A 60948-nucleotide genomic window follows, 5' to 3' on the forward strand; every position below is an offset into this window, starting at 1 on the left:
AGCTGCTCATCCAAGACTGAACCGGCTTGGTCTCTTTCTTGATGCATTGGACTCAATGAGGAGCCCTCCTAATGCGGAGCAAAGCCGCAAGCAATGGCAAATCACTCCCCTATCGTTACCAGGAAACTACAGGAATATTTCCGGGAAAGTCACCAGGACTGAAGCTTGACCCAGAAGAATTTTTTAAATTATATTTAACCCATTTTATTGTGAGAAGCAGAAGCATTGCTACGGACCACTGAAAAATAAGTTTGAAAAAAACCACTTTTAAAAAAAAGCAGTTTCTTTTCCTTTCATCACTTGGGAAGCAGCTAATAATTATACCACAGAGAGATCTCACAGAATATGAAAAGGACCAACATTTTAAACAAAAGGCATTTGGCCATGTATGTAATGGTATAGGACTATAGCTAAATTGGGGAAGGGGGAGGGAAGAGGGAGGGAAGGGAAGGGGAGGAAATGGGAGGGAAAGGGAATGGAGGGGAGGGGAGGAAGAGAAATCTGTCAAGGGCGGCATCCAGGGGGAACCAAGATGCCTATTATTGATATGGAACTGTCACTTGGAGTGGATGAAATTCCTCCATTTTACAGTATTAGACAAGAATTTTAAAATTGATAATACAATTTTTACAATGATCAAAAGTCTGCTGTGAGAGGTCTGCTTGATGATGGCCTTGATATCATGGGTACGCTGTTCCCAGAGTCTTCCTCACATTCTGAAAAGCGTGGGCAATGCGTTTTTCTTCCAGTGGACTATCAGCCACTAATCCAATGATGGCTGAGTAGCCATTCAAGGTTGTTTTGATTGCGGTGAGGGGGGCAGTTATGATTTCAAACATTTTAATTTTAATTTTATTTTGGAAACCAACCACCACCTACATAAATGAGCAATGTAATCTTTTTTTAAATAAATAGTAAAACGTATTCAACAATTGAAAAAACCTGGGATAGCATTATGCTTGGATCAGACAAAAGGTTGGATAACTGCTCAGCGTGAGATTCAAGATAACACTGGATTTGACAGTCCTCTGATCTGTTAACTTTCTATCACTTGCTACTGAACCTTGGGAGGTTACAAAAATATTTCCAGGTCCTAGAACAACTGGAATAAGATAGAATTTAGGGACTTAAAACCTTGAATGGTGATATATGGAGGTAGTTACCACTCTCTCTTTCAATCCAGTGAGGTCCTGCCAATGGGGATCCTTGCACAAGCTGCAAAGAAAACCAAGTCCCTGGTTCTGATTATCAGAGTCATGGTGTTCCTCCAAACAATATCTATTATTTTCCATTATTTGACACCTTACTGTTTTGGGAGAAATCCTTTGTTCTGGCATGACACCAGCAGTAAGTCTCCCGCCCCACTTCCTGATGCCATATTTTGCATGACAGAAGAACCAGTGTTTGAAATGAATTGGTGAATTGGTGAATTCACGTGAGTGTGTGTGTGTGTGTGTGTGTGTGTCGCTTTGCAAGAAAGCTGATTCATGTTATTGTTAATTCCTTCTGTCTTCAATTTATTCTTGGAGAGTGAGTTGTACTTAATTAGCTTAGAGCTGATTCCATGCTTTCCTTTTCCACTTTTTAAAAAGTTTTTATTTTGATGTGTTGCATTTACCTCAGCCACATCTGGAAGCTTTTTGAAAAAAGTTTGCTAGTACTTCAAATGCTTGTGCAGCTTTATAACATTATCTGCATATTAGCACTGAAAGAATTCATCTGGTTTTATTTTGGGCTAAGTTGAATGATGTGGCAGTTAAACTGAGTTAATGGTTCAGGGACATAACATTCTAATAGTAGGTTTAGCAACTTTCTTACTCTACTTTTTCATTCATTAACAGCATATGTTCCATCACCAAAAAAAATTGCTTTCAAAAAAGATAATGTGGCATTGCATCATTGCAGTATTCTTTCACTGAAAGTCTTTGAAAGAAGTGGAAATTTATTGGAAGGTAATTTTTTTTAAAAAAGCTTTCCTTAAGTCAATTCCTGGTGACAACATTTTTATTTTTATTCATCAGCTTATATACTGCCTCAATCACAAACTATTTACATCCATGAAGCTTCCTTGGCAACAATGCAGAAATTGTTTGCCAATGCCATTTTCCAGACCTTTTTTTAAAAAAAATGTTCACATCTAGTCTTCAATCTTGGGATATTCTGGTGGTCTTCTCTCCAACTGTTAACTGTCTGAATTGCTTTAGCACTTTTAAGATTACTCTCAAGGTTAGCTAACTCATGGTGATGTTCTCCCCATTTTGAGTCAAGATTCCAGTTCTAAGTGTACTTGGGTGAAATTTATCATTTTAGCGATAGCCTGGGAAATCAGCATATTGATTGAATGGCTGGATTAAGCAGCCCTAAACATGACCAGTCATGCCTTGGTCACTTCCCAGTTTAACTACTGCAATCTGTTCTATATGGGGCTGTCCTTGAAGGGTATCTAGAAACTTCAACTGGAGCAAATGCAGGGGCACAAGCAGTTATGTGTTTCTGGTAAAGCACATGTTACACCTCTGTTGCGCAAGCAGCATTGGCTACCAATTTGTTTCCAGGTTCAATTCAAGATGCCAACGGCTTCCACAAAAGCAAAATCACTGGCTTGATCCACAAAAACACACTGAGACATAACAGAGACCCAGAAGATGAACAGACCTATGGAACAGCTGTCCTACCCTACATAAGAGGCACTACAGACAAAATTAGTAAGATACTGCACAGACATCACATCAAGACTGCCTTCAAAACAGACAGAAAAATAGCAGCCATCCTTAGAAATCCCAAAGATAAAATTGACCTGGAAAACCAAGGCATATACGAAGTCCCCTGTGCATCATGCCCGGCCACATACATTGGACAGACCAATAGAAGAATAAGTACCCGCCTGGATGAACACAAAAATGCAGTCAAAAAGCTGGAACACACTTCCTCACTAGTCCAACACATGGAAGCCACAGGTCATAGCATCAACTTCAATGTCACCAAAACCCAAGCCACCATAAAAAACCCCAGCCACAGAATCATCAGAGAAGCCATAGAGATTGAAAAAAGATCTGAAAGCATGAATAGAAGAGATGATTCTACCAGACTGTCAATCATTTGGAAGCCTGCACTCACAAACAAAAAAATCTCCACACCACTAGCCAGGCAAACACCTGGGCACAGACAGATCCCCCCTGATACCTCCAGCTCAAACACACGCCAACCAGGCACCCAGATGAAACCTAGCTTCCTAACTAATGATAGCCGTTCATTTACCAGGAGTCAAGCTGCACTAAAGGCCTCCAATAAAGTAACACAATGTTGCCAGCCAATCAAGATACAAAAAGAGCCAAAAAACAGACAGAAGATATTAGAAACACCAATCAAGCAGAACACAGCAAACTCCAAGACCAATAAACACAGACCAAGACTCCCAACCAATCAGGGTGAAAAAAAAACCATTCTGGCACAGCAATAGGCTGCCCCAAATTTAAATCTGAAACCACTATAAAAGCCTGACTCACAGATAAACACTATACAGAAGCCTGATGATGGCAGATGAGATTCTGCCGAAATGTTGCTACAACTTTAATAGCACAACTACAATGACGTGGGAAAATACCCGAACAAAGCTGAATGCCATACATGTAAGTACCCGCGAAAACTTAAGAAATATATATATATATATATGGGGCATTCGGCTTTGTTTGGGTATTTATATATATATATATATATGCGAAATACCACTCACACATCATTACAAAATATCCAAAACAGTAAAGCCTACAAACTTGAAATTTGGCATATGTTCCTCTTGGCTTCTAGGTGCTCACTAAGAAAGGATTTTTCAAAATGACCATCAGAGCATTAGTATTTTGAATATTATTAACATGCTCTGATGCTAAGGAGTTCTACTCCCCGTCCCCAATGAAAAGAAATCTGTTCCAAATACAAAACACAAGCAGCGGGGAGGAGTTGCAATTTTAGTTTCACAGCACCAAGCAGCTTTAGTATAGAACAGTTGAATAAGCCATGCCCAGGCTCCTTGCTGTCTCCTTCTTGCTTACACAGAAAATACTGTTTCACTTTCCAAACAGCCCTCAACTCTCACACACTGACAAGATGCTAGCCAGATGAACACTGGTGGATGCTGGTAGGCAGAGGCAGAATCCCCCCCCCCCCTTATTTTCCTCCTCAAAAACTAAGCCTGACCACACAGTTTTGTAGTGGAGCTCAGATATCCAACTAGTATTACATAGAATAAATATGAATATACAGACTTCAGAGAGTAATTAGGACTGCAGAAAAAACAATTACTATCAACCTGCCTTCAATCGAGGACCTGTATACTGCACAAGTCAAAAAGAGGGCTGTGAAAATATTTACAGACCCCTCACATCCCAGGCATAAACTGTTTCAACTCCTTCCCTCAAAACGACGCTATAGCACTGCACACTAGAACAGCTAGTCATAAGGACAGTTTTTCCCGAAAGCCATCACTCTGCTAAACAAATAATTCCCTCAACACTGTCCAACTATTTACAAAGTCTGCACTCCTGTTACTATTAATCTTCTCATTGCTCCTTATCACCCATCCCCTCCCACTTGTGACTGTATGACTGTAACTTTGTCATTGGTATCCTTCCGTATATTGACTGTTTCCTAGTATGATTTGATTGTTTATTGTATCCTATGACTATTATTAAGTGTTATAACTTATGTTTCTTGACTCTTGACAAATGTATCTTTTCTTTTATGTACACTGAAAGCATTTGCACCAAGACAAATTCCTTGTGTGTCCAATCACACTTGGCCAATAAATAATTCTATGCTGTTCTGTTGTGCCTCCGAGGTTTGAACCAGGTCAGTCAGCAGATGTAGGCTAGAGTGAGGAGGAAGATCTGGCGTTGAGATTCGAACCTGCATTACTGAGCGACGTTGAGAGGAGTCTGGGGGAGGAGGAGCTGAAGCTGAGAGATGAGCCTAATTTATTAGAAGTTTCAGAGACGTCTTCCTCTTCTGGAACTCCCTCCCTGATTACACCTCAGGTGTTAACCGTTAATCAGGAAGGTGTGCCAGAGGCTTCAAGCAATGATGAAACTGTCGGATGCTGGCTGGATGCTAGAACTAGGAGAAGATTGAGACGTCAATCTCAATTAGAAAAGAGACCTCCGGCCAAGGATTAATTAATGAGACTGACACGCCCCTTCAGGGGATATATAAGGAGCATGCTAACGCCTCTCCCCCGCTCGAAGCAAAGTGGATTTTTAGTGCTTTTTGGATATGGAAGAATACGTTTGAAGTGGCCGTCGTGATTTATGAACAATTCAGCTTTGCCAGACAGATTCCAGGAAGACTGCTAAGGACTATGTAAACAGAGCAGTTAACTCTTTTGGGTCTGGTTTTGTTTTGCTTGAATATTTGAACCTGGATACAGGTGAGACATAACACTATTCTATATGATTGAATATGATAGACTAGAGGATGCATTTTAGTTAACTGTATTGTAAGGATGCATGAAAACGTTTGATCTCATATTTTTTTTAATCCAAGGTGTTATCTAAAGGGAAGGGGAAGAGGATTCTCTCCCCTTCTCCAAGTTTTCAATATGTTTGAGTGCTCCTAATACAGATGTTGAAAGTATGGATGTTTCTTGTAGATTTCCTGGCTATTTTCTGCCTCAGCCCGACCCCAGCATAGGCTCTTCAAGCATTTGTTCTACACTGGCTTTCTGTTGAACATCTGTGATCACTTGCCCTAATCAGATCTTTTCTGGAAATAATTGTATTTCTATACCATGGGCTATAAATAAATCTGAAATGAAATTCAGTTAAGGATGTTGTGACTTTCAATTGTTTTACTTCAAATATCTGCACTGGTCTCTTCTGTGTTCCAGAGCAGATTAACCAGAGAGAGAAAGTAGGCTAAAAATGCCTCAAAAGAAAAATCAAGTGTTCCTACAAATTTGAAATACCCACCCAGATCCATTGCATCTCTAAATGATGACTTCTTAAACAGGGCAGGAGGGTCAACGGAGATGGAATTCAGACATTGTGTTAAAGCCACCAGTTACAAGTAATGATTTGTTGACTAAAACACAATGTCCAGGTTCCCTGCAAATGCTAAACAGTCAGGCGGCTGTTTTTATTTTCTGTTTGGCGTATTGAATGAGTTTAACTGCTATGTCTACTGTGTGAAGTAAAGGTTGGTTCTGCTTGGCTGAAATTGAATAACTGGGTTTCTTTGATGAGGAAGAAAGTACCTTGACCAAAACCAAAGTAATAAATATCTTTACCTCAGGGATTAATTGAACAAATCCTGGCCAAGATATTGTGTTGCCTGAGATCAAGCAACCATCTGTGCCAGTAGTGGGGTTCAAATTTTTTTACTACTGGTTCTGTGGGCGTGGCTTGATGGGCATGGCAGGGGAAGGATACTGTAAAATCTGCATTCCCACCCCACTCCAGGGGAAAGTTACTGCAAAATCCCATTCCCTCTCCACCCCACTAACCTGCTTTCCAGCTCTGTTCTCCTGTGCAGGGCAACAAAAGAAGACCCAGCCGATCAGCTGGGACTCGATGGGAGGCAGAGAATAGATGGGGGCAGGGCCAGTCAGAGGTGGTATTCCGAACTATTCAGAATTTCCACTACCGGTTCTCCAGAACTGGCCAGAACCTGCTGAATACCACCTCTGATCTGTGCCCTTCCCTGCCTCTTCTGTCATCATCCCCTTCACTGTCCTCTCTTGAAGGTCTATCCCATGGATAGCATTTGGTAATAATTCTGCCTTCAAGTTACTCTGGCATGTATTACCTCTGGCCTTTATGGAAAAGATGCTGTTCCTTGTGTGAGAGCTTGAAAAAAGTATTTTGACAATTGGTTGGAATTCTGAATAAAATTTTCTGTGACTGTTAGGTCAGAAAATTGGGTATACAAGTGGAAAAAGTTCTGGATAGATGCACATGGGTGAAGTAATTAGATGGTTGTTTCTGTTGCTGCTATATTATTGTTGTGCAAATGTCACAATCTAATCAACTGTATAATGATGCCGTGGATTCAGGTCCTGTCCAAGAACTAAATATTGGAAATCTCTCCACAAAATGTACACTCTTCCAGCTAAAGGGATCTTGTGCAAAATTAGTGGTGTCAAGTCCAATGAAGTTTAAAAGGTCTGGAATCTGGTGAATCTTTTTGGTAATATAGCATGAGCTTCAGTGACAATCAATATGAAAAGTTATTTTTTCCTCTACCTTACCCTTTTGACTTCAATTTGTAAATCATAATATTTTGTTACTTTCTCCAGTTGTTTTCCAGCAATTCAACTGCCTTCCAGTATTGGCACATCACACATTCTTCCTTTCTATAATAGTGTCTAGTTATTACAGTCTGACTCGGCCTGTCAATATAAATTTTGACATCCTACAAAATTTAATTGCTTTTTGTAAAAACTCAAACACATTTTCAGACACATGCTCCCAATAGTTTTAGTTTTTGCAAACAATAAAGACAAGTTTTCTACAGAAAATTCCAATGGACAATTCTTGCAATGCTATCACAGCATTGTTTATTGCCTGTTTGCACGATACAGCTACCAATGAGCTAATCTACAAAAGTTTTGCTGCTGTTGATGCTTTCTTGGGTTTTCTCCAAAAATAATTTCAAGATAGTTATATGACAGTCTCCATTTTATCTCTCCAACAATCCATGAAGTAGGCTGAGATGAGAGTGAGGGGCAGGCCCAGGGCCACCCAGGGTGTTTCCATGACTACAGATGGACTAGAATTTGAAACTTTGAATCTTATTTCAGTTCTTTAACCATTATATTACATCGGATCTCTATATTACGTGTCTAGTATATTATAGATCCAGTATGAAAGATAAATGCTGGACAGTCGATTTTAAAGGGGTTGAGCTAAGTTTCATCCAAGTGGAAAGAATTCAATATCAAGGGGAATAAATTCAGATCAGAAGCAGATTCAGCTATGAATATGTAAATAAATCAAGGTTTCTTCTTTCCTGGAATAGTGAGGCCTCATATTAAGTCTGTTAAGTTCCTCTGACAGAATTGATATATTAGACCTAAAGTATAATTTTAATTGACAGTAGGTTTCCAAAGTTATTTTCTGGGGGAAATTATACCTACTCATGTTTATCCCTGAAAGAATTTGATAGACGGTAAAGTGAGAAGCTGCTCAGTCCTAAGGCTGTCCATTTAGTTTAAATTGTTTCATTAAAAAGAAATGACTGTAAGTCTTCCAAAGCTTAACACAGATCCAGATGTAAATTTGCAAACTTGGACACACACACACACACACACACACACACACACACAAATGTGAAATGAGAGAAAGATTAAATGCAAACTTATGAAAATTTAGTTTCTGCTGCCTGTTTCTGCACAATTTGTGGCCATAAGTCCATGTAGGATGTTCCAGAAGCTTTGGTTCCTCCAGAGACTCTAAAGTTATTGACCAATTATTAATTTTAACACTGGAAAATCAACTCAGCCAAGATTACAAAGCTCCAAAAATTCCTTAGTGGTCTTACTGACCATATTTTTTTCTGAAACATTGAAAAAGAACCAAAAAAACCTGACTTTCCTAGATCTTTTCCTATTAACAGAAAAAAAACATTAGTTGAAAAAGTAAAAACTACGGGAATCTAAAAAGCAAACCATAGTATTCTCTGTGACAATTTACAGAACAGTTAGACTTTAAACAAGCAGGATAGTAGGAATATTGACGTCTTTCAATCTTGGTGCTGAAAATACTGAGAATACCATGGTCCTGGTTAACCTAGAAAACAAACCAATAGATCCAATGCAGAGTTCGCACTGGAGGCACAAATGACCAGCTTCAAATTATTCCATTTCAGTTACGTTATGCAAAATTCCAACTCTATGGAAAGGCTCTAATTCTAGAAAAAGTGGAAGGAAGAGAATAACCAGCACCAAGCTGATGAGCAATCTCTTGGAAGTCCTGAATAACAAGATAAGGATAAGATCATCATGAAGAAATTCCATCTATGTGACACTGATGAATGTGGATTTAATTATATCCCTGGGCCTGAATCTAGAGACTGAGAACAGTCCAGGTAATGTGTTTCTTCTGTTATTGCAGGCCCATCACCTTCTCAATGACTTTTCCTTTTAAAAAAAATGAAAATTGGAAACCAATTGATGGTTATCTAAAATTTACAATTGAGCAATAGCTTCTCCTGAATGCACAACTATCTCATTCAAGGTAGAAAGTACTACCCCCCTCATTCACCCTCCCACTCAAGGACATCTTTGTCGTTGCTCTGACTCAACCTTCCATTATGTTCCTGGAGGCATTCATGAATCAGGAAGGGAAGGACTCTAGACTGCAGGGTAGTGGGAATGAGGTCTTGGAGAATTCTATCCCCTTCCTCAGGACCAGCAGGCTTCAACTCATCCTTCATAATGTTGCAAAATGAAGACTCTGTCATCTCTACTGGATCTGCACAGCAAGATCCAGGATATATCAAATATTAAGCGGGAGTCTCCTCCGCTTACTCTAGGATCAAGATAAATGCAGTCTTATTCCCAGGTAAGCGGATATGCATTATGGCGATCCAAGTAATAAATATTAGTGGTAATTAAGCCAACTTGGGGCTCTATAAAGCTCAAGTTTACTATAGTTTCCTCTCATACATTGATTTGGGACCACGATTTTACTGAAGCATGAAAAAATCAGATTAGTGAACAAAGCAAACCCTTAAGAAAGTGGGAGAAGAGAAGTATTCATATACTAAAGAAATGAAAATTGAGAAGCATTTGACCCCTGGCCTGCTCTCAAACCTGCTGGTACTAGCAGAAACATTCCCACTGACTTGGATTTTTTTTAATGAAATCCAAGGAAATATTTCAAGATAAACATCAGAACGCAAATACTTGCACCCAGATATACGTTTAAGCAGGTACCATTAAATGAAAACAATTTATATAACCTTCAAGCTGTTCCAAATTGATATTTGCATGGCAAGTGGTGAAAAGAGTTAACAATTTACCTCGCCATCTCCAAATTATGCTTTACAAAGGATTTATGTGACTAAAAAAAAAATAGCAATTTTTTTTTTAAAGCTTTAAAACTATGTCTGAGATATAGAAGTCACTAAAACTTCCCAAATTTATGTCTTTAGTAACATAAAAGGGAAGACTCTTATTTTGGGTTGATGCTAGTCCCAGGATAAAGTCTCTCTCTCTCTCCCTCCCTCTCCCTCTCCACCCTCTCATCTGTCTGTCTGTCTATCTATCTATCTATCTATCTATCTATCTATCTATCTATCTATCTATCTATCTATCTATCTATCTATCTATCTATCTATTATCTATCTATTATCTATCATATCCATCCATTTTTCTAACTATATCCAGTTTGTATTAATTTAGCAAGTGTTTTTACCATCCCATCATAATCAGCTTTACAACTAAATTTATTGAACAAAACAAGTTTTACTTTCCTTTTCTGTCTATCAGTATTTTAAATGTGGTGGTAACACATACAAAGCATTTATGTACAATAAGGGTTTTTGGGGGATGTTATTAAGAATTTTTAGGCTGTGTCCTTATTGGGTCTCGCAACACCCTACGTCAGGGCTGTCAAACTTGCAGCCTGCGGGCAGGAGCAGCCCTGCCTTAAGTTATAAAAAAGGAAATAAAAAAGAAGTCCTTCTTACTGAGAACAGAAATCACAGCGTTAATTGCATGCATGGAATCACTTTTTCTTTTGCATTTGCATAATTTAGGCAGCAGCTGCCCTCTGCTGCCCTCCAGATATTTTGGACCAATTGTCCTATCAGGCCCAATCAGCATGGGGGAACAAGATCGGGGGAAGTATAATTCAAAATGTCTTCAAAGGCACCAAGTTGCCTAGCCTTAACTATTTTTGATTTATTGCAACCCACACTTACAACACTATTAAAAATATGCCTATTTTGGCCTCTATTTAAGGTTTAGCTTTCTTTAGATGAGAGTACTTGGGACTTGTGGTAGCTAGTAATATTTATGTCATTTACATCTATATAAACTAAGCACACTGGAAGTGAACAGGCACTTCATCAGCAAGCAGCAGAACTGACAGCCCTGACTAGAATTCATAATATATTTCGGAATGGCTGAATGGTCCCCTGCCCATTCTTCATATCTGCTACATTATTATAAATACGGTCTGGCTTTGTGGATAGCCAATAAGCATGCAGATAATCGTTCAGTGGGGTTGAACCAAATCCAATATTTGAAGTTAAATATGTTTATAGATTTGCCTTTTGGGGGAGAATACAAGGTGGCTCACATATAGGCCTTCTCACACAAATAACCCTGTGAGGTACCCCACGGGTGCTTTCTCTGGAGGCAACTGAACTTTCTTGTTTTTTCTTTGAAGACATTTCACTTCTCATTCAAGAAGTTTCTTCAGTTCTGATAGGATAGTGGGGAATGGAAGGATCAATCTTGCAAGGAATATAAATCTATCTGTCAGAGCTGAAGAAGCTTCTTGGATGAGAAGCAAAATGTCTTCAAAGAAAACAAACAAACAAAGAAGGTCCAGTTGCCTCCTGAAAAAGCACCTCTAGGATAACCATGACCTGGATGACTGAGAATCTCTAGACTTTTAACCCTGTGAAGTAGATTCTGCTGAGAAAAACTGATAGCTCCACAGTCATCACATAAGCTCCATGGCTGAATAGCGACTTAAGACATTCAACTTCATAATCCTACAAGACAAGCACACTCCATCTGGAAGGAAATCTCATTGACCTCAGTAGAATGCATTTCGAATGAATGGATATTAAATGATCTATAAGGAAGGCTGAGCACTGAAGAATTGATGCTTTCAAACTATGATGTCAGAGAAGACTCTTGAGAGTCCCTTGGACTGCAAAGAGATCCAGACAGTCGATCCTAAAGGAAATCAACCCTGACTGTTGTTTGGAAGGACAGAGACTGATGCTGAAGCATAAATACTTTGGCCACCAAGTAAGAAGAGAGCACTCCTTGGAAAAGACCCTGATGTTGGAAAGATGGGGGGGAAAAAGCGAAGGCAAAAGGAGAAAGGGACAGCAGAAGATGAGATGGTTAGATAGTGTCATCGACGCAATGAACACAAATTTGAGCAAGCTTTGAGAGACAGTGGAGGACTGGCATGCTGTGGTCCATGGAGTCACAAAAAATTGGACATGACTGAACAAAAACACACCAAATGATGTATTATAGAAACTGTTTTTTTTTCAAGTGGAAATCTGACCTGGAGACTTAAGCTGCCTAGAGTTTCTTTGCTCTGCAGAAGATATAGATCTGGGTGAGAAAGGATTCCAAAGAGCAGCATAAAGAGATCTAGCCTTATCTTTGGAACAGTAAATATGGTAGAAATGTTATGTATTACAGTATATAACATATGAGAGATGAGGGCTTGTGCTCTGTTTTAAATCCAAATCGGTTCCTGCTGATTTAGTTGAATTGCCTGGGAAGTGTTTGGAAATTTTTGCAGGCGCTCCATTGACCATCTGGTGGAACTTTGACGAGCCAACATAGAGATGTCAGAGCAAGGCAGCTGCTGTAACTCAGAGATCCAGTTCTGTGATCCAATAAGCTAAGTGTTTTTACAACTTGTTTTGTTACAGTGATGAACCTTATTCTTAAAAATGCCACTAACTTAGAAGAAATGAAGAGAGGGGTTTAACGATCTTTAACAGCAACAACAACAAAAACAGATCGATTCAGGAGCAACCATATTTCTGCATCCGATTCAGTTTTCAGCTGATGCCATTTCTATCTTCCAGAAATTTTAAATTATATCTTAATGTTAATAATTAATTCAATTGATCAGTGTAATTGGTCCACTGTTTCTATGCAAATAGAGTTTCTTGTGTGCTCCTCTCCCAACCTGCATCTCTCAGTGTGTCTCCTGCCCAATTCCTAGCAGAGTTTGAGAAGTCATAGAAAGACTGGGGAGGAAGGAGAATTCTACCCAGTTCTCTAGCTCTGAAAGAATGTATTGTAATCTCAAAAAGTACAACTGTTAGAGGCATTATCCACAGATATGTCATAAGCATTAACTACAGAGAGTCTGGACAAATAGATTCTGTCCTTAGTAACATAGAAGGAAAGAATCTTATTTTGGGTTGATGCAGTGAGCTGGTGCCCGGATAGACAGAGCCTCCTCTCTCTCTTCTCTCTCTCTCTTTTCTCTCTCTCCCCCTTCCTCTCCCCCTCCCCCTCTCTCCCAAAAGTGTATACAATTTTACAGCAATTCTCCAGCTCTGATGGAACGTAATCTCAAAAACCACAACTTCAAAGCCATCAGTGCTATTATAATAAACTGTTTTATGTTTATTTCTTTCAGTTGATACTAGTTTAGATTTCTTGCTATAGTGGCTTTATCCTAAAAAGGAAATTATGTGCTTGATTTAGATCTACACGGGGCGGAAGAGTAAGGTATTATCTTAATCCAGTTGTTGGGTCCTACAATTAGTCTTTGATTCATGATATCAAGCTTTTGTTTGTTATTGTACATAAGAATCAATGCATACAATGTATATGCAAATCTCTGGCTGAAAATCCATTTCTATATCCTTTTATCTGGAAGTAAACTAGCTCTAGGTCATGCCTAAGTACTGTCCTATTCTAAATGTAGAATACCTGATATTATGCCATTTCCCATACAAAGCTGTCTGACTGATGAGATTTCAATAGAGAACTCCCTTACTGTGGCACTTTTATGAAAGTAATCCTATTCTGTACAACCACTAATTCTGAAAACATCTTGCTTTAGAAATAAAGCTTGTTCCATTTTTATTTATTTTTATTCAGGCACATACTCAAAACGATTTTGCTCATCCTGCTTGTTTTGATTCAGTTTGCTTTGCTTTATTTTTTTTTTCCAGTCAGATTTATGTGTCCCTAAAATATTTGGGTTCATTCTGGCCTTCTATGCTGAAGACTTGGAACAACTAGTTAGCTGATCACAGTGATAATATTAAAAACCATAGCAATAACAAAGAATAAGCAAACAAACATGATTAAGTCTTCCAGCAAGAATAAAAGGCATCTACAATTTGGAGATAGTTCAATATTCCATCTATTCATCCCATGTTCTCCAGAACAGCCAGCTGTTTCAAAAACTTAACAAGAAAGAGACAGTCTTGATACCTGAGAGAAAGTTGCCCTGAAGGAGCCAGGGTGGGGGGGGTTATATTATTGAAAAGACACGAGACTACTTAAGGTAGTCTTCCATCTGCAGAGAGACTCTTAACATACCTTCTCTTGCTCAACGTACCAGATTCAACTCATAGCAGGCAAGCTCTGAGGTAATAATTCCCTTGGCAACTTCAAGGCTTGTGGTGACTTCAGCTCCCAGAATTCATCAGCCAACTATGCTGGCTGGGGAATTGTGGGAGATAGTCCACAAGTCTTAAACTTGCCAAGTTTGGAGACCCCCTGCCCTAAACCATAGAAGACTTTAAAGATGGTGCTCACCATCCTGAATCGCATCAGAATTATCAGTAAAAGTCTGCTTCTGGTCGCTTATAGAGTTCTGGATGACTGTGTACCTCCTGTGATGAAGTCAGAAGACTAGAAATAGGAATTGGTCTCTGATTTCCAATTTACCTTTTCTGAAGGAAGCCTAGTCTTTGCATCCTGCCATATATATCTCTCGGTCATCAGAACCTCAATTTTTCATCCTCCTCTCTACTTCTCTCTACTTTCTCCTCCCTTCCTCCCTCAGGACAATTAACAATGAGATGCACCACACTCTTCTGCATCTACCAGGCTTCCATTCAAATCCCAAAATATGACACTCTTTCAGTGGCTGTTCTTGATTGTGTCACTCTATAGGTATCTCAATAGCCATTCACATCACTTCTCACTAACACCCCTTACTTATATAACTCCCCAAAACATCCTATCCAACTAGCCTCTGTCTCACCCATTCTGTACTTACTTAGGCCTCAAAGAAGCCTATCCTCAATTACTGTTTCTCATTTGAAGGATAGTTTCAATCACTATAGTTTTTTCCTGTTTCTGCAACCTTTCTCCCTCTTCCTCATCAATTCCTTTGGCCTTAGACAAGTTTCCTGCTGTTCTCTACAACTGCTTACAACTTTATGGTGGCTTGCTTGCAGGCTGTTATTGCAATGTTGGCTTCCTTTTTGGAACTCACCCTGGCTGAAAACACCTGGCATTGCAGCCACAACTGTTGGAACACCTAAGATGTTTCCCTGTTAGTGCTGCATCGACTGTAAATGGTGTTCCTCCACCACCACTAACAACTTGGTGCCCCTCACTACCTCCCAAAGATCTTACCAGGCTTTGTCTTTATATGGCTTTACATTGCCTCAGTTTCTCTCTGCCAACCATCTCTTAGCAAGATCTGCAGCCAACCGCTTCAGGATTTCAGCCAATATCGCAATTCCTGGCTCTCTCAAACTATCTCTGTGTTCTCATATTGTTTGTCTTTCTTCCATCCAATGTTCCATCTCTCTCCTCACATGCCTAACTACTCAAATCCAATAAAAATGGTTCATTAGTAGGGAATCCCTACCCCCGCTCCCTTGCTTTTTCCCTAACGAGTTTCATTTCACCCAGCTAAACATATATCCCCCTTTACTCAGTGCCACGTTAAAACATAAAAAAATATCCTTTCACTGTTCAGAGCCACTACATTGTACACCTATATGTTAATGTTAAATATTTGATATATTGTATACCCATGAAAAACATCTCCTACTCAGTGCCACAGGACTAAAAAGAAGTATAAAGGATTGTTTAACTATTTGGTGATCCAAGATTGTATTGTAACCCTATACATTACCTAGTCAGATATAAGTCCTACTAGTAAATGATGAACTGCTCCAACTAGCTGCTTATATAGTAGTTTATAAAAACTTAAAACATATTCAGATGAAATTTCATTATAGTCCTTCAGAAGCCAAAGCCTCCAAAGCTTCCAAATTTGAGAAATACAGTGCTGACTGAAAAAAATACACTTGGTTTTGATACCTGGCTTTCAAGTAAAAGGATTTGAAGAACTCTGCATGTAAACTTTGGATCTTTTTGGACTTTACTAACATAACACAAGCAAAACATATGCAAAATGCAAATATATAAATGAAAAGCATTATATAAGACTGTTGTTTTGAATTTTAAAATATCTACTTAAATGAAATTTAAATATCATTTTTCATTTGACATAGTCTGAGTTATTTCTGCAGGAAACATAATGAAAGATCTCAAATTATCTTCTTTTTCATTTTTTTAAAATAGCATCAACAAACCCTGGAGCTGGATGCTACCTTGTTTTGCTTCTTGAAAGTGCTATTTTCCAATAGCAATTAAACACAATTGCCCCAAAACCAAAGATTAAATCACAGGTGATCGATGAAAAGATAGTTGAACAAATGGGGAGAGCAAAGGAGGCTGATGGAAGTGCCATTATGATCACCAATGAAGAAAAGCAAATCTCTAATGACTTTTGTGAACTCCATATAAGAGATGGAAGTCATGATGTCCTTCATACAGAAAGGAAATCCTGTTGCGCTGAGTTTGAGTTTGTTACAATGAGGTGCTAAATAAACAGGGAATTTTTCCTTGAGTTCCGCAACCTTGAGTTTGTTACAATGAGGTGCTAAATAAACCGGGAATTTTTCCTGATAGCTACTTCCTCCTAGTGAAGAACAGACCTGCTTTGTACAATCCTGATTTGCCTTAGTGACTAAACCCCAACCAAATGGCTTCACAAAACACACCAAACCATAAATAACATGGTTTATTTGGTTTAACTTACTGTGATGCATTAACCTATAATGGGCAGAAACAACTAAGCCATGTTCCTGATGCAACTTCCTCATCAAGTATAAGAGAAATAAATATATTATGGGAATAATCAACATGGTGTCCTTTGGCTATTTTAGAACAGAATTCACACACGTGTTTTGCTCTTGCCAGCTTCCTCGGATTGACAGGTTGAGAGCAGTTGGCTTCATGCCCAAAGTGGGACTAGGATTCACACTCCCTCAGTTTCTATCGTAAATCTTAACCACTGCACCAAAGTGGCTCTCAATTTTATTGTTCTTTTTTCCCCCCGGTTTAATCAGATCCAATGCTTGGAAACTGCCTGGACAAGTCCCTGCAATTTTCTAGGCAACGTTTTTCAGAAATGGCATTGCCTCTTTCCTAGGACTGAGAGAAAGTGACTGGCCCAAAATCACTCAGCTGGCTTTGTGCCTCTACTCATCTACAAAGGGATGCATTCAATTCAGGGGACTGAATATGTCAAGTACAGTGATTCAATGCCCCTAGTTCTTTCAAAGTTTTGTGCTAGAAGAACCTCAATAATCCACGTCTCCTTGGTTTGGGGAGAACTAGATAATTTTCTTTTTGTGAAATGGATTGAAGACAATGGTGGTGGTGATGATAATACTCGTGTGTAGGGGAGGGGCAGATTATGATAATGATGATAGAAGAAGAAGAAAAGCATGTGCTTAATGGAGAGCAACCCAAAGACTATGTTCCTGTACATCTGGTGAGAATATTCCTCAGCATTTTCCAGTGACTCTGGAAAGATGCCCATTTGCAAATTAAAGACAGAAATTAAAGTTCTGGAGGCTTAGCTGATCTTATATGATTGCCTGTTCTATATATCTGGTTTGCTGCCGAGATTGAATTGATTATCCATCTGCTAGAGACATAGCCTCTCATCCAAAGTTTACCTAAATGCGAAACATTTCAGATACGAATAAAATTACTGCTTATTTTTATTTTACCCACCTCAGAAAGATGGAAGGCTGAGTCAACCTTGAGCCTGGTGAGATTCGATCTGCCAAATTGCAGGCAGCCACCAGGCAGCAGAAGTAACCTGCAGTACTGCATACTAACTACTGTATTAATAGTGTGTTTATTTGATTGATTGATTTGATTTGTGTGCTGCTGCCCATGGTATAAAACACAATTGTGGACAGCTTGCAAGAAACATAAAAGCAAAAAATCCGAAGTGCCTGACTCTCTATATGCAGCCCATCTATCCATACAATCCTCAGGCTCCAAGCTTCCCCATACATGTGGGGAAGAAAACAACTTTTTATGGCTTTTTGAAAGGGTAAAGAGGTGAGGGGCTTGCTGGATCTCAGGAAGAAAGTTCTTCAGTAGGGCAGGAGGTACTATAGCCTTCCCAGGTCCCATTAGATAGCAACATTTAAGGACAATAATAATGGGATGTGGCTTGATATAGTGGGTAGTAGGAATAACCTTGAGGAGCCTTAAGATGAAGTGCAACCAAGGTAATAGTCAGATAAAAGATATTGAGTTCAAGGAAGAAATGTAATTTGAGAAAGGATCTCAGACTTGACCTTCCCTAATTCTCACAAAGGCAAAGACAGGGAGGGGATAACCATACTCAGACTTTCATTAGTCCTTGTTTAGCAACCACTTTAAGCAATAGCAATAGCACTTTGACTTATCTACCACTTTACAGCCCTCCCTAAACAGTTTACAGAGTCAGCATATTGATCCCAACAATCTGGGTTCTCATTTTACCCACCTCGGAAAGATGGAAGGCTGAGTCAACCTTGAGCCTGGTGAGATTCGATCTGCCAAATTGCAGGCAGCCAGCAGGCAGCAGAAGTAACCTGCAGTACTGCATACTAACTACTGTGCCATCACGGCTCTTAACTGAAATTTGGGTACTAATTACAGTTTCTGTAAACCCAAAGTGTTGAGTGCTCTGTTTGGAAGACAATAAACTCAAGTTAAATAACTGCGTATGAATGATCCAGAAAGTTGTGTTGTGTATTGGTGATGGTGGTGCCCTAGTTTACCTGGATTTATTTTTTACTTTATGCAAACCGAGCTGTTGAATTTAATTTGGCTTACATTTTATATTCAAGAAAGCCGGTGAGCATGAAGATGCCGATGACCAGCATTCAGCCATGCCTAGGATCTCACTGAAACTGATGGGAAAGATTTGAACTATTCTCCTCTTTTACCTTTAGTCTCTGCAAATAGATGTGCATAGGTCCTGCTTGACAACCTATTCCTGTGCTCAGTTCTATGCACTGAGTTCTGCAGACCTGCAGATAAGCTTCAGGGCTTGTAATCTTAACTCAGGTTAGCTGTTTCTAGCTGCTGATACCCATGAGTTATATTGGACCTTCTTTTAATTCCTAAAAGACCTAAGTAGGAGTGATGCAACATTTCTTGGCAAAAGTTGCACAAAATCCTATAAAATACATCTCTTCCTTTCTGCTCTGCATCCTATTTTCTGAACTTCCAGTTTAGCCTCAATCAGAGACATTCTCCTACAGCAGCCTCCACCACTGGTGTCCTCATGTGGACTTAATTCCTCTAGCTCCTCAGACATATGGATATGATAGTAACTGCAACGCTACACATCTCTAATCTGATTTTTTTGAAAGGATGTTTTAGTGGAAATAATTTTTTTTTAAAAACCCGTATGTCCAACTTCTAGTTGTCATCTCTAGCACATTAAAAGATGTGTGTGTATGTCTACGTATCTTCTGGAGGAAAATAAAACAGAAAAATGCCATTGTAAAAATGGTAAATCTATTTAAGCAAGTATCATAGCTTAGTCACATGCAGGAAGTTCATCCTCTGCTTTTTTTTTCCAAATTAAAAATATGTCAAAAATATCTTTAAAATATCCCAGATGGTGCCTCTTCCTAAGGCCTTGCAGATCTACTGCAAGTTGTAATGAGTACTCCTGGATCAGTTAGATTAGGCCTATATGGACAGCTCTGTATAGGTTTATGTGTATAGGTTCCTACATTCAATAGTTCATCACTGATCTGGTTGTCCAATTCAGCAATCAAGAAGAAACATGAGAAACTCCAGCTTGTATAGAATTTTGGGCAGCAGGAATGCTGCCCAAATAGTTTTGTAAATGATGCCAATATAGCTGGATTCTAAAAGATCACCAGACAAGAACTATCTGTAGATAACAGAGTTGGAAAGGATCTTGGAAGTCTTCTAGTCCATGCAGGAGATCTTATTCCATTCCAGACCAGTAACTGTCCAGTCTCTTCTTTAAAGCCTCCAGTGATGGAAGCACCCACAACTACTGAAAGCAAGCCATTCCACTGGTTAATTGTTGTCACTGTTAGGAAATTTCTCCTTAGTTCTAGGTTGCTAGGTTAGTTTTGAAGAACAGCCTCGTGCGCGGTCTGCTCTTCCAAAGAAGCTGGAATAAGCAGCACAGGGAAACCTTCACTCATAGGACACTGAACGCACAGGATTGGCACACCTAATAATTAGGAAGTCCTTTCCTGGAAGTTCTCACCTTGGATTTCTCAGAACTATGAACAATCTGGTTTTAACGGAAATGGGGTGTGCCAGTAAAATATACAAATGCCATATAAATATACATATTTGCAGGTGTTATATACCTTAGGGTACGCACATCTGAGAAGTCTGTATACTTTTTTTTTTGGACTTGCATATGGCATCTCTGGGTTAGTGCCTTCAAGTTATAAACCAAGGAAGTAGCCTTTGTAGTATCGTGGGGCTGTTTTTCCAAAGTCTGGCAGGGGAAAATTGTAACAGACCATTATAGACATATAAACAGAACGTGTGTAATGAGGAATTATTTGCTTATGTGCTGGCTGAGCTGAGCTTCAAATAGTTAAGATGCTGTTGCCCAAATGTGCCTTTCACTTCTCAATAGTTTACTTAAGCTTAATTAGTTCTCTGCTTAAATCTGTGAAAGTGCATGGGAAAAAGAGGGTGGTGAAGAGGATTGCTGTAACTATCTCAGCATTCAAATATGCCGAACTTGAAACCATCAACCAATCGTCTCGGCTGGATTAAGTCTGGTTAAATATAATCAACAATTTTGAACTGCCGTTTCTAAAAAGTTCCCTTGCGTAACTTTAATGCCGACCCAGAACTGCCTACGGCAATGACTGTGTTGCCTTCAAGAACCTGAAGTACTGAAGTGAATTACCAGCCGCTTGCTGAAAAGAAGCACGGATTAGATTTTCAAGTCAGTTTATTCTAAATTCTCCAACCTCTCGGCCGTCTCCTTCAGCTAATCACCCACAGAGGAGAAAGAAGCTTAAAGAGAAGGAAAATAAACAGTGAAAGTTAGTTCGTTACTTACAGAGCTGAAGTAGCAATAGCAGAAGCTGAGGAAGCCTCCTCCAGTAACCCATTTTCTGGATCTTGCCAGCAACCAAATCCCAGTTTTGCGGTGCTGCTCGGTTCATCCCCCGCCAGCCAGCCTGTCCAGGGCTTGTGAGGCTCCTTGCTAACAGTGAAGGGGAGGCAGATCCAGCAGTTTCAAATCCAGCTGTGTGAGTGTGTGGGGTCCGCCCAGGAACTGAAGTTTCTGAGCCGACGAATGCTGGCTCTTTCTGAACGCACACAATTATAGGAGAAGGAGGAGGAAGAAGGGGGAAGGAAAAGTTGGCACCGAGAGCAAAGCTTGATACAAAGATGACAACGCCGAGCCGTTTCAGGAACAGGAAAGGAAAAAAAAAACTTGCCATCCAGATCTGTGCACAGAGCACCTCATGTCTGCCATTAATTTTAGCCTGCCTGTGAGATTAAATATACAAATCCTTTCTTTGGAAGAAAAAGGATGAAATCATAAATCAAGGCATGTACGGCAGCTCTTTCCCCATCAGACCTCTTTCCATTAGAAAGTAATGTGGAACAGATCTAGAAATTAGGAAAACCTCTGTGCATTTATCACTGTTTCTGCTTTTAGGTCATCATTCCACTTTGGTTCTGGTCTTCCTTACAGTCACTGCTAAAGGCAATTTTTTTTTTAGAACAAAGGAAAAAGAAACAGTAAACCTATCAGCAAAAGAAAATACACTCTCCCCAAACCGATGAAACATTTGTGTAACATAAAATTGCACAAATGCAATGATGCTACACAGTCCAACAAACAGCCTGTCTGTCCTTCTGTGGGGGGGAAGGACCGCTAGAGCCACTATTTTCCAGTTCCAACTTTTTACTTTCAGAATAATAAGAGTTGGAAGGGGCCCTGGAGGTCTTCTAATCCAAGCTGCTGGTCAAGCAGGAGACCCTTATACCATTTCATACAAAAGGCTGACCAATAGCTTATTTAAAACCTCCAGAATTGGAGCTTCCACAACTTCTGGAGTCTGGAGGCAAAGCTGTTCCACTGATTAATTGTTCTCACTGGCAGGAAATTTCTCCTTAGTTCTAGGTTGCTTCTCTCCTTGATTCAAAATAAGGATGGGGTCACCTGGTTTCGGCCCTTACTCCATGGCTGCTACTCTGCCAAATTACTAATGGATTGAATAAAGGAACAGTGCACATCTGACCTAGGAGTGCAGGCCACAGGGCAAAACAATATCCGCTCCCTGTTTCAGTGATCTTATTTGGATGAACCCTTTGTGGTAATTAGGAGTGTCTTCCAAACTTAATTCTGCACACAGGGTTTTCTAATCCAGCTAAAAGCTGATAGAACCATTCATTTTCCAGAAATCCTTCCTTTTCTCAGAGCCTTCATTTGAGTCAATTTCTCAGGCCTCGCTCTATCTTCAGGATCTCCAGAGAAAAGAGGAATGAAGCTGATGGAAAATGACTTCTTCTGCCTTTCAGAGGGTTGAAAAGACTTTTTGTTGGCTTTGGTAGAGGCCTCACTGGTGTGTTTGTTGGAAGCAGATAACGAGGATGCATGATTGAAGCAAAGTAGATCTGGCTTAGGTCAATGCCTAAGAGAGGTCATGCCTATCCTTATTTGTCCTCTTTATTTTGTGTGGCATTCCATGGATGAAGAAAGATACATATGTCATAAAAACATACATGAAAACTTTATAGTTTTTTTTGCAATGTGAAACAAAATAATGATTAGACGTATTTGTAAAGAACTCAGACTAGTTTTACAAAGATGGATATCATCTCTTAGAATACTAGACAACACAGTATCAACAGCAGAGACCTTCAAATTTCTAGGTTCCACTATATCACATGTCCTAAAATGGACACCTAATATCAAAAACGTCATCAGAAAAGCACAACAAAGAACGTTCTTTCTGTGCCAACTCAGAAAGCTCAAAGTGCCCAAGGAGCTGCTAATACAGTTCTACACAGGAATTATTGAGTCTGTCATCTGCACCTCTATAACTTTCTGGTTTGGTTCTGCAACCCAACAAGACAGACACAGACTTCAGAGAGTAATTAGGACTACAGATAAAACAATTTCTACCAACCTGCCTTCCATCGAGGACTTGTATACTGCACGAATCAAAAAGAGGGCTGTGAAAACATTTCCAGACCTCTCACATCCCAGACATAAACTGTTTCAACTCCTACCCTCAAAACGACGCTAGAGCACTGCACACCAGAACAACTAGACATAAGGACGGTTTTTCCTCAAATGCCATCTCTCTGCTAAACAAATAATTCCCTCAACACTGTCCAACTATTTACAAAGTCTGCACTACAATTACAATTAATCTTCTCATCACTCCTCATCACCCATCCCCTCCCACTTGTGACTGTATGACTGTAACTTTGTCACTTGTATCCTTACGATCTATATTGACTGTTTCCTAGCATGATTTGATTGCTTATTGTATCCTATGACTATTATTAAGTGTTATAACTTATGTTTCTTGACTCTTGACAAATGTATCTCTTCTTTTATGTACACTGAGAGCATTTGCACCAAGACAAATTCCTTGTGTGTCCAATCACACTTGGCCAATAAATAATTCTATTCTATTCTATCAAAGAGTTAGCTTGGTTTGCCTTTTTGTGGGGGCATTTCCATGACACACATGCTGTCAGCCATAGTTTAGCCATTAATCTACTCGATGACTCTTCCTCTCAATAACCCAGTTGCAGCCCAGGTTTTTATACTTTATTTGGGGTTATTGTTTCCATTCAAAACACACAAAAGAAACGTATGAGGAAAACAAACATCCAGCAAATGGTTCTTCTGACCAAAGGCAATCACTGTGTGACATTTGCGGCTAGATAGTAAAGCCACAGATGGGTCTTTGGTTTGCAGCTCTGCTGCTCATGGAGAGGAAGCATCAGGAAAGCAAATCGTGACTGGCAACACTGCAAATGTGTGAACATGTCCAGTGGGAGATAAACACATACTGACAGGGCTCCCTAGGAATCATTTCTCCGTGAAAAGTCTACACTGTAGGGAGTTTCTATCTTCTTCTAGGGGAAAGCTGACAATGGCCAAGAAAGCAAAGCCTTGATGACTTCAGCTTTTGTTTACACAATGGAGTTCATTGCACAGTTTCAGTGATAAATCATAATGAACTTTGGGGAGGCAGAAGACAAATTACACTGGCTTATCCATGTTGACTTATTCATACTTTGGATGTGAGAATATGCTCTTGCACAAGGGAGGGGGGAGAGAAACTCCTCAAGCCCCAGAAATGAGATTTCACAATTTTTCAAGGTATTTCATTCTGAAGTGCTAATTACTAGGAGAGGGAGAATTGAATTGGTCTATGTCCAATGTAAGGAAGGAGTCAAAGCTGCAGCATTATTCTGGAGGTGTTTCTTTATTTTAATTTATCATTACATTTTCATGCTCCCATCTCCCCTATACGGTGACTCTGAGTGGCTTACAATTCTTTCGGTTTCCTCTCCTCTGAATAATTTAGTATCATCCATACACGGGTCCAACCATACTCACTCCAGCCTTAAGAGTAAGGGGTTTATGCAAATCCTTGCAGACTTCATATGTTACACACCTACATTGTGTATGTCCATTGTTTATTTCAGTCCTGATTTTTAACCAGACATCATCCCATAAAAGGGTTTTCCCACTTATTTCATCCCTCCAATTTTATTCCACTAAAACCAAATCTTATTCAAGACTTTCACAAAGTAGTGGTTAAAGTCAAATACCATACTACTCTAGGGTTTAACAATTCTTTTTTTGTTAATTAGAGTTGGCTTATACAAGATACTAAACCAGGAATCATGCTTTTATAAGCTACTGTGTTCAATCTCCTGCAATGTGCTACGCCAAAAGCAAGCTGATCTCTCTTGTGACATGGGACAGGATGTGAACCTAATCTTGCCTATTAGGTCACCTCTTCCTGTGTTTTCCTCTTTTTGTAAATTAGGAGACATCTTGAATACTTTGAATCTGGAGTCCCCCCCAAAAACTGACATGCCACTGAATCCAACATCATGACCCATTTTTCCTCCTCTCCTCAAAGAGACAGGAGACATAATAAATTAAAAAATAACAGCACATGAACAATGATGAAGTTGAAAAGTCAGCCTGCCTCCAAATGGCACAGTGTACTGTAGACATTATTCCAAATATTCAAAATGTAGGATTCAAGGCTCAGAGTGAGCTTCCAAACAACTTGACCTGTTTTTTGTTTAGAATCACAACTTTCAGCTGAGGTCTGCTCACTACTGCATCATATGTAAGTGGAGCAACCACAATAATGATGATTTATCTCCTGAACTCTTCTGCCAAACCAAGTGAATCTTCCACTAAAGCTTTGGATTTGGGTTGCCTCCTCCTTTTGAGTCTTCTCGTTTATATAAATTTTTATTCATGCAATCCATGTGGATATCTGGCTTTTTTCAAAAGCCTGTCAGTTTTTCCACATTGGTATTTATGGGCCAACTTCCCCTCCCATTATTCCCCCCCCCCCAAAAAAATAAGAGTGAGAGTGAGAGAGAGCAGCACATTTTCTTCTGACTTTAGAACTGGCAGGATAGGGGTACTTTCTTTTCTCTGAAAACTTTCCAAGTTTTTTTTTATGTGTTTGTGTTTCTCTGTCTGGGTGCTTGGCTCAATGTTTGGTTCTCCTCCTGCTGTCTTTGTGGCCTCTGCAATTTCTCTGATCACATGGGGAAGCATCTTTGATGTTTTCTTTTTCAGTACTCTTGTTTCTACAAGCCCTTGGCTCCTCTTGAAAATGCTTTTGTGGCTGGAAGGGGCCACCAAAGTTTATTTACGTTTAATCACTGACCAGTAGGATTATTCATACCATATTGCTTTTGCATCAGAAGCCTTCAGTGTATTTGGCTTCATCACCATTATGACAATAAATTGACAATGTGTCCAAGATTCACAGCATACCAGAATGCAAAAATGATTGTTCAAAAAAGATATTACATTTGTGTGTCTGTGTGTGTTTGTGTGTGTGTGTGTGTGTATGTATGTATGGAAAGCAGAATGTATGTCCAATTGATAAACATACTAGTCAGCAAAATCAAATGTGTTGTATCTTTCTTTAATGGTAAATAGGTAGGTAGGTATTAATTGTATCAATAGTAACTGTAGATAGGAGGCTATGAGCCATTACTGGACAACTACCAGAGCTTCCCTGGGAGATTTAGAAGCCATTTAGGCAATACCTTTCAAAGGATCACAGCTATTATGAGATTCAGAAATTCAAATAGGACAACAGGAGAATAAGGTTGTTCATTGTAGATTTTTAAACTATTGCCCAGAGCTGTCGCATGGGTTGAGGTGGCCCTTATTGACCAGTTTAGAGAGGGGTTGAAGGATGACCTCTGAGATGAACTGAGGGCAAGCAACTCCAGTCATCTTGGATGAGTTGTATCAGTGTTGCATTGTAACTGATGCCCAACTAGATGAATTTAAGCAGAACTGGAGTGTCAGGTGCAGATGTGACACGTGGGTCCCGCTTTCCCTCTTGCTGTGGCATTCCTAAATCCAGAAATGGGGGAGTCAAGGAAGATTGCTGTCAAGGTATTTGGATGAGAGTCAGGGATGATGCTTTCTGTTTTTATTGTAGAGCCTTGGGACATATTTTCAGAGACTGCCTGGCAAGAAACCTAACGGCAGGGATTAGAGCACCAGAACAACCTGCCAGCAAACACCTGCCCTCGCCCACAGTGCAAACCAGGGAAATTTCATCCGTCCTTCATGAGAACTAACAAGAGGGCTCATCCAGCAGATAAGGAGAACTCATGAAGAGACACTTTCCTCTTTTGTGCTGAAAAAAGATACATGCTAATAATAATAATTCACCATGATTATAACAACCTTATCTCAGGGATCCTTCTCTTACGTACTTAATTGATGTCAAAAGCACAGGAGGGCCAGATTCTTTGGGTACCTTTACATGTAGAGGTGCGCTAAAAAAGAAAGAAAGAGCAAGCCAGGCGTCAATTGCAGCAGCCATCTTGACTTGCTTGCTTTGTCCAAAAGATGCCTGTGGGCCACAGTATTTTTAAACTTAATTGTCAATATTTTTCTCTAAATAGTTTTTCCTCCTGAACATTTTTGCTTTTAGGGCTTAGGGAAAAAATACATGTGTATTATTGCTTTTTCTCATGTATACTTTTTTCTCAACTCTACTTAAAATACATGCCAATCTAATTTGTGAGTGCTTCAAGTGTATCTGGTGCATCAGTATTCTGTTCTTTAGTGTTTGTACAAATTTATTCCAAATTTATTTTAATGGTTACTTTCTTGATGTTGGAACATCCCAAACTTATTACACTAATGAATATCTTTGTAGAATAGGCCCATTTTGCTTATGTGCATAGTTGAAAAAAACCTTTGAATATGACTGATTTGTTTTTACAAACCAAAAGTCATTTTAATGCATGATTGCTCACTATTGCTCCAAATCTTATTTCAATAACGAAAGGTCTCTGGGATGTTTGTTGTGTGTGTGTGTGTGTGTGTGTGTGTGTGTGTGTGTGTGTGTGTGTGTGTATTGCAACAGGTCTCCTGGGTCAATTGTATTTTTTATTTGTATTTTAAAAGATGAATATTTTGGAATTTTCTTAATTCACACCAGTGATACTATTGAAATAATTGCATGCATTCTAAATAAATCTCAGTATTATTACAGCTGGGTCCTAAACTTGTGTTCCAATTTCTCTTCTTACCGATTCTCTTTAACTTTCTTACCTATCAGTATGTCAACACATCTGTTGTTGAGATTGCTCCATTTTTTTTACAGCAATTATCTTTGGACTAAATAGTAAGTGCGAATATATTCCCTTGTTCTCTCTAAGCTATGCTTCAAATATTTGCATGGTTGATTGCTCGACTTAAAAAATATTGTCAGAGAGCACCTGGCGAGAAAACCAACTGCAGGGATTAGACCAGAACAACCTGCCAGCAAACACCAGCCTTTACCCTTCCAAATGGGTCTGTTGTAAAACCTGCATTTAATATTTAAAAGAGAACTGTGTGCTTAAAAATCCGGAAAGAAATACTACCGGTTAGGAAAAATAACTGGAAGTTTATATTATCTAAGTTTATAATTGAGCCGCGTGTTAGTACTGGAGAAATTCAAGAAATGTTCAGCTAAAAGTTTATGGGGAAAAAAAAAGCCTTTAGACTGAAGAAACCTTAGGGATTTTGGGTATATGGATTGCTGCTGGAGGAGGAACAATAAAAGAAAAAAAGAAAAACTGGATATACCTCGTTCCTCGCTTTTATTATCACTTCTCTAATCTAATTGTACTGTTGCTTTCGGAGTGGGGCAGGGTTTTTAAACAGTTTAATTATATGTTGACGTTTTAATGTATTTATTTGTTTTAAATGTTGTAAGACTTTGCGGAAAGCGAATTCAAGCGCCTGGCTTCCTATATTCTTTGAAAACGGATGGGGGGGGGGGAAACCCTCTCTTGGTAGGGAGTAGCCGGACTGGTTGCGCCGAGTAAGCAGAAATCGCCTTTCTCCACCCTCGCGGTCGAGAGCGACGCTTTCCCCGGGAAACGGGAAACGCCTCGGAGCGATTCTTGGCCCAGCTCGAAACGCCAAGTCTCTCTTGTTTTCCTTATCTGCCCGCTTTCTATCTGAAACGAAATCCCTTCAATCATGGGGAACGGGGTGAAAGCCCCAGGCGAATGGCGGCAACAGTCCCTGAGGCGACTTTGAGCGAGGAGAGGGCTTCCCCTCCCCGGTCGCAGAAGCGAAACTGAGAGGAAGGGAGGGGTTGGAGGCGAGGCTCCCCGTCCCGCGTCCCTTCCTCACACTCTTCCTCCCCCTCCGCTCCGCCTGAAAAGAGCCAGGCGCGTGCGCGGAAGCGGCCTCCGAGCCCTCCTCCTCCTTCTTCGTCTTCCCGGCTCGCTCGCAATGGAGCATCCCCGCGCCGAGAGCCCTGGCGGCGGGAGCAGCACCAGCACGACCAGCAGCAGTAGCAGCAGCAGCGGAGGTGGAGGAGGCGGCGGCGGCGGCGGCAGCAAGGAAGGCGACGAGCCCGAATCCCCTCCCGGTCCTCTGCCAAGTCGGACTCATCAGAAGGCGGTGACAGCAGGGGCGACCACAGCTGCAATAGCGGCGGCGGCCACCGGACCGCCGGCTTGTTCGGTAAGGGAAGCTCCGCCGCTGCACCCCGGGCACCAGGTTAGGCCGCGGCCCCGTGGTTCGGGCTTGTCCCCGCCTCCTCGGCGGAAGCGAACGCGGCGGGCTCGGCTTGCGGGCGCGCTGGTAAGCGGAGCGCGGTCGGAAGAAGGCGAAGCGGGGGTGGGGGGGGGGCATTGGGGTTGGGCCGAGTGATAAGCCTGGGGTTGGGGTGGAGGAGGAAAGGGGAAGGGATGGTAGGAGCCCCTCACCTCTGGTTTTGGGGGGCGGAGGTTGCTTAAGAGGAGGAGGAGGAGAAGGGGAAGGCTCCGGTGTCTCCACCGCTTGCTTTACCCAGTGGGAAGCAGGTGTTGGGCGTGTGAGGAAAAGCCGCTCCCGTTGAAAAAGTCTGCGACTCCCCGCCCCCCCCTCTCTCTTTCCCCTTTTTTCCAAAAACTCCTTTTTGGAGGGCTCCAGCTCGCTTTGCAGAGACCTGGGACAGACCAGGAAGGAAAGGGAAAACTTCAGAATTGGATATGGCAATAGCACTTAGACTTATATACCGCTTTACAGACCTCTCTAAGCGGTTTAACAGAGTCAGCATATAGACACCCCCACACACACCCCAATTTGACTCCTCATTTTATCCACCTCCTCAGAAGGATGGAAGGCTGAGTCCACCTTGAGCCTGGTGGGATTCGAACCAGGGAATTGCAGGCAGCTGGCAGTCAGCAGAAATAATACTGCATTCTAACCACTGCGCCACCTTGGCTTGTAAGCTCCAGATGTGCTAGAGTTCCCATAATGGTTTTGCTGCCTGGAAAGATGGCCAGGGCAACCCCTCCACTATGAGTCAGTCCTTGACTTATGACCCCAATTGAGCCCCAAATTCATGTTGCTAAGGGAGAAAGGGGTTGAGTGAGTTTTGCTCCATAATTTTACGATTTTTCTTACCACCGTTAAGTGAACACTGTGGTGGTTACATTAGTAACCCAAGTTGCTAAGCGAATCTGTCTTCCCCACTGACTTTGCTTGTCAGAAGGTTGCAAAAGGTGGATTACATGACCCCCGGGACACTGTACCCCGGTTATAAGTCTGAAACAGTCGCCAAGCATCTGAATTTTGATCACATGATCATGGGGATGGTGCAAAGGTTGTAACTGTGAAAACTGGTCCTAAGTCAATTTCTTCAGTGCCGTTGTAACTTAGAATGGTCACTAAATGAACTGTTGTAAATCAAGGACTACCTGTATTCTAGTCCAATGTATCTGGAGACTGCTATTTTTGGTGTTCAAAATATCTGGAGTCTGTTGTGTTCTTTATGAACCAGTGGTGGTATTTGACCAGTTTGGCCTGATTCTGGCGAGCCGGTAGGAGCGATGAGCAGCGGAGACCGAACCAGTTCTCTCCACCACTCTGCTGTTGGGCCCACCTACCCACCCGGGCTCCCATACTCACCTTTATCCTCTGAATTTGAAGCGCAGCTGCTTTGCGCAGCATAGAATAGTGCCGCACGGCAACTGCTGAAGCGACCGGGATCGTGCAGGCTTGCAGGAGGCGAGTTAGAACACCTCTACACCTGCGCAAACGTCTCTGTGCCTGCACAAAGTGCACATTTGGCGTGTATGTGCATGCAAAGTGTGTGCATGCATGCAAAGTGCACCCACTAAGCCACGCCCACCGAACCGGTGGCAACAATATTTGAATCCCACCTGCTTTCTTTCAATACTATTAGAGGCAAATCTACTTTCCAATGGTTGTGTTCTCTATTTTAAAAAAGAGATGGATAGTACAGGTAGTCCTCAACTTACACCCATTTATTTAGTGACTGTTCAAAGTTACAATGGCACTGAAAAAGGGATATGACTGTTTTTCACACTTAAATTTTTTGCAGCATCCCAATCATGGTGTGATTAAAAATTCAGACAGTTGGCAGCTGGCTTGTATTTATGACCATTGCAGTGTCTGGGATCACGTGATTGCCTTTTTTGTGACCTTCTAACAAGCAAAGTCAATGGGGGAAGCCGGATTCACTTAACAACCATGTTACTAACTTAACAACTGCTGTGATTCATTTAACGGTAGCAAGAAGAGTTGTAAAATGGGGCAAAACTCAATAACTGCCTTGCCTCCTTGTATCTTGATTAAGGCCCTTCAATAACAGCAATAACCAAACGAAAACCAGGATTTGTTTTGTAACTTACCACAGATCAATTTACCATTAGATTTGCTGACAGATTTTAGGAATGTATATTGTAATTAATAAGAATGCTAGAGACAATTTAGGTTGGTGGTGTCTGCTCTGGTTTCTTAAGGAATTAATTGGAACTGCTAAAATCTTTTAATTGTCTCCAATTTTGCTGGCTTCCTACTATCTGGAATTTTTGTAAATACTGTCTTAAATTGGCTGTTTGGTACAATACACAACATCATGCAGCTTGTTTTTTGTTTAGCATGTTGTGTTTACACGCCATATTCTGGCTTGAAAACTGTGATTTATGGTTTAGCATACTGTGTGGACCCCACCAGTTGCAATCTGCTTTTTAAAGTCAGCTTAGCATATTTTTGCAATTTAGCCATTATGCGGCTGAAAGGCACCATAATTATCAGCACACCTGTTGTTGGGAGAGGAATGTGATAAAACATTTAACGTCTTCCCCTCTTCCCAAGGTTTTATGAAATGATGTTCCATTTTTTTTAGTGCAAATGTTAAAACATTAGAGCAGAGAATAAAATCTTGCCATTGCCCTAGCTTATATCACTGAAGTTTCAAGGAATAGGTGTTTTTAATTGTTACTGTTCTGATTCTTAATAACATAAGCTAACTTTTACACTAGTTGATATAAATGTCGCTGTATTTAACTGTGGCCAGATGTTCCTTCCTCTTCAAGGATTTTCAGCATGCATATGGACTATATGGACTCTATCATGGGTAATGTAGGATTCTTGTAGGCTGCTAAAATTTCATCTGCCTTCGGATTCCCATTGTTAGAGTCCCAATTTTGAATGCTTCATTTTGTGTTGAATACTAGTCAGGATCCTGCTGATTTAATGCCAGCCAGCCAAGTTAATGTACAACTTGCCTAAAACTAGGGAAGAGGGCAGACATTTGATTTTAGTTGCTTAAACATACATGCTGAATGCTTCATTACAAAGGATAAAGCTCAAGGAAGGATTTACTACCATGCAGCTCCATATAATTTGATATAAATGGCTGATTAGAAATACGAAGTAAATCAGGGGAAAAGAAGCTTCATTGTCAGTGAAGTTAGTGTTTAGTATAAGATACTCATTTGGTATTTAAGATTATTTCCCCCCCAAAAGTTGTGTATGCCTCTGTCATATTCTCAGTGATCTAAGGTTGTCTCAAAGGAGCTTTTTCAAAAGGCAACTAGACTGTTTTTTGAGAAAGGAGAAGATGATGTTTCACTTCTTATCCAAGAACCTTCATCAGTGATGAAGCTTCCTCATGAAAAGCAAAACATCATCATCCTCCTCAAAAATCCAAACTAAACACCAGTCCGGTTGCCTTTTGAAAAAGCATCTTTGAGACAACAATGACCTGGATGACCGAGAAGCTCCATAGACAGTGATCTAAGACATTATAGCAGAGGTCTCCAAACTTGGCAACTTTAAGACTTGTGGACTTCAATCCCCAGAAGTCCACAAGTCTTAAAGTTGCCAAGTTTGGGGACCCCCGCATAGGAAGAGAGCCTTGTTAGTCTATGATGGCAAAAATCAGGAATCTGGTAGTACTTTTTCTGACCAACAAATGTTATGAAAAGCCGTGAGCTTTTATGAGCTGTACTTCATTAGATGCGTGGAGTGGATAGGCTGATGCAGTATTTAAATTTGAATGAGGTGCCGGTGAAAGGAAGAAGAAAATATATTGGTTATGTGAGAGAGATTATGAATATCCTTATGAATTAACAATTGCAATGTCTTAACCCATTGTATTTTTTGAAGCCTTTTGATGGATGTGAATTCAATCACTATGGAGTGTCCTGGTACATTGAATTGTTCTGTTATCTTGCCTTGCTTAGCACTAGCATTTAGACTTTTATATACTGCTTCACAGTGCTTTACACTGTGAAGCAGTATATAAGCAGCTTACAAAGTCAGCATATTGCCCCAAACAATCTGGGTCCTCGTTTTACTGACCTCAGAAGGAGGGAAGGCTGAGTGTGATATCAAACTTCATTTTTTTGTACAAAATTTGTCCTATGTAAAATCAAGAGGAGGCCTTGGTGGCAGATGATGGTACCTATCATATTGGAAGAAGCGTATACAAAGAAACTTCTAATCTAGTGTGTGCCCTTGTTGGGTCTTGTGATGGTGCTATTGGTGTAGATGTGGGAACGAAGTAGACTTCTGGGTTTGTTGCAGACTCTCATTCCCATGTTGTTGTTATTGTTCTGTTTTTGCTGCTTCAGCTTGGCTGATAGTTCTGTAAGCAAATACTGTACGGGAATGTTGGCTTGAGAAAGTGCAGGATCATTGTGCAGAACAGGATGTTTTTTTATTGATAACTCACTTGAGTGGGTTTGAGCTGTGATCTGTGGAGAGTGGCCAGTAGGGTTCTATTGTTCTGTTTGTGTGGTCTGTCTTTTACTAAGTCCTTCTAAGGAATTGATCAGGCCCAATTGATTTTGTCTGTTGATCCTGTTATGTGGATAGTTCAGTCTCCTGAATGCCTAGTTTAATTCCATCAGTTGAGCATCTCTGCCAATGCATCAGATGTTTAGAGCCTGGCTGTAGATGATTTGGTGGTGTGTTTTTTGGGGAAGGTGAAAGTGTGCAAGTATGCCAAGTATGCCTAGTAATCTGTGGCTTTATTTAATGCGATGTTTATATATCGGTTCTGCAGTATTACAGTGATATCAAGGACACGGACTCATTCTGTAGGCTGAGTTTGACGGAGGGGTGGAAGTTTTTGAAGCCATGATGGAATTTGATGAGAGATTTAATTTCCATGGGCCCAGTTGATAAGGATGTTATCAGTGAATCCCAAATAATGTAGAGGATTCAGGCAATAAACCTGTTTTAGGATTAGGTCTAGGTCAGATGTTAGCTTATTATGAGCCATGTGTGTGCCCACAGTTGAGTTGTGCCACTGATTGCCAAAGGTGAAATGGTCCTAGGTGGGTACAAAGTTTGGTGGCAATGTATGCTGTTTTGGCATCAGCGATGTTCTTGATGGCTTGAAGTCCGTTCTTGTGGGAAATGTTACTGTTTAGCATCCATGGTTGTTGAAATAATTTTGCTAGGGTGATTGCCTATGGAGTTCAGTTTTCCTAGGAAATCTGTGGTATCTCTTAAGTAGTTGGGAGTGCTGGTCTGACAAATGGAGTACATGAGACCTGATATTCCAGTTGCGATAGATTAAATAGTTGAGATAAAGGGAACCTCCTACTTTAAGTAGGATGATTAAGGTAATTCTCCCTTTTTAAACAAATTAATGGGAATAACTAGCCCTTCTTCCAGGCAAATGCAATAATTTGATACAACAGTTACCATGACATGCACTGCAAAACTTTGTTTTCCTGCATTCTTTGTCTAATGGTGACAAAGTGTGAAAAGGATTATAATAGAGGTAGTATTGAAAATATTAAATTATATCCATTGTAAATTGATATTAGTGTCATCACATACAGCTAATTATACTCGATTCTGCTTTATAAGAACCAGGGATTTGATATTTGGCAGCAGTGAATGTTTTAATAGATATAGAGCAACAGCTGTAATGTTTACAGACATAACCTTTTTTTCCCTTAAAAGATCATGGAAGATTGTTTATTGAAAAAAGTAGAAATCAGCGTTGCAGAAGCAGAAAAGAGGACTGGACGGAATACTATGAACATGCAAGAAACGTATACTGCATACCTAGTTGAAACAAGGTAGGTTAAAATCAAAATAAACTTAACTGTTACATTAGCTTTTTTTACTATTAGTTTGAAAATCATTTTCAATGCATTTTATGGTTTATGTGACTTTTCCATTCTATTAATAAGCTTAGGAACAAGTAGAATTGCTTGGATATTGTTTTGTTCTCAATTTTGGAGCCATGTTCTTAAAGCATCATACTTATTAAGATAACTAATGCATAAGAAAAGAATTGATTCAATTCTTACTGTTGTGAAACCTCTTAAACATAAAAACAGTTCATTAGCTGGGACAGTGTGGCTCATGAGTGCTTCAGATCAGGCAGATTGTCCATGGTTAATTGGTGGTTCACGGTCTTCCAACAGTACAAGATTACTGCTTCAGTTGTGGCTCAAACTAAGAGTGCATAATAAATAGAGTATTTTTTTATTTATTTGATGTATATTATATTTATGTTTCTAGACTGCCCATTGCTCTCAAAGAGGGGCTCTGGGAGGTGTATGATATAATCAACATATAAAAAAGCATTCGAATATTAAAATTAGGATTAAAATTAAAATGGTGAAAATTTAACATAACATTTCAAAGAAATGAAAAAACCCAAGATGGCCATTTAACAATGATTAATAAAGGTAGCAGGAGGGCTCTCATAGTGCCAGCCAACCTCACAATTGCATGGCCCTTTGTCCCACCCCCCCGTCCCCCCCATGTAAACTTGGCAGAGCCAAGTTTTGACCCCTTTACAGAAACCCAGAAGAATGGGGGGATGTCTCGAGTTGGGGTGGGTGGGTGGTGATAAGGGCAGCAGCAGAAAAGGCTGTCTTCTTAGGACCTGCCAATCAAAAATATTTGATTGATGGGGTCTGCAGCATAGGGTATCTCAGGGTGGGGGAGACTTTGGGAGGCTGGAGGCAACTCTGCTTGTGCCTGTACTGTGGTGTCCCCTGCACCTGCCATGCCTTTTATTCCATGTAATGACCCATGCATTCATTTAACAAATACATTGGGGAATGTAGAGTTGGGAACTCATTAAGTGAAGACGTTCACCAGTATGAATTAAATACTAGTATGTGGAGGTGATGGCTGGGGAGGTCTACTTCTGCTAGGTGTTTGTGATCATATGTGAGAAAAGATATTGGCTGGGAATGTCTGCTGTCTGCCTGATGTGCATGCACACCTTTAAAAAGAACATTAGACCATTTGAAACTGACTGGGAATAGCTACATGTTTTCAAGGAGCACTTGTACAGTAGATAACAATGCTAAGATTTGCCACCTAATCCCTTACAACCTACAAATTTCTTATTTATTGAAGATATTTTGGGGGAAAAATTAGCCATCTCTCAAGATGTTGTAGGGTGGGTTGGAAACATGTCACTGTGGTTGTATACGATTCGTATCCTGCCACACATCACCTTATGAATACCAAATGCAACAATGTTTTTGGATACTTCAACTTACAATTGTTTGCTGTTACAGTTTATAGTTGTTTTGCTGAAAGAAGAATACACAGTATCATTTTCCCCCTCAACGACTGATAGAAGCATCTTAAAGTATTTATTATCTTATATTTATTTTGCTAACTAATTAGCACATTTAAATTAAATTAGCAATTTACAACTAACTAATAAAGCACATATCAAACGTACAGTAGACAAAACTTAAAATGCATGGTTAGTGTCTGCTCTGTTAGTTTTTCTGACATGCAGATGAATTTCTCCATACACTTTTTGTATCTTGAAATTAAATGAGATATTCTACAGATCTTCACGTGATCTTGTCATAATTAGGTTCTGATGTTGTTTAGGTCTGTGGAGTCAATGGGTGAAGGACAGTGTTCCCCTCCAGACTCTCTTTGGAGACGATACAGTGAGTTTGAATTGTTGAGAAATTACTTGCTGGTGAACTATCCACACGTCATTGTACCCCCTTTACCAGAAAAAAGGGTAAGACTCAGTTTCAGCTCGTTCTGTTTGGTTATTTCTTTTACCACTTTATTCATACTTGGGCTTGTTAAAGTTCACGCCTCTATGATAACATACCAAGATACTACTTGGGGTTCAGGAGCAATTCTTGGTTTATATTTTTATTTCAGTGCAATCTTTACCTTAAGGCTGCAAATGCAACATTTGGTTTATGTAAGGAGCATTTAAAGTTTAAAAAATAGGAGATGCGAGCGAGAGTTGAGCTTGTGTAGCTTTTTTAAAAAAAAAAATCTAGTGCTTGATTGTAAATTTATGCAAATCGTATATAATGGCTAACATACTTTATATGTCATTTGGAGTGAGAAAATTTAGACTACCATATTTACCTGATAGGAAATGTTTTTATTCCATGAAATAATGGGAAAGGGCGTGGTCCATCTTCCAAAATTATTCTGCAGCTTAAAAAAGCTTTTTAAGTGATGAATTTGTAAAATACGAATAGGGTTTTTCATAAACTCTCTGTAACTTCACCCCTCCATCCAACTTTCTTCCTGCTTTCTCCTTCCTTCCAGTGAAGCTGCCTCTTATTGTTAACAAATTTCCGTCCTGTTCTTTTGATGATCTTTTTTCTGTTTCTGTTAGAAGGACAGAGCAAAAAGTACATCTATATGCTTTCATGCTTTTTGTGTCAAAGTGCATGTGGGAGAAAAACAGTTGATATATGCAGATAGGGAATGAAATAATTTTATAAACAAGGTACCTAATATTACAGACAATTAATTTTAACCAATAATATTAATTCTTACCTTCCTCCCCTTTTGGAGGCAGATATATATATAACCACACAAATATACTAATCTGTATGAACATTCTTTCTCTCTTATGGGTGATAGAAACCTCCAAAATTATTCCAAATAATGCTCACATCTATAACATAAATTGATCATATGGGGTGTTCCACATTGTTTTGTCTTCTCTTACTTTTAAAGGATCATGTTAAATTCAGGGTTGTTTTCCTGTCAGGTAAATATTGTACAGCTTTTTAAAATATGTGGATTATAAATATTTCATATTATTAAACTTCCTTCCTGTTTCGCAGGCAGAATTTGTTTGGCATAAGCTCTCGGCTGATAACATGGATCCAGATTTTGTAGAGCGACGGAGGATTGGCTTGGAAAACTTTCTTCTGCGTGTGGCTTCACATCCAGTTCTTTGCCAGGAAAAGATGTTTAATGCATTTTTGTCCCAAGTATGTTTGGATTTTGTAAAATATACTTATACACCTTAATTCTAATTCATTAATATGTATATACATTTGTGGTAGAAAGCTCTGAGGTTTCTTTCTCAAATTGGATTAAAAATTAACTGAAAACTAGGACAATTGATATTATTCAGATAGATGGAATAGCAGAACCAGTATGAGAGAGTTTTCTGTGTCTCCTCTTATTCTAATGCTCAGCAACTATAAAAATTAGAGTGTGCATGAAACATCATTTCTACAAATGCAAGCTTTCATGTCACAAATTGATTTGTTTTTATTTTTAATCCCTAGGTGATTTTTTTTGACACTGCCAACCTCAACCTTTTTAGGAAGTTAATGATTGGCTTAAGATAAACAGTTCGTTTAGCATTAAAAAAATTCCATGTCACTGATACTACATTCCAAAACTTGCATGGTATAAACATTATTGGTATGCATTGGCCCCTTTAAAAACATGATGAAAGATTTAAAAAAAACCAAATCTTAAAAATATATGATGCTGGGAGTGTTTACAAATACTTCGAGAGATCCAGTGTATTCAGTAGCCTGATTTCTTTTGTCTCATAAAAGACCATTAAACAAGTTTAAAAAGTTAATTTCTATGTTAAGAGGAAAAATACCTTAGAGCAAAAATAATGTGTTCTTCTAAAACTGTAAATCCTGTAATCAAATAAATCCTTGCACGACCATTTATTGTACATGCACAATATTACTTTTACAATCTTCCATTTCCTGGACAGCATCTATTATTCTTGAAGTGATTTAATTATATAGAACATTTTATATCGATATATAAATTTGAGCATTGTCTTCTCAGACAGTAATAGAATTTGGCAATTACCCATTTAATTTGTATTCAACTGTGAATACAAAATTCCTTACCCACTTCATAAATATGGCATTTACTGGCACAGGATGTAATAATGATATAGGTGTATCATTATTGTTAGGATTGTCAGATTAGTTTTGACCCTACTGAGAATGGTTTAACTCTTTGTTTATATAGTGTTGGGCCACTGCATTGTGCTTCGCGAAAGGAAGGACAGTGCTGTTATAACAATCAGTGCATCATTAATAAAGTTTTGAAATAATAATGAATATAATTTCTATTTCTAGGAAACTGGCTGGAAGGAGATGGTAAATGAAACGGGGTTTCAACTGAAGGTAATTACTTTATAATGCACTATAATTATATATCCAAAATGATGTAATCATGTAAACTGACTTACTAATGAAGTTTTGTGCCAGAGTTTAATATTGTGTGCTGAAGTTCAGGCAGTTCAAAATATTTTTTTCTATAATTAACTTTTATTTAGAAAATAAATATTCTATATTCTTCTAATTATCTTCTGAAATATGTGTATCTATATGGGTTAAAATGTTACTTAGAAGAGAGCATTTGCACTCAAAAAATGCTAAGTAACTCTGCAATACCTTACTATCTTCATAACTATAAATCATACTTAGAAAGGAGTCATCTGCTATGATTGTGCAAGACAACAGGGAAAGGCATATACAACTCTGTCCTGAATGCCAAGCAACACATTAATCTTGCATTTTTAAGAGGTACTTAATGCTACCACAAATATTTTGAAAGATGCCTAGAATTATGTTGAAATATTCCAACATTACTGTTCTAATCTGAATTGGGGTTTTATATTACAGCTGCTGTTTTCCTGCTTTTGTAGCTTAAAGTTTTTTTTTTTTATCAAACCAAAATAGATTTCTAATATAATTTGCATCTTGGAGACTCTAAAAAGCTGACTTTTAAATTACTTGCTCTATATTGAAAATGTTACATATAAATGTTTTATAATGAGAGAATTAATGTGCTACATCATAATATGGCATGATGGCAATTAGAATGTATGTGCTGCTTACAAGCAACATAATTATTGGTCTGCTTTAACCCCTCATAATGTTTCATTTAGTGCATGAATTATGTGCCAATTTTTCCTATGTGTGTAGCATAGTTTTTTTTATCATACTGTACATAATTTTAAGAATTGTGGTTAAATTAGTGAAATAGAATACATACTAAAGACAGCATAATAGAAAGGAGGAGTAAACATTGCAAGAAAAAAAGAAAGAAAGAAAAAATAAAGAAGTGACTATCAATATTTATCACAATAAGTATAAACAGATTTAGTGATTTCACCCTATCTAAGCTTATAAATAATTCATCTCATAATTTTTTTACTATTGGAATTACAAAAGATTCTTGTTAACATTTTGAAAAACTTGAGAAAAAGAAGAAATGAAGAGAAATATAATCCTATGACAATATTTGAACAAGCTAAAGCCATGATGGCAAACCTATGGCATGTGTGCCGCAGGTGGCACACAGAGCCATTTGTGCCAGCACGCGAGCCGCAGGCAAATTTACCTCACTGCGCATGCATATGCCTCACAGCTGATTTGAGGCCGATTTGAGGCCTTTTTCAGCCTCCCAGAGACTTGGAAAAAGCCTCTGCAGGCTTTGCAGGTGCAGAGCCTTTGCAGGCTTCTGAAAAAGCCTTTGCAGGCTTCCAAAGTGACGAAATGGGCCTATTATTCATCCTGCAAAGCCTGCAGAGGCTTTTTTCAAGCCTCTGGGAGGCCAAAAAAGGCCTCAAACCAGCCGAAAATCAGCTGTGAGGCATAGTGCAGGTAAGGGAGCAGCTGAGGGGGGATTGTGCATATATGCACAGGGGGTGTGGGAGGTGTGCGCATTGCTTTCTGGGTGCTAACATGCAAGCGTGCTCACAATTTTTGGCACAGGAGCCAAAAAAGGTTAGCCACCACTGAGCTAAAGATTAAGACCATTAGAAGTAAAAGGAACAAATATAAAGTTGGTTTATTTGATCTGGATTAAAATATGTCTTATATTTTAATTCTGGCTTCCATTTATGGACTTTGTTCTGCAAAGTTCTGTAAAATTGCATGCTTCTTACAAGAACGATCACGATCACTTTTGGTTATAATTTTGTTTTTGTTTCTAATTTAACATATGTTTCTCCAACAGGCAGATTCTAGATTAAAAGCTCTTAATGCAACATTCAGAGTGAAAAATCCAGATAAGTAAGTGTGATGGGGCCTGAAAGCAATTATGATTATATTAATGTAAAGATGGAATCCTGGTTAAGTTCAGTGGAATTTGTTCTGAATGAAATCATGGAATAGTATTACAGTTTAAAGGACTACAATGTATTTTAGGAGCTCCCTGCTTTAAGTGTAACTTAGTATTCAGTGGATATCATAGCCAATTAGATATTATAAGATTATTACAAAAAAAAAAAACCCTTGTCATCCTGCTATAAAGTTTGTTGCTCAAAGGAATAATCAAATTGTCCTGTTTTCTGTTAGTCAAAAGAATGGATATGCTGGGTACTAAAAGATTTTGAACATTATTTTAGAACAACAAAAACAGTATCATCCAGCTGCATATAAGCAAAATATTGGCCTGCACTCCTCCAGTGCAGTGCAGTGTCCATAGGAGCCACTCATTCATTTGTTTTCACCTGGGTCTTCAAGTGGTTCAAACCTGAATTTTTCCAAACTCCTTAAATTGGGAAAGTGTTGCTGGCAAGATTTGGCTTCCTTTCCCCTCACTATCTTGGTAGCCCTCTGCTGACCCTACTCCAATTGATAGACAGTCTCTGGTGTCCAGGACAGGATGCAATATTCCATATTGGGTCTGAACAAGGAAGAATAGAGGTGGACAATTAGTCCCTATTAAATGTGGATTTAGTGATCTTAGTAATGTATCTCAAAACAAGTATGAGCTTGACAGAACTAGATTAATAGATGTTCTAGTAGATGAACTTAATGAGCGGTGTGGTGAAGAAGCTCGCCTGTCCCTGGGAAGGTTGAGAATTCAATCCTAGGTAGTGGCAGATGTTTCTTTCCCAAGGTGCAAAGAAAAAAAACATCTGCTGCAAACTCCATGTGGTGTCAGGAAGGGCATCCGGCCAGTAAACACTCAGCTCCATTCAATCACCCCAACCCTGAATTAAGGAATTATAGGGTCATAAAAAAGTATTTGAACTTTCCCATTGTCTCTATTGTGTACCTCTGTGAAAGTTTAATCATCTGAGATAGCAGAAGACTTATCCACATGTTCCTCCTGCCTAAATGGTCTATAATAAACTCCCATGGTAATATCATTTTTTGATTTATCTGTGAAACAATCTCAGAAAGATTTCTATGTTGTGATTCATGACTTTTTTCATGACTCAAGCATATGGTTTCTGATTGAGTAGTGTAGTACCTCTTCTCTTTCTCTGGAGTCCATTCATTTGAAGAAGCTGTTACGGCCTTCCAGGGCTACATTGTACTTGTACTTACACTTGCTTTTACTTATTTTGCCGAAGTGCAGATGCACTTTGAAATTTGCTCTCTTAAAATTTGCTCAAACTAGCTTTCTGTTGTATTGGTTATAAAGGACACTGGGTCTGACCAAACTCCACTTACGTGATCTCACTTTGGAACATATTCAGTATCATTTGATGCTGAAATTGCCTGCGGTAGTTGTCTCATTAATAACAGAATTGGAAGGGACCTCAGAGGTAGTTGTCTCAGAATAACAGAATTGGAAGGGACCTTGGAGGTCTCCTAGTCCAACCCCCTGCTTAGGCAGGAAACCTTACACCACTTCAGATAAATGGTTATCTAATCACTTCTTTAAAACTTCCAGTGTTGGAGCATTTACAACTTCTGTAGACAAGTGTTCCACTGATTAATTGTTCTAACTGTCAGGAAATTTCTCCTTAGTTCTAAATTGCTTTTCTCCTTGATTAGTTTCTACCCATTGCATCTTGTTCTGCCCTCAGTTCCAGCAACTGTTCTTTATATATTTTAGCCTCCAGTCCCCTAATCATCTTTGTTGCTCTTCACTGCACTCTAATTTTTAGAGTCTCAACATTTTTTTTACATCATGGTGACCAAAATTGGATGCAGTATTCCAAGTGTGGCCTTACCAAGGCATTATAAAGTGGTATTAACATTTCACACGATCTTGATTCTATCTCTCTGTTTATGCAACCTAGAACCATGTTGGCTTTTTTGGCAGCTGCAGCACACTGCTGGCTCATATTTAAGTGATTGTCCACTAGGACTCCAAGACTCACAGTCACATATAACAAAGTCTGATTTGAAATACACCTGAAACATTCAATAAACATTATTCCTTTTTTCTAGAACATATCCTGGAGAGAGAATTATGATTCTCCCCCCACCCCGCTTCATAGCCACAGGCTTTCTATGAACTTTGATAACTGGGCCACCCAAACAAGTACATGTCCCTCTTAAGTATGCGTATATTGTCTTTATTTTGAATGGACCATTTCCTTGTGTTTCCTAAACTCTATTTTTTAACACATTTTTCTTTTTTTGTTCATGTGGTCTTTTGGGAATGGGATGTATGGCTCAAGATTTACATTATTTTTGTTGTACCTACCCATTTTCCTCTGTCTTCTAAGGGGTTGAATGGGATTTGTCTATATGTTCCAGGGGTTGAGTAGGATTTGTCTGTGAGATGTCAGACTTTTTTATTCAGGACTTTTGTCTTGCTTTGGGGAGAAGAAGTTTGTGTTCCCTATTGCTAATAATGTATTGCACCATGTTGTACTTTTAGGAGATTTACAGAACTTAAACACTATAGTGATGAGCTGCAGTCTGTCATATCGCATCTTCTGAGAGTCAGAGCTGTAAGTGTTTTCATCTTTGGATTCTGATGAAAATAATGTAAGTCAGCATGTCTTAATGTGCAACACACAGGACCGTTTGTTTCTTTGTTTGAAACTGATTGAATCAAATAAGCCTATGCTCTGCATACAAGAAATTATGTGGATAATTTGAAACCATAGGGACATATGTGGTGAAGTAGTCAATATGAGATGTATCTTTCTGGGGAGCTGTGAAAAGAGAAGTTGTGTTTGGACTCTTTGTGTTTAAGCTCTTCAATTAGCAGTGTATGTAGATGGTTTCATGTGTAGGAAGTGGAATTAATTGCTTCTGTGCCTTAAAGCTAGTTCTGGGTTTAATAGTTGCCCTTGGTATCATGAATCTAAACATTAAAATATACATTTCTAATCTGTTTTCTCTGTATGTTACCTATCACTGTCTTCTGGTTAATAATTATTTATTTGTTTTATTATTGACTAATAGAACACTCCATTTAACTTGAAAGCAAGCCAGACTTCATAACTGGCTTTTTTTGTCGCCCAAATTAACACTCATCAGAATATTACAAGGAAAAAAATCTCCTCAGAGCTGATATGTTTCTGCAAAATCAGTTTGCAGATAGAAATTGTATCTCAAATCTACTCTCTCCCAATCTGAGGCTATGGGGTATATGGTTACGGGCATATTTTTAAAAACGGAAGTTATTTTATAAATGTTCTGATGCTTAAGTTAGTGTCCATGGTATAATATCTGGTAGATGTTCTGGTGAACCATAGCACGGAGTGAAGACAATGGTGGATTCAATATGTTTGAGCAGTGCTTAAAAGGGAAAAGAGACTAGGAAGTCTGCTTCCATTTCTTGTCATTTTATTTATCCTTTGGTAAATTCAATTATTTGTCGTACAAATTCATATTCTCATGGTTTGGGACAACTTATTCTCTGTGCCCATATAAAATTATATAAGTGGCAATATAGAAAATTGAAACAGTATGTTTAAACTGTTTAGTGTTTTCTCCACAACCCTAATAAGAAGGGAGTCTGATTCCAACAAGAGTTTGTTCCACAATAAAGGCTTTGTTTTGGAAAAAGTAAACTTTAGCATCAGTGTAAACACAGCCATTTTTGTTTTCTGCAATACTAAGCTAACTCTAAACAGATAATAATTTCAAAAATCTTGAATGGTTTTTAAAATATTTTTCTGGCATATGAGAAATAATTTTAATTAAATATAGTTTCTATTTTTTTAGAGAGTGGCAGATCGTTTATATGGTGTATATAAAGTCCATGGGAATTACGGGAGAGTATTCAGGTAAGACACAAGAACATGTAAAAACATCCCTTTATATTTTGAAAATTTATCCCCAACCTTTTAATTTTATGTCAGCATTCAAAACAATTGAAGCGATAAAAAGCCAAAATTTGAAAGCAATAGATAAGCCATTAAGAGGATATGAAATGAGGGAGTAGTTAGGAACAGGTAACAAAATATTATTCCTTGCCACATCCCTAGTGTTTTCTAACTACAGTATGGACCATAACTGTGTATCAGAAATGAGGACGTCAAACTTGTACTTTCACAGACTGATGGAATGGGGCCAGTTTGGCTTCTGCCTCGCCTGAACGGTTTCCCAAGAGAAAAAGCTTCAGCCTCTTAATGGTTTTTCGGGGCAGGGCCATTGGCAGAGATCAGGTGGCCCAGTAAGCATAGGCCCAAGTCGGCTGCTTAGGTTAGAGAGCTTTGCATCCTGGGCTGTATACCAAAGATAACCATTTTGTGTAGGCTATTTTGGGTGGGAGGCTTAATTGGAACATGAATAGCCTTCCTCCTTCTCTCTCTATGCCTGCTATTTTCATTTAAAACAAAAATGTAACTTAAATTGGGATTTGTTTTCCTGCCAGTAGAAATTGCTGAAAAGCAGTATTTGAGACCGTTTGCTGTGTTGGCAGTTTGTTACTGAGAGTATGAAATGCTATTACTCACCAAAAGTGGGGGGGGGGAGGGGGGAGTTAAGAATTGCTGTTTGTCTGCTTATAAAGGGCTCCAGCCCAGCTGCATCTGTGGATTTGAGATTCCCTTTTCTTTATCATGTAACCGGAAAGGAAAGGGAAAACAAAAGAGAGGAAAAATATCAAAAGAAAAAATTATTTTTGAAACCATGACAAACATTGGTGACATCATTATTAATGTTTAAATTTCTTTTGAGATTTTTACTTACTTTTAGTTATTAACCCAGTAACATTTAATTAATAAGTGAAATAAATTTTATGATTCTTGTAAATCCTTTGTTTTGTTCTTTATCCACTATATCTTTTCCCACCTTTTTCCTGTTATACAGCTGATCTATATTTAAAAATGCTTTAATCAATAAATTATTAATTTTTTTAAAAAATGTTTCATTGCTCTTTTTGCCTCCAGCCACTCTGTAAAGAAGCAAGAAGCTATTAAGTCACCTATGTTTAATCTTGTTCAAAATCTGTCTGGGTCAGAAAAAAGCTGTATTAGTTCATTAAAAAACATTTATAAACTTGAATCTATGACAGTTGTATGTAAAGCTATTTTATTGCATCCTGCATTTTTGCATGTGAAGTGATCTTTTGTCTGCCAGAAAGGGGGATGTAGCAGAATATTATTTCTGGATATAAACTATTTAATACTTAAAAAACCACAAATGAGACCAATATAATTGTGCGGATACGTTGTTTTTAGTTGTGTCTTTAGGTATGTTTATAGTTTAAATGCCAACATAGTATGCAGTATGCATAATTCTTCAGTGTGATGGAAATTTGACACTCTTACTGGGTGGTCTCTTGCCATGGTAAATGCAATTTTCTAGGCCAATAATTGTGGCCTTTTAGATGTTGCTGATGTATTGCTCGCAGCATCCTTTACAATTTACTATCCTAGCTTGGAAGCAGCTTTGATAATTCACACATTTCCCTTGACTCACCCTTGTCTAATAGAGATTTACCTATTTCAGAATTTTAAGTTATTATGAAATTAGATTATATACTGAAATGAACCCAAAGCAATTTTTTTTTGTTTTAGTGATCTCAAAAGATATTGTAATTTTTTTTAATTTTACATAGCACGCAATAGGTTGCCAAAAACAGCAAATAGAAATGTGGGGTGCTGTTTCTTATTTAACTCTTTTTCTTTTAGCGAATGGAGTGCAATAGAGAAAGAGATGGGGGATGGGCTTCAGAGTGCTGGTCATCACATGGATGTGTAAGTATTGGCTACATTAGAGTTGATGGAAGCCAGATGAGCACATTAAGAGGTTTTTTTGGGGGGCAGGGGCGGGGAGAAGAGTAGCAGTGTGGGCTGTGCTATATTTCATAGACTCTTAGGTTGGGGCTGTTTTAAAATCTGTTGCATTAAGTAGCCCAAAGAGTCCCTAGTGACTTAAAGGGATTTCTTTTTTTATTATTATTTTGAAACTATAGAAGTGGCTGGTGCTGTTCCAAGGTTTCCTTTAAGTTTCCATGCCAGAAAGTTGTAGAATAAAACACAACGTAATGCAGACCTGATTTCCCCCAACTCACCCCCATTTATTTGATAGCAGTAGCTTTGCTCTATTTTACAGATGCTATGTAACTGTATAAATTTGTTCTTTAAATATTCATTGTATTTGATATTTTAATTTGGGGAGAATAAAGACGACTATGGAATTAAAAGGAACCAATTTTTCCAGAAAATTCTGAGTGGAACATAGCGCTTTGCTACATTTCTAAACTCTGTATTATTGGCCTGTGTTGCAGGAGGTTGTTTTTTTTTTTAAAATGCCCAGCAGCTTGCTTTTCCTGATTGCTCATTGAGGAAGATAATTCCATAGTATTGTCAACATTAATGGTAATTCTTTTGCGAAATACCATTTTCCATTAGGAAATTATGGGTCTTCTGGAATCAACCTGCCATTGTTGCATCAAAATAACAATAAATGAGGACAGGCTTTGTATTATATATTGTTTCAGTCAGGGTGATCCTAGAAGACAACTAAGAAATGATGAAACAACCGGCAATAGATTGAGACATTATTTCTTAATTGGCAAGAGGCAATCTTCTTCCTGGCCACAACACAATGTTTACAATATTTTTTAAAAAATATTCTAATATTTGATGACTATGTATGCCTCTTTGATCATGGCTATGGGGCATAAATAAATATAAATTGTCTTTTAGTTCTGTTTTTGTTTATGACTTAACTACCAATCCTGTAACCAGTCTTCTTGAATACTTTCCTCTATTAGAATAAAACTTATTTTTTTAAGCAGGAAATGTTTGCCACTACAGAACTTATATTTTACCGTAGTAATTATTTGGAAGGTTTTCAAAAATGGGACACTGAATCTTTCATATCAGTTTTGATTTTGTCTTTAAAGAAAATATATGTTTTTACCGAGGCATTTTAATTAGGCCTTACAAAAATATTTTTAAATAAATATCCCTGCAACATTGATCAAGTTTGGGGGATGAGTTTGTTTTTCTGGTATTCTTTTTTCCCCATGCCCAGGTATGCAGCTTCTATTGATGATATACTAGAGGAAGAAGAACACTATGCAGATCAGCTGAAAGAATACCTCTTTTACGCAGAAGCTCTTCGGTAAGCATACACATATTCATACATCTGCTGTAATTTTCCTGATAAAGTTAAAGCATTGCAATTAACTCATTTGTAAACAGTTGATAGAAATGAATGAACAGAATGGGCATACAGAAAACTTGGAAGAACTTGCTCTGCATATTAGCTTTAAAATAAGTTGTTACCAGATAACCTTGCTTCTCTTGATCTTTGCATAGCATGGAAATTATGCTGACTCCTGTAATAAACGAACTAGGCAAAGAAATAAAAAAGAACCTATCTTGAGATTTTATACTGAGGCTGACAGTGACAGGCTCAAATTATGCTAGTTCTACTATGTTTTGAAGAGATTTGTACTTTGTGGAACAAGTAATTATTTACAACTGGCTGGAATTACAAGTAATGGTTTGCAGGTATGTTACAAAGTTATTAGAGAACTTTAAGAACCTGGGATTTAGTAACTATTTAGCCTTTCTATTTAGCCTGACAGATGTGTGCCAGTGTTTGTGCAATTTCTAAAGCAGGTTGAACTACTGACCAAACTTGTGTGCAGATACCTGTGGCAAGGAAGCCTTGAAATCAAGATTATCAGCGTATAAGAGGGTTAGGAATTATCCATCCAATGAACCAGTCAGAGTGGCTTTAGAGAAGCAGGGGAAGAATGTAAGGTGTTCAGAAGATGAGGGATAAATGAGGTGGGCAGGATACCCAATACTTGGAGATGGAATGGAGATTATTGGAAGACCAAATATGGGCAGGTTGGCATGCAGATCATGTGGAAGACATGGAGAAAGGGCCTGTCTTATTCACAGCTTAAAATAAGCGTGTACAATTGCTTTAGGGTTTGCTTCTTCTGAAACTGGAACTCTCAGTGGTGCCCCAAGTTTTATTTCTGCTGAAACAGGCCTAGCCAGAAATGACTTCGGAATATACAGGCTGTGAAAATTCATTTTGGGTTCAAACTAAAATGCAAAGATGGGGTGAAAATTGTGTTTTCTTTGTAAGCTTGATATAGACTTATAGTTTGAGTAAAGAGGTAGTTCTGATGCTAAGGTTTCTGACTTTTTTGGTGACTTGTGTTGAAATGTGTTATTTTTGCTTACCTATGATGCTGTCTCTGCAGAATATTCTATTAAATATGGAAAAGCATGAATTTTTTTTGCTTAATCTGACATTGGGAGAGCAGCTCACAAATGGGATGATTAAAGTTAGTCTGGAATGAAATATATTTAAAATCTTATTTTTAAAAATAATACAGCTCTTTGTGTTAAAGGGAGGGTCTCTTTTATTTTTCTGGACCCTTGTGTGATTAAGGACTTTAATTTATTAAAGGGTTATCTATTAAATAAGAACCTTCATAGAAGAAGTTCTCTATTGCAGATTGGTTCCCTTTCACATGGCTTACAGCAGTGATTCTTAAACTTTTTGCTTTAAGGACCCCTTTCCACTTTTAAAACTTATGGAGGATCCCAAAAGAGCATTTGTTTGTATGGGTTATATTTATTGATATTTATCACATTTACAATTAAAATGTACTTTCAAATAACATTTCTTTATTGAATCGCAGAAAAATAACAGTATTAAATCCATTAGATATTAATATAAATGTTTTTCTTTAAAAAACTATTTTTCAATAAATAAAGTAATAAGAAAAGTGACATTGTTTTAAATGTTTACAAATACCTTCAATAATTGGCAAATTTTGATTTTGTAGCCCCCTGTCAAGGTCTTGGGAGACTTCCAGTAGTCTCCGGATCATACTTTTTAGTGCTCAAGATAGGGACTATGAGATTTATTTTTCTGCTTCTGAATGTACATAGATTTGGACTGATGAGCCAAATGTTTCATTTATAATTTTTAATGGCTATTTTCAGGACAGTTTGCAAGAAGCATGAACTTATGCAATATGAGTTTGAAATGGCTGCTCAGGATCTCCTATCAAAGAAACAGCAGTGTGAGGAATTGGCAACAGGTGTAAGTTTGGCTCTTATCTGTCCATCCCTCCATCCACCCACTTTATTTTCCAAATTTTAAAATTAGGGAGAGTCATATTCTTAACTAACATGGCACTGACATATAGCTTACTGATAAGAGGCTCATAAAGTTCTCTTTCTCTGTGTGTTTATATGTATGTGTGTTTTATAAGTTTCCTGTCAGCAATTATATGAAGAAGTATATGCATGTTGTGCACTTCTGTAATGCATTTTACAGTAATTAATGTACATCAATAGAAGTGTATTTCTTAACAGTGACAGTGTTTAATATGCTGTTGAATTAGATGCAGGATTTTTGTAATCTTGCCACAAATCTTTTCAGATATTTTATGAGATTATAGAACAGTCTTGTGTGTTCAGGAACTTGGAAGACACGTAATTAATTTGGATTAAAAATGTGCTGTATAGTTCACATGATACAGCTTTTCTAAATAATGTTATACATGCATTCAACTGTATAATAATATGATATACACCATCGTGTAATAGACACTGTGTTTGGTAAACACGTGCGTAAAGAGTTTACATGCTAATGAGAATGGTGTTTTGAATAGGGCAGAAAGGAAGGAAGATATTTGGCTAGAAATTTATCAACATTTTTGATGGTTGAAAAGAACAGAAATAATTTTTTTTAAATTCCACTACTAAATGTTGGCAACAAAAGTAAGTTCTATATATGTCATCGTTCAAAATTAAATTATACATACCGTATGATGTTTTTTATTCCATAATAATATGTTTTATAACAATCATTACTGTTGCTTTGGAAGAATCTGATGGCCATTTTAAAAGAGATTCAATGTTTCATTGATTCAGTTTAAAATATTCTATAAATATTCTATAAACAAAATTCTGCTGGTCATATTCTGTGCCATCCTGCCTTTTTCCTTGTCTCTCCCTGGGTTTTGACCTCAGTACTCTTCACTGCAACTAGATGAACTGAGTAATCCAAATGTGGAATAAGGATATGGAACTGATAAGCTGCAGCAAGTTCTTGATTGATCTATTTACGGTTTGGAAGATAAATCTGAGTTGTGCTTTAAATCACTAAAATAGGAATTTAAATGCTTGATTGATGCTCAGTTCAATAATCTAGACTGGGCAAATCTTGCTTCCTTTTGGACTGGGTGTGAAGCTGATCGGGATGTGATAACTGTCATCCCATTAATTGGTAGAGTTAATCTGATGGCTGGCTTGATGGAGGTCCTCTCCCTTTCTCATTGCCCCTTGGGTGTCCTTCCTAAAGCTGTACACTCAGTGGAAGAGGAAAAGGGAGACTATTGTACTGCAGACATAATTTTTATCTGGGATAAAAAATAAAGCCTTTTACCTTTAAGTAAATATTTTAAAGCAACGGCACATATAAACATTTCCCATGCAAAAATTTGGCTGTCTTGTTTTTCTAGAAGATAATCACACACTTTTTAAATTGCCTGATTATTATACTTCTTTCAGACGATAAGAACGTTCTCCTTGAAAGGAATGACCAGCAAGCTTTTTGGCCAGGAGACACCTGAGCAAAGAGAAGCAAAAATAAAGATTCTAGAAGAACAGATACATGATGGAGAAGAACAGCTTAAAGCAAAGAACTTAGAGAGCAGGTAACCATTGCTTGTGCCAATGTGTATTACAATTATGACATTGCTGGTTAAATGCAACATTTGTTCTGTCTTTTTTTTTTACTTTTCTTACTGTTGCCCTTTCCCATTTATATGATAATCAAAAGTTATATTAGTTCAGTAATATTACTGCATATATGTATATGTATCTTTTATTAGCCCATTTTTTAAAAAAGTTTTAAATGCATATATTCCAAGCCATCTGTATTAAACATTTCTTTGAGAGATTAAGATTTCAAGCAACAATTTGCCAAGAATACTCCTACAAACTAATGAAACGCTAGCAATAAGAAAAGCATGTATTATGATTTCATTTTGTTTTAAATGTATTTATATAGCTTCAAATGTTAAAGCCAATGTGTTATATTGATTGCAAAACTGAAACGGGAGATTCAAAAACAGAAATAAAACGGCTGAGGAAATGGAGGTCTTGAGTGGATGGTAATGTTGCATGAAATGGATATAGAACAAATTGCAATTAAGACAAGAAAATAACAAGCATTTGGAGAATCACTCTTGTTTGAATGTATGAATAAACTCATGTCATCAGCCCACTTATCTGGGGCTGGTTCTGCGCTAAGGTATTTCTTGTTTGCTCTAATTCATTTCAGAGACTTCATGAAAAGTGCTTGGGCTGATATTGAACGCTTCAAGGAGCAAAAGAACCATGATTTAAAGGAGGCGCTGATCAGTTATGCTGTAATGCAGATCAGTATGTGCAAAAAGGTAAGCTTGACAGAGAAGGAATTTCAAAAAACAAAACAAAACCAGAAAATGAAATGTTAAAATATGAGGTTTTAACCTAAATTAATGAAAACCTCAAGAGAGTCCTTGTTGTATTCTAGGCTATATAGGCTTCAGGCAGGGGTGGGTTTCTACCAGTTCTGTCAATCTCTGTAGAACCAGTAGCTCTGAAGAGCAGCAGACATAGAACCGGTTCTGATGATGTTTTTGCCCACCCGCCCACCAGGCCTCTTACCTGATCTTTATTTCCTGATTTTTCAACTTCAGCTGCCGAACAAGGCACAGGTGCAGTTAAAAAAGCAGGAAAAGAGGGCTGTTTCAAAGGCTGCTTCTCTGCACGCAGCATGCTGATGACGATTTACAGGTGCGTGGCTCACAGCGTGCAGGGAAGCTCGTAAATCCCGAACCAGTAGTTAATCCTGTCGTATCCCACCCCTGGCTTCTAGTATCTGTATATTTATTTCTTGTGGATGTAGAACATTCTTGTTCATGTTGGATTTGTAAGAGTGCTTCCATCATGACATAGAAAAAGTTGATAATTTTAATAGAAATTAACACATGGATATGTCGTGGGAAGTTAATCACTTTTTTTCTTGAATGCTTAATTCAAATGCAGATTATTATTATTTTGGTCTGTTTTGTTATTCCAGGGAATTCAGGTTTGGACAAATGCAAAAGAATGTTTCAGCAAGATGTGACATAGGAAATTCTGCCTTTCTTGGCAAAATGCTGGAGAAACGAAGCACAAATGCATGAACATGGATGCTAAGTTGCCTCATTTACTATATCATGGAATTGGTGTGTTTATGGAAACTAGGGCACAAAGAAACAGTCTCTTGTTTCTTGATGGCCACCTTGTGGCTTGTTTTGCATGCAGTAGCAAACTGAACTTTGTAATTCTGTTTTGAGATAAGGCTATAGGAAAGATCCAAGCTGGCTCCGTTGATGACATTAATCAAACTATTCACCGTACCACAAATCTGTAAGCTATGTAAATCATTTCCAAGTGCCCCCTTTTTAATATGTTACAGTACAGAAAACACTAACTTATACTGTAAACACATGCTGATGAAGATTTTTTTTTCTTTGTTTTCCAAATATAGTGGTACAAAACTAAATTCCCCCCTCCCAACTATTGGTAATATTCCAAAAGATCATATGTTGCACATCTCAGATATGTATCCCATCCCACAAAACTCCCTAAACGTTGTAAGACAGGCTTTGGATATTCATTTGTTATATATCAGGGATGTTTCTGAGCTCAGAAATTAAAACCAATAGGAATTCCTTATAGATGTTTTCTGTTTGCCAGTTCAAACCTCATACAGCTACTATCACCGATCTCAATAAACATGTTTAATATAAACTTTACATTTATTCAGTATCCCTGAGCTTAAAGAATTTGATTCTTAGTTGGTTTTTTAATATAATAATGTCCCCTTTTTGAATACTTGAGAACACCAACGTGAAATCAAATAGGCTTTATTTGCAATATGAACACAGACTGCTTATACATGTCTTTGCCTTGATTTTGTATAATGTACATTTGTCTAGGTTTCTTTGAAAAGAGGGTGTATAGGATGCATTCTCATCTTTACTATGTGTTCAAAAAGCAAGATCTTTTTTGCTAGCTTTATATTTCTTATTCCTAGCTGTCAGAAAGCGCTAATGTCCTTGGCTGCTTTTTTCATAATGATATTTAAGAGATTAATATGGAATGAAACCAGACATAACTGTGAATCTTCTTTGAAAAATCATGGTACTCAATTTTGTCAAGCATGATTTAACTAGTTTACAGTACACATATTAGAAAGTACTTAATCTGTTTTATTTCCTCAAATCAGACCTACTTTGCTAAGGCCATTATGAAATAATATTTACAGATAACTTTTTCAGCCTATCATGAAACTTATAACCTTTTAAAAAAGATTAATAATTAACTGTAATCACATAATTATTTCAAAAGAAAATCTAGTATATTAATAAGGTAAATCAACCACATTGTTCCATTTCAGAGAAGTGTAGAATATAGTCCCCACTCTGATAAAACTTTTACATTCCAGAAACAATAAGCAGCTACAAATGTAGACTTTTATAGCAGACTTTTAGAGTAGTTGTGCCTTAATTTAATATCAGTAGGCACTCGGAGTCAATATTTTCCATGCCCTTGATCTTCCTAGTGCCTTCCTTCTCTTACCCTTCTTTCATAAGCTGTATAAAATAAATGTATTAGTATGTCTTTTGCTAACTGTATTGAGTTTTGAGAAGGGAACAAAAGGTTTGTGCCAAATATATTTAATAAAACTATCCTTTATTATGTTTTGTTTTTCATATTGATTTTGGATTCTCTTTAATTTGACTTTTTATTAGTATGCTTTAGGAAAAGCATATTATTGGTTTGTAATTACTCATTTTCTGTGATTTAAAAATCTAGTATTTTGCTTTAGGAATGTTTTCAAGCATTTGTTCATTGGTGGTTCATATTTCTACAGATTTCAAGAAGGTTCTGATTGACATTTGCAGTGATTAAAAAATGTTAAAATCTGTTTACTGAAGCACACCAGAAAGTTCTTGTAAGAGTTTACCACTATTTGAGGTTTCTCTCCAGCCAATTTCTTGTACCCCATGTAGTTTGAGGATATGATTATAGCAAGTAGGCTTTCCAAACTCTCTTGCAGAACTATGGTCATTTCATGAATAAGTGATACCTAGATATGCTACTTACATGATTGACATACTGTCCGCTCAATAGAAAACTTTATGAGAAGCTCTCAGAGGTGAGCTTATTTGGCAAGCGAAAGAATGCCTACCGCTCCATGACTTCCTGGAAACCTTCTGATAAGCAATGCACTACCCACAGGAGGAGAATAACATGGGTGAAATGGCTTTCATCCTCACTTTATCTTAGCTTCATCTTGCACCAGTTGCAGTTTCTCACCATCTTCAAAGGTAACCTGATGTACAGTATACTACTGCATTGATCTATTCTAGTAGGGATAAGGACATGATGTGTTACTGTCACTAGTTCTTGCTCTGGGTAGGGCTGCAACAGTTGCACCAGCTCAAGTAAGCCAGGGCATTTATTAAGCAGTAGCTGTCAAAGAAGAACTCAAAGTTGTGGACCTATTCTTTTGGAGGACATGCTAGGCAAAGTAATAACCAGAACCAAGAGAGAATTAGATAGTCTTGGCCCAAGCAGTAATGCCATCTTGCAGTTCAGCTTATTTTGTCTCATCCAGGCCTCCACAGCCTCCACACACTGGGTCGAGACTTCCATGGCATCTCTGACCCAAAGCAGTGGACTACAATTGAGCATTACTGCCTGCTCAGGAAAGAGCACCACTGCTGCAGAGCCAAGCCTCTGTTAGCCAAACCTTACACGTCATCTAAAAGGACACCATAATCAACTGTGAAACGTCAACGAGAATCAACTTGGAACACTTCCATCACTCCAGGTTGCAACAAGTGGCCAAGGCAATGTCAGATCCATGTCCAGGCCTGAATCCTGACTGAAAAGGATCCAGATAATCCATTACCTCTGGGCATTGTATATCTGAAGCCTACATCAGCTTCTGAACGTCCCTTCCTAAAAAGGTAAACAGGGTGATAATTGTCTAAAATAATTAGATCCAAGGATCTTGTTAAAGACATCTGACTTCCATTTGCAGAGACACTGACCAATCCCTAATCTCTCCTTCAATCTGAAGGAGCATCCATCTAAACTATGGGCCAAAAACATCATATTGAAAAGCATCCTACCCATCAGAGTTTGCAAGCAGAAATAAATGCTGAACAACTATCAAATCGTTGCTTCTAGACCCTAAGATGCAAAGTCACGATTATGGCACCTGTTCTTGCACTTTCTTCTCAAATCTGGGGTATTATGCGGCAAATGCCTGTTTGAATCTTATTATTAAACCCAGTTGCCTTTTGAAAAAAGCACTTTTGGGATCAGAGAAAAGATAGTCTTGTATTGATCCACTTTAATCCAAATGAAAAATATTTTCAAACTTTAATCTTACATATAGTTTCCAGTACTGTTAATTATTTTGAATGTTTGTAATAATTTGTGAACTGCCCAAGGTTGGTGGGTGTCAGTAGAATGTAACTTTAATATAATAATGATAATTAAATCAGTAATTGAAATTTCCTAATATTTCAGATATTGAAATAATAACATCTTTGATATTGAAATACTAATATTTTGGATAAACAGTTCTCTGAATATCATAGATAAGCACTTTGTTAATGAAAGGTTAAAATAATCTGATGGATGATGGAAGTAATGATTCAGACCTAGTTGTCTGTATGGCATGCAAGCATATCTTTGTTTGATGGTAAACCCAAATACTTGTCAATGCAGCACAACTCTCTCCATAATCCCATTCAATAGGTAAAATATGACTTGAAAAAAACCATTTAACTGTGTTTATATATTAAAGAATGTGATTTTGAGTTCTTGAAAATTTGACATTTGAGAATTTCTGTACATCCGGAATAGTATCATTATCTGTACCTTAACACAATTGCTTAGGCAAAAATGTTTACACAGCACCCTCTAGTGAATATACTGAATTTAGCTGTGCAGTCAAGGCTTTTTTATTTAAAAAATAAAGGTCAATGTGTGAGAAAAAGCTGGCATTACCAGAACAGAGAAAATTTGGCCATGTTGCAGATCAGAGTTCATACAATGTAACTTTCTGTGATTGACTATGCAGATACGACTGCAACAACTATAACGCTACATCTTTTAACCTGAAACTAAGTAATAAGGAAATCAATTAGTATTCAAAAATCTACTCTGTAGTCTGTGGCCTAGTAAACTTTCAAGGCTGTTTCTATTCAAAAGTTCAAAGTCCTCAAAGAGGAACATATGGAATGTAACCAATATGTTCCAAAGTGGAAAATAGGTAGTAATTGCATAGCTATTTTGATTTTTATGTACATACACAAATCCACTCCAAATTTTGCTTGAAGCAGCTTCATCCATATTTCACCAAATGATTTTTATTTTTCTACAAACATAGTTTTTCCCCCCTCTTCTACATCCATCATGTTTTCTCTTGGTATATGGATTTAGAATTTGGCTTGTAAGAGTAGCCACGGTTGGTTTTATTTCCGAAGAAGCCAACAACTGCCAAGGAAAAAAGTGGGATTCATGGCTAAAAATTTCACATCTCTTTGGTATAAAGATCCATGAAATACCACTACAGTAGCTCCAAATAACTAGGATTTTGGATTTATATTTTTTCAGAATGGCTCCTTTCCTACTTTTTCTCAACCAGTAAAATACTATGTGAAATTTCAGGGAATTAGAATACCCTTATTCTTGGGCAAGCACTTACTGTAGATAAAATGCTGTTGTCTGATTTTTTTTTAAATATTGCTGTGCTTGAATAAAAGCCACTTAGAGCTTTTCAACAAATAACATGTAATAATCTGAGAGCTGACCCAGAAGCCACAACAGCTATTTTCTGGTTCATGTTTTATGGAAATTATGATTTGAAAAGCATAATTTTTGATGTATAGCATGCTCAATGCTTATCACTTTTTAAAAAAATTTGGGGTTTGGGAACGTGAATAGTAGGATTACAGCACTTTGGAAAGAATAGATAAAACGTGGATGCTGGCACAAAAGAGCAGATGGAATTGTGTTATTCCTGTGAAATCATGTTCCTGCTCTATTTATATATGCAGCTTGCCTCAATAACTTCAGTGCAGAACTCTTTACACTCAATATTGCAATGCCAGTTCAGTGCCAATGAAGACTGGTGATGCTGACTATGGAATATGCAGTATATGTACAAGAATTTAAAATCAAATTAGTACCATCAGCCTAGGTGACTGGTGTCAAGCTCATGTCATCAGGTGATGTTTTGCGACTTTTCCCTTTCCCTAAACTAGGGTGGGTGTGGCCAGCATGTGATGCATCCAGCCTGTAGGCCATGAGTTTGACGCCCCTGGCCTAGGTAATCTAGATATTACTACTTTGAGTATGCTCTTGGTTTTCGGCACCTATTCAGAGTTCAGTACACAGAGAGGACCTTCTGTTTAGATATTAATAAGCAGGAAATGCTCTTTTTCTTCTTCGTCTTTTTCTATTTTAAGCAGAAGATAAATGAAAATCACTCTTTGAAGAAGTTGTTGCTTTGCCCAGTCATGCAGGTGCTCCACTGCTGATGTGCCTGGTCTGGTCTAGCTTGTAGAGCAGACATAAGATAATGGCTAAATCCAACTTCTTACGGGTAGAAAGATTGGTGGGAAGATAAGGGTCAGTGTATTTATCATCAGCTGTGTCATTGATTAAATGGTATTCCACTGGAGAAGTTTTGAGGGAGATACAAAAGCTAAATGTAACTTATATGGGACTCCCAGCATGACAACCATTTGTCATGCTATGAGATGCTTTTTTTGTGGAGGTAGGGACTGTTGTGCAAACCAAAAGGTAAGGCCTGAAAACCAGCCAGCAGCATGCTACTTAAAAGCAAGAATAGTCCTTGAGGTGAGAAATGAGTCTGCATTTCAAAAGAAGAAATCTTTTGTTTTTTTATTGAAGTATTAGATATGGTGTTCAGTTACTGAAGTTGTTTATACTTGTCTGGCTGGGAATTGTCATTTATGTAGCTTTGATTCTTTTTTATTTATCTCTTTACAGATCTCTTTCTCTCTCTATTTTTTATATCTTTCTTAGTTTCCATTAGTCTTTTATCTCTGTATTTGTAAACCCTAATAAAAAATTATTACAAAAAAGCAAAAAAGGAGTAAGCCCCAATAAATATGACATTTCCTTTAGGCCATAAACAGATGAGTTTGGCATCTAACATGCAAATTCAAGATGGGAACATCTCTCCCAGTTACAGGAATTATATGCTGCAATCATAATAGCAACATAATACAATTAACAAGAGTCGTCAATATGTATGCAGCCCCATTTCAGGAGGGGTAGCGTGTAAACTCACTGCAACAATAAACAACAGCCTCTGGTGGCATCTTGAAGGCTAATGTTTGTTCTGTCATACATTTCTGGGGAGTCCATCTGATTTCTGTATACATCCCAAGCATTTTAAAGTAATTTTAAAAATTTAATTTAATAATAGTTTAAATCTGCAAATGAAATGTATGCATGTATACATGTTTGTGTTTTCATAGCCGCTCAGTAGTTGCAGTAAGCCTCTATTTTTATTTCTTTTAGAATAGTCAAATAAAAAGTATTTAGCCAGGATTTTAAAGATTAAATCATTTAACAGTTCCATTGTTTCAGCAGATTTAACATTTTATATTTCATTGTTTTTAAAATTGTCTGTCTTGAGTATCTTCCAGACAGGAAGCAAATTGTAGAGATTTACTGCTCTTAAACATTGATAGATTAATCTCATGCTAGAAGGCATTTCATAGGGCCTTTGTTTCTCACAGAAGCCCTTGCCATCTATTTCTTCCTCAACAGGGAATGTTTTATACAGGTAGTCCTCGAATTGCAAAAGTTCATTTAGTGACTGTTCAAAGATACAATGGCACTGAAAAAAGTGACATGGCTGTTTTTCACTCTTATGACCTTTGCAGCATTCCCTTTGGTCACGTGATCAAAATTCAGACACTTGGGCAACTGACTCACATTTATGACAGTTGCAGTGTCCCAGGGACATGTGATCACCTTTTGCAACCTTCTGACCAGCAAAGTCAATGGGGAAGCCAGATTCACTTAACCGCCTTGTCACTAACTTAACAACTGCATTGATTCACTTAACAGCTGTGGCAGTAAAGGAGCAAAGTTCACTTAACAAACACTTAACTTAGCAATAGAAATTTTAGGCTCAATTGCGCTCATAAGTTGAGAACTACCTGCACATACTCGTGATGATGCTGGAAATACAGGGAAAAAATGGTCAGAAGGAAGTGCAGATGCAGATCAGTAATAAATAATCTATTGGTTAGGTTAAGGTAACCTAGTGGAAAAGGTGAGCATTTTAATCCTTTGAGGCAGTTAAGTGTGAATAGCATTCTTAGCTCCGGTAATATCAACTAGCTA

General features: G+C 38.2%; 2 protein-coding genes across 3 annotated transcripts in view; one reads left to right on the plus strand and one right to left on the minus strand.

Moving 5' to 3' along the window:
- LOC113441236 (TGF-beta receptor type-2-like) overlaps window positions 1-21400 on the minus strand; it is a 57274-nt gene extending 35874 nt beyond the window's left edge. Inside the window, exon 1 of the mRNA XM_026708129.2 lies at window positions 21111-21400. Coding sequence (XP_026563914.1) covers window positions 21111-21216 — 106 coding nt within the window. The 5' untranslated portion in view covers window positions 21217-21400. The remainder of the gene's footprint in view (window positions 1-21110) is intronic.
- Window positions 21401-28670: 7270 nt separating this feature from the next.
- Window positions 28671-55241, plus strand: SNX4 (sorting nexin 4). 2 transcript variants are annotated; one of them, XM_087920388.1, is made up of 14 exons: window positions 28671-29399; window positions 35031-35149; window positions 36942-37080; window positions 38159-38308; window positions 39437-39484; window positions 41325-41380; window positions 43935-44007; window positions 45233-45294; window positions 47146-47211; window positions 48497-48586; window positions 50440-50539; window positions 52015-52160; window positions 52790-52904; window positions 53573-55241. In XM_087920388.1, the coding sequence occupies exons 1-14, from the start codon at window positions 29046-29048 to the stop codon at window positions 53618-53620; spliced, it is 1566 nt and encodes a 521-aa protein (XP_087776514.1). In that variant the 5' UTR covers window positions 28671-29045; the 3' UTR covers window positions 53621-55241. The 2 variants fall into 2 exon arrangements, with proteins under 2 accessions (XP_087776514.1, XP_026563741.1); XM_026707956.2 differs by having other exon boundaries at window positions 28699-29279.
- Window positions 55242-60948: the final 5707 nt, after the last annotated feature.

This window comes from Pseudonaja textilis, chromosome 1 (assembly GCF_049901715.1).
Source record: "Pseudonaja textilis isolate UNSWEBS1 chromosome 1, rPseTex1.2, whole genome shotgun sequence".
Classification (NCBI taxonomy): domain Eukaryota; kingdom Metazoa; phylum Chordata; class Lepidosauria; order Squamata; family Elapidae; genus Pseudonaja; species Pseudonaja textilis.

Coding starts and splice junctions, on each gene's coding strand:
- SNX4 (XM_087920388.1), top strand. CDS start 29,046: ATGGAGCATCCCCGCGCCGAGAGCCCTGGCGGCGGGAGCAGCACCAGC. Junction 38,309..39,436: donor TTAATGCATTTTTGTCCCAA/GTATGTTTGGAT, acceptor TTCTATTTCTAG/GAAACTGGCTGGAAGGAGAT. Junction 52,905..53,572: donor AGATCAGTATGTGCAAAAAG/GTAAGCTTGACA, acceptor TTGTTATTCCAG/GGAATTCAGGTTTGGACAAA.